Genomic DNA, 65,197 nt, shown 5'->3' on the forward strand with positions numbered 1-65,197 from the left:
TCCTCCAAGCCTTGGCTTCATTTCATGAGAGTAAAATGGTTGCAGTGAGTAGCCAGAAGGTGGAAACAGTCCAAATATCCATTGACAGGTAAATGAAATGAAAAAAAACATGGTGTACCTACAAACAGCAGAATTTTCTTTCGGCCACATAAAAGAAGGAAATCCTGACATGTGCTACAACATGAATGAAGCCTAAAGACATTATAAGTGAAATAAGCCAGTCAGGAAAGGATGACTGCTGCATGATTTCACTTACATGAGGTACCTCGAGTAGGAAAATTCAGAGATGAAGAATAGAATGGCGGTTGCCAAGGGCTGGGGACCAGGGTGTGGGGGAGGGGGAAGTGATTCTTAATGAGGACAGAGTTTCAGTCTGGGAAGTTGGAAACAGCTCTGGAGATGAAAGATGGTGAAGGTTGCACAAGAGTGTGGATATGATTGTATTTCACGTTACTGAGTTGTACATGTAAAAATGGTTAAGATGTTAAATTTTATGTTAGGTGTATTTTACCGCAATTAAAAAATATATACACCAAATATATATACAGTGTATATACAAAAAAATACAGCCTCAGGACCCCCAGCACTCTGAAGAGAGCAGTGTTCTTTTAAAGGAAAGGATGCCTCTTCTTCAGATGCCTTTAACAAATCAGCCCTCTGATTAAGGTCACATTTTCTGAGTCTTAAATCATCAGGGCCAGGAAAAATGCTCCACACTGATTGGCTTCGGCCTATTTCCTGACCTAATCACTGTGACAAAAGGCTTGGGATTATCGTCTTTAGACCAGCCAGGTCAGCCTCCACGATAGGGACGATAGGGACGGAGTCCACTTCCCCTGAACCAAATGAGGGAGGGGTAGTGGGGAACGGAGGAGGAGTGTGGGGTTACCTGGAAGGGTGGAGGCGGGAGGGGAAGGAAAATGGAGGTTGGTGGGTGGAGCAGAGAGTGCCGGCCATCTTCCAACATTCATTGTCCCTTTCTCCCGGACACCTGACCAGACTACATTTCCCAGCCTCCTTTGCTGTCATGTGTGACTTGGGACTAAGGTCACCAGTGGAATGAGTAGAAGGTCTTGTTCTGAATCTAGACCAAAGCCTGAAGGAAACAGACCTGCCTCCTCCACGCTCTTTTTACTGTTTCCCATAGCTTCAAACATGCAGAGGAAGACAAAGTTTCTGGAGGATGGTAAAGGAACTTACCAGAAAGAATCTGGGTCCTTAACTCATTGCCCTTAAAACTGCAACCACACACATCACCATTGTTACATGCATGAGGAAAAATTTTCTGTATTTTTTCTTTTTTCTTTAAATCTAAATTCAATTAATTAACATATAGTGTTTTAGTAGTTTCACGGGTAGAGGTCAGTGATTCATCAGTCTTATATAATACCCTGAACTCATTATACCATGTGCCTTCCTTAATGTCCATACCCCAGTTTCTATCATTTTTAAAAAATATTTTATTTATTTCTTTGACAGAGAGATAGAGAGCACAAGTAGGCAGAGCAGTAGGCAGAGGGAGAAGGAGAAGCAGGCTCTCCGATGAGCAGGGAGCCCAAACGTGGGGCTGGAGGTTCACGACCTCAGCCGAAGGCAGCCGCTTAACCAACTGAGCCACGCAGGCACACCTGGTTTCTATCATTTTTAAGGTGCAGTCCAAGTGAGCAAACTGCGGCTCGTTGTCTGTTTTTATAAATAAAGTTTTATTGGAACATACCCAAGCTCATTCATTTACATATAGTCCAATGGCCGCTCTCGCCCTATGATGGCAGAGTTGCGTGGTTGCAACAGAGACTGTATCTCTGTTGCCTAAAATATTTATTCTCTGACCCCTTAGAGAGAACATTTACTGACCCCTGTCCTACCTCATTATTGGATGTCTTTGGTACAGCAGTGCAGCCTTCCCTCAGCTAATGCAGCGCACGCCCAGCACTGCTCACTACGGGACATACATGAAAGTGCCTTAAATTGAAATGATAAATTACTTATTACCAGTAGAAAGCACCTGTATATGCTACTGCCCTCTCTGGGTGACTGCCAGTCTCAGGAGTGGTGACCTAAGCAATGTTGCACCAGACGGCCATGGGAAAATTTCAGCACAGATCAGCAGGCCAGGAAGACATACATATTTTATTCCTCCTGGGTAGCTTTGATTTCTTTGGCAGAAGCTGGACCAAATTTTATAGCACAGTTATGAGAAAAGACATGCCTAGAAATCTGGGTCGACTGGCCCCACGCTTATTTCAGTGCTGTTTGAGCCCCTTATAGATCAGCGCCCAGAATGCTGTCCATCTGGTCCAGCCCTTGAGATGCCTCTGGACACCGTTCTGGATGCTTCTTTCGGCTAGTTTCTGCTAACCCAGCTCTGGCTCTGGCTGACCAGGGAGTCTGAAGTATCAGCCCCAAGACAGCTGCGATCCTCCTGGTTTCTCACAAGAGAAGGCTCTTCATAGTCTCCTTTGGGGACAATTCTGACCCACCAGTACAAGGAGACTCTGTGAGTCTGAGAGTCATCTCTGAAGGGAAATACCCCATCGCGATGTAAGATTGGGGTTGGGTTGGGGTTGGCTATGGACTCCGAGGTGAGGGAGGGAACTTCCTCAGGTCAACACACTGGCCAGCAGCTGGCTTCACCCCAGCGCTCCAAAGGGGCTCAAATCAGCGCTCTGGAGTCAGCTGTGGGATTTGAATCCCAGCCTTGCCCAACCGTGTGAATTTCTACAAGTTATTTCACTTTCTCTGCTTCAGACTGGGCTGTAACAGAGGTAACCGCTCTCACAGGGTTGTTAGAAACCTTACGTGACATCTTGCTCAACGAATGTGGCTCTGGCTCCAGAGGTTCAGACCTCTGACCACTGGTAGGCTCAAAGACGACATGGAATCACTGAAACATGTGAGTGCCGGGAGTTTTGAGCAAAGCAGGCGTGCCAGAAGGGGATGCCTGTCTGTTCCTGCTGGCAGCCCCCGTGAGCACCAAGCGCAGAGCAGGGCGGAGGGGAGGAGTGAGAAGGGAGGCAGAACATCGCCTGGTAGCTTTTTTCCATTAAAAGTTACTGGCAAGGGAATGGGTGTTTGCCAGACCCAGAAAAGTAATCTCTGGGCCGATCTGCACTTGAACCTTGAACGCTGGAAATGGTTTACCCTCTTAACCAAGGGTGACAATCCAGTGCCACCAAGCTCTTGGAAAATGCTCATTCAAAGTTGCTCAGAAGGACCTGGCCAGATCTTTCTTATCCGTGAGACTCTGTTTCCCCATCATCTCCACAGGCAGGCACGGGCTGGGGGAGCCCCTCGAGCCTTCCCCCACACCACCTTGCGTGCCCCCATTATAAATTTATCTCACGTCTATTTTTGCAACGTGTTCAACAAATATTTGTTGAGCGCCTACCACACATAACTCTTTGTTTATTCTCTGTCCGCCCACTGGACTCCCTGAGTGAGGGCAAGGCGTGGCCACCCCCAGCTCCTGGGGGACTGCGCCTGGCCTGGTCCGTAGATCTTCTGAGCATTCACGACTCTTACTCAGTGAATGACCGAGGCCCCCAAAGCTTCACTTTATTCTTTGATGATTCCGAAGGATCCTCACGGCTACCATGAACTCGGTGCTGTGTTCCAGCCGTGACGTAATGCTGTCTACTTATCTAACAATGCTGTGAAAGAGAAAGTCCCATGCCACTTCTCCAGGTGAGGAAGTGGAAGCCCCAGCTCTCACCCTGCCTGACCTCACACAGCTCCTGGCCGGGACCCGTGCGGCCGGACACCGTTCACTCCCACCCACTGCTAACCAGCTCGACGCTAACCAGGCTGCCGCTTGCTGGGTGGGTACAGACATCTGCCTTATTTCAAATCTGTGACTTGGCTTAGAAAACCAAAGCAAGTGACTCTGATCATCTATGTTTTCATGATATGTTTGTGCAGGTGGTTCTTGGGAGGGCGCCCACCTCCAGGGTCAAATAAGGTCGGGGAATTGTTCACACCAAGGTCAAAATCTATGAAGCAGAGTGACCAAGATGACTTTCTTGTCTTAGGAAGACCAGATACATGGAGCCGATCTCCACGGGAAAGCTCTGTGGCTAGACGATGGGGCCTCATGAAGTCTTTGGATGATAACTTCCTCACTGGGGGAGCCTCCAAGTTGGGCCTGTGGGTTTCACTCACCTCCCTTCTGATAAGGCGGGGCTGAGATTAGGTCTGCAAGCATCAGAGTGCCTGCAGGGTCCCCATGCCTGAGGGTCAGCTGGCCACATCCCCTTCTAGAAGCCCCGGTGTGTGAACAAGCCTCTGGTAAGGCCTTACACCATGACTGCCTGGAACAAAGGAATGGTGCAGCCCCCGTGAGCACCAAGCGCAGAGCAGGGCGGAGGGGAGGAGTGAGAAGGGAGGGACCACCAACATTGACCCGCATTTTCTGTAAGTCAGGAGTTAGTCTTAAAAGAAAATGCCCCAATCTTGACCTCTGTGGGGTGATGGGTGGGAGAGGGAGCGGGAAGATGGAATTGAAAAATCCCAGAGAAGCCAACAGTCCACCTGACGGAGGGAGAGGCTCCTTCTGCCTTCACCATCCCTGGTGACCGGAGAACAGGGTGAAAGTATGGGGATGGGGTGGGGGTGGGGGTGAGGGGGACACAGGGATAGAACTGGGCCAGGATCTTCACAAACACAATGCTCAGCAGTAAAAGCAGGGCTTGGGATCGCCTGGGTTTCTACTCATCTTCTCAGAGGGAGTCCGGGACCACCCACCAGGGCAGGCGGTATGAGAGCTCTGTTTGGTTCTAAAACTTTCAGAACTGCATGCTCGCTATGTTGGTGATGGCTTGTCTCATTTCCTAGAGGAAAAGCAGCCCGGGAAGCAGCGTCTGTGAGCCTGTGTTGGAGGAGGATGGTGGGAAATCAGCGTTGCTCCCACCAGCTCTGTCCAGGGCTAGAGGGGGAGTGACTGCCTTCCCCACAGAGGGGACCCTCAGCAGGGTCCCCGGGACTTGATCCAGGAAGGCAGGCAGGGGTCATCAGGGCGGCCTGTGGGCCTCAGAAGGGGCCTGGAGTGCTACAGGGGCAGGCTCTGGGCTGGGGGCTGGGGTTCCATAATGACTAGAGCCCAGGATAGTAGAAACAGCCTCGTTCAAGAAATGCAGAGATTTCTCTGTAGGAATCCCTCCACTGCCAGCCAGCAATCCACTAGCAGTGGGACCCTCCTCCGTCTCCACTGGTCATGTCTGAACCGACTCCAGATCTGACGGACAGTACAGGCTCCATGAATCCTAGCTGTTCCAGGCCTGCCACCACTGTCCCCCAGGCTGGAAGGCTGCCCTCAGTTTCTCAGTCCAGGCCCCTCTTAAACGAAACCAAGGCAAGGGCGGCGGTGAGAACGGGGACGCGCTTGTGGGAAGTTCATGGCTGCGCATGCGCCTGACCTGGAGCCTGCTCTCCTGGATGGGGCTAAAGTCCACGGACTCAGTGACCCAGAAAGCACGGGTGACGACGCCAAGGCTTGGCTCCTGGGTGTCCACTCCCCAGCACCCTTAGGCAGCCTGGAAGGCTATTCTGGAGAGCTGTCCCCACGGTCATTGGCCAACGCCCAGAATGTGCCAGCTTCCCCAGATTCCTGAGGGCCCCGCTGGTCCCCTGGTCTCAGCTGGTGTCCACCCAGGGTGGGCTGTGTTCCTGAAGGACCTATGGCCCAAGAGCATGCCTTGCTCGGGAAGGAGCTGCCCCAACAGGCCAGTGTGGTGAGAGCCCTTGGTCTCTTCTGGGCTCACGCTACCTCGGGCCTGGCATCCAGCCCCGAGCTGGCTGCCTGCCCACTTCTCGCGTCTCATTTGCTTATCGCTGTTTGTTTTGGAGGCTTCTGGGAAACAAGTCTCCACCTGAGGGAAATCTTTGGCTCTGAGGACTTGTGACACCTGAGACTTTGAACTCTCAAGGAAGCTGGGCACACTGTTGGCCACCTCAGGCCAGGGGCGTGGAGACAAGCTTTACCTCAGCGCCTGGCCTTGCAGTGGGCTCCTCTCTGCCTCCTCAGCAGCCATCTCGGAAAGAAGACAAGTGGGCCTGAGACAGAGGTCATGGACAGGACCAGGGGGCTCTAAGTGGCCACCACCTGGGGCGGGGGATCTGTGTCAATGTAGCCTCCCGCTCTAGCTGAAAACAGAAATTATAAACACTTTGTGTTTCTCCCATAATTTGTTTGGATTTGTTTTACTATGAAAGTCAATGACTAGGAGCATGGGGAGAGCACGCAGCTCTTGGTCTTGGGGGTTGTGAGATCGAGTCTCTTGTTGGGTAGAGAGATTACTTTAAAATAAAATCTTAAAAAAAAAAAAAAGTAATAACCAGAGGAAGATTATTCAAGTTAGCTGTGAACACGTTCTTGTAGTAGCCAATTAACAGAAACCCCAAACACACCCCAGTTTGAGAGGCAAGGACGGAAAAGTATTTTTTTTAAGTTTCTGCTCAGTAAAGAACTTTTAAAAACACAAATTATCTGGCAATGCCTAATTTTTTTAAATTGTGAAATAGATGTTTAAAAAAAGTTATTGAAATTTGGTAGAATCACAAAAGAAACGTTTCATATAATGAATTTGCAACAACAACAACAAAAAGAAATAAAAAAGAAAAAAAGAAAGAAAGAAAAAGAAAAAACCCCTCAGGTTATTTCCACCAGAGATAACCATTCTGATATACATCTTGGTGTTCAAGTTATCAAACTATATATATATATGTGTATATATATATGTGTGTGTGTGTGTGTGTGTGTGTGTGTGTGTGTGTATACTTTGCATCATGGTTAGTATTCTAACTAAGCATTTCCCCTGATCAGTCGATTCATGTTCATTGAGATGATTTTTAATTTTTAATGGCTGCATAGCCGACCATTGTATGCTTCGACAGAAAGTTTTTTTTTTTTTTTAACCATTTCTTTTTTGACATTTAGGTTGTTCCTACTTTTTGTTCTTCTAAAAAATATTTAATAACTGTCTTTGCACATTTATCTGAGCACATACTCATACTCAGATAAATGTGGTTTACTTAGGATAAATGGAGGTTTACTTAGGATAAACCTCCTATAAGTGGAATTTCTGAGTCACGGTGTAAGAACATTCTAAGGCCCGTGGCGTATCCCACCCTTTCTGGCTTCTTCTGCATCCCCAGAAACCATTCCCACCTAGAGATCAGGTGAACGTTTAGTAATGTTATGATTTTGTCATTATACATCTGGATTACAGCCCATCTGGATTAATCATAATACTAATAATAATACTAGCTAACAGTTATCAGGTGGGGACTATGAACGGGACACAAGGCTGAGAACTTTACACGCATTACCTCGCATAACCCCTCATTACCCTACGAGGCAAGAACTGTATCTCCTTGGTATTAGAAAGACACAAACTTCGGATTTAACTTGGCACATGAGATGAAGTAGGGATCTAGTACAACATATTCATCACATATTACTCATTTCCTTTTATATCTAGGATCTCTTCCTGGGTTACTTCTTCTCCATTGAGCTGCCTGTCTTGTTTTGGCCTTCCCAGTTTGTTTTTCTTTTAAGATTTTTATTTATTTATTTGACAGAGATCACGAGTAGGCAGAGAGGCAGGCAGAGAGAGAGGGGGAAGCAGGCTCCCCACTGAGCAGAGAGCCTGATGCAGGGCTCGATCCCAGGACCCAGAGATCATGACCTGAGCCGAAGGCAGAGGCTTTAACCCACTGAGCCATCCAGGTGCTCCATTCCTCCCTCTTTTTATCACTGAAACTTTAGAATGTATTTTATTTATTTTTTGATTACTTTTTAAATTTTAATTTCAGTATGCTGAATATGCTCTATGACGTTTGTTTCAGGCGCACAGGACATACAATGTATCTTAATACCTGGGAATACAGGTCCACCCAGTTCTTTTCTTCCCAGCAATTTTGTGGCTCTTTTCACCCATTTATTCTTCCAGCTGAATTGTTCCACACAAATGCCTTGGGTCAGATTTTACAAACCTTAGATATTTTTATCAGCATTGCATCAAATTCATAAATTTGGACAAATGGCATTTTAGCATATTAAGAGTTCTCGATGTGATGTTTTACCATTTATTTAGTGCCCCTCGGAGCAGTTTGGTAAAATTTTTATGAGCACTGTGCATTTCCCGTATACTTTACATCTTGGTGTTGCTGTTGTAAATGGGGCCTTTTTTTTTTTTTTTTTAAGATTTTATTTATTTACTTGAGAGAGAGAGAGATCATGAGAGGGGAGAAGGTCAGAGGGAGAAGCATACTCGCAGAGCTGGGAGCCCAATGTGGGACTCCATCCCGGGACTCGAGGATCATGACCTGAGCCGAAGGCAGTCGCTTAACCAACTGAGCCACCCAGGCTCCCATAAATGGGACCTTTTGCATATGGAGCTCCTGGCCTGGTGTTTGCTGCATGGACAGCCTCCTATTCAAGGGCAGCAAAACCCTAACCTCAGCTCCCGGACATGACTGTGTCTGGCAAACCCTAGCACCCAGCTAGAGCTGACCCCGTCAGATGGGAACACCTGCAGGCAGGGACATAGAGGAGTTTTGACTCCTTTTTTGAAAGCAGTGATTCTCACTGTTTGGGGTCAGCGTCTGGAGAAAAAGAACTATGGACTTTCAGAAAAATGTCCCCAGTGCTGCCAGTACTCCCAGAGGATTCATGGACAGCCCCAAACACACCTAAGAACTATAATTAACATACTTGCATTAAAAGGATGGCCCAGGGGCACCTGACTGGCTCAGCGGGTTAAGCTGCTGCCTTCGGCTCAGGTCATGATCTCAGGGTCCTGGGTTAGAGCCCCACATCGGGCTCTCTGCTCAGCAGGGAGCCTGCTTCCCCCTCTCTCTCTCTGCCTATCTCCCTACTTGTGATCTCTCTCTCTCTCTCTCTCTCTGTTAAATAAATAAATAAATAAATAAATAAATAAATAAATAAAAATCTTTATAAAATAAAATAAAAGGATGGCCTGGGGGCGCCTGGGTAGCTCAATCCGTGAAGCATCTGCCTTTGGCTGAGGTCATGATCTCAGGTCCTGGGATAGAGCCCCGGTTGAGCTCCCTGCTCAGCAGGGAGTTTGTTTCTCCTTCTCCTTCTGCTACTCCCCCTGCTTGTGCTCTCTCAAATAAATAAATAAAATCTTCGAAAGATAGATTAAAAAAAAAAAATAGTCCAGCTACAGTCTCCTCCAGGTGGGTTATGTTGAGCACTGAAGTCCTGGGGTCTGTGTGACCATAGGTGAGTCATTCCTCTGTCTGAATCTTTATCTTCTTCGGGAGAAAAATATCCACGCAATGCAGTGACAGCACCATCTGGGGATCAATCGAGGCGCTATTTGTGAAAGTGCTTTGGAATCCGCAGCTCAGTAACACAAAGGTAAGAACCATTGGTTCCAGGAAAGGGCCGGTGACAAGGCCTGGCTCAGACACAAGGTGAAGCCTCGAGGATTCTTAGAGAGCATTATCTGCCCCTGTGCCACCACTGCCCCCCATGAACTTGGCCTTCGCCCTCAGGAGAAGACAATAAAGACGTTTGCGGCGTTCTTCTGAGGTTGCAAGACTGTTACGCTGACCCAGCTAAAACCATGATTAAGTGGCTGGATGTTGGAAAAAAGGCGTCGGGGCTCGTGGTTCACAGATATCAGTTTCAGGGTTGTTATAAAAATTAATAATTAATTCTTCCCTGCATGCTGGAGGGGAACAGCCAGGAGCCTTAGCGAAGCCTTGCACAGAGTGATGGAGAACAGGACCAGCCAACGGGGCCTCAGGAGTCCTGGCTCTGCGTGACCACAGGCTGGCCCTCTTCTCTGACCTCCCGGGGTCCCCACTATAGAATGAGGGGCTACACTCCATGAAAGTTAATTCGCCACTGAAGAATTCTGCAAAGTGTAATGATAAATGCAAATGCCTTGCAAGAGACTTGAGAGGTCTTCCAAGTTATTGTCCTGCTCCCGACAGCGGAGGCCACCTGATCTCACGCCCCAGCTTGAACTTTGGGCTCTAGACACATCAGCCCTTGTGTGTGTGTGTGTGTGTGTGTGTGTGTGTGTGTGGTAGGGATGGTGGGAGCACATCATCTGGGGAACATTTTTCTAAATACAAATGAATGGCTACTCCCTTCTTCCCAGGATAAATCTGAATGGGGGAGGGGATAGGCCCCATCCATATCCCGGACTTTCCAGGGAAAAGGGCAGAGGATAGGGCTGCAAGGGAATTAACAGGAGCGTTTTAAACACTCCACTCTCCGTGTGGAAGGTAGGAGGGAAGCCTCATTCTGCTTTCATCCTCTCCTTGGAGAATGAGCTATATGAGGCATGGAAGGCCTTTCTGAATTCCCAGTTTCTGGCTCAGTGACTGGCATACAACAGGAGCTTAATAAAAGACTCTTGGACAAATGAACGAGGCCTTCTCCCAGGCTTTGCTTAAATAGACCGGGTGGTTCAGTTGGTTAAGCATCCGTTGGTTAAGCATCCGCCTTCCACTCAGGTCATGATCCCAGGTCCTGGGATCGAGTCCCGTGTCCGGTTCCCTATTCAGCGGGGAGCCCGCTTCTCCCTCTGCCTGCTGATCCCCTGCTTGTGCACGTGCTGTCTGACAAATAAAATCTTTAAAGCAAACAAACAAAACCCTCCTCATACCCTTCCCTGCTACTAGGGTATCTCCTCTCCTTCTGACTTCCGCTCAAAACTCAACTTCCCAGGGTGCTTCCCACGGAGCCCTCGCCCCTCCCTAATTTTGCATCCTCAGCCCTATGTCCCCCCTGTCTCTGCTAATCCCACTCGGAAGCTGCCTGTGTGTGAGTTCTTGTAAATGGCCTACAGATAATTTAGGGAGCAGCATTACAGATGATCTCTGTCTTGTCTGTTACAGTAACACATGCTCTGCCTAGAGGAGCAAAGTTATGGCTTCTGCTTCCTGTGATGAATCTAACATTGTCACAAATTCCATCAGGTAGGGTAGTGGAATCAATAGGCTAATTAATTGACTGGTTTGTGTAAATATTCAACGAATTTTAAGTTCAAAACGAGCCATTTCAGCCTTCCCAGATCCCTTGGTAATGTGGCTATAAGTCCTCATGCCGTGGCTCAGGGTCGTGGTGGGTCCCTCGCTGACCCTCGAGGGGCTCTCCATGCTAGGTAGCCATCTGCCTGGTCCGTAAGCCAGCCTGGATTCCCCCAGCCCTCAGCTATTCCCACTACCAGAATTCTCAGCAGGGATCAGGGCACAAAGGACCCTCTGCTTTTGCCTTAGCCTTCAGTCTACTCATCCACTTGCCTCCTCACTCAGGAACGGCATCCTGGGGCAGAAAGACAGGCACCCATGAGTCTGGCCACTCATGTCCCAGATGTGGGCCCATCTGCCTCCGGTAATTCCCAGGCCCGGGAAGGCGGAGCTCTCCCGCAGAAGCTTTGCTATCCCTCTCACCTGCACGGCCGGGCGAGTGGTGCAGGACAGCCAGACCAGTATCAGCTGGGAGTTCGCCAAGATTCTCAAGCCCTGCCCCGACCTGAATGGGTGCTTGTGGTTCTACAAGACTCAAGGGCAGACCCCATGCAAGTCTGCAGAGCAGGACACCTCCCAGGGCATCCCGGGCACTTTCTGCCCTCGCCGGGCCTCGGGCTCTGTACTCTGGCCCTCAGGTCCTGGGCCTTGATATTCTTGGGGCTTCAGCAAATTTAGGAAATCCTTTTTGCCGCTTCCAAAGCCCAACTTCCCGATGCCGTGGACCCAGAAATCTTGCCCCAGCACCTGTCACTTCCATGGACATGGGCGCGGGGGACGCCAGTAGTCTGCATGGACAGGACAGGAGAAAGCGCTGGGGCCTCGGCGTCACACGGGCTGCCGAGATGTCACCTAGCAGCATCCTCCCCTCTGTTAGGGCGTGAGAGTCCCAGACAGCTGTACACTCTTTGAGCAAGCAGACACCTGCCTTCGTCTTCCAGGTCTATAGGGGATAACTAAGCACTTCCCCCCCATTTGCTGCCGGGAAGCTTCCAGTCAAATCCACGGCCCACCAGTGGTAAGTGTGTGATTCTGTGTGATCCCCTCACGTGGCTCGTTCCTGCCTCCATCCTTCCTCCTCACGTTCCATATAAGCAGTTTATTAAAATCCATCTTCCCTTTATTAGTCCCTTTAAATCTCTTCTGAAACCAGGTGGAAGAAATTTACAGGCAGGTACCGTTCTAGGTCCCTGACCGCATTTCGTCTCACTTCATCTTCACCGGGATCATGGTCTCTTTTTTCAGGAGGAGGAAAGCGAGCCTCGGAGATGCTCGAGACACGAGCCAAGGGCAGCAGCTGAGTGCCTAAGTCGGGGGTCTTGGCTCTCTGCATTCAGAGCTGGGCCCCCAGAAGGGCTCTCATGGAAGGTGCGCCAACACTGCTGAGAGGGAGCCGCAGAGAGACACATATTGGTTTCTGCTGGGCCCCAGAACTCTCCACCAGGCATTATGGGGATTTGCCCAGTAGCCAAACGCTAGCTGGAAGGCTTGTTTATGCTAGGCCCACTATTTCCCCCAGTTAATTGATGATGAAGGTCCTTTTTTTTTTTTTTTTTTTTAAGATTTTATTTATCTATTTGACAGACAGAGATCACAAGTAGGCAGAGAGGGAGGCAGAGAGAGAGGAGGAAACAGGCTCCCCACTGAGCAGAGAGCCTGGTGCGGGGCTCGATCCCAGGACCCTGGGATCATGCCCTGAGTCAAAGGCAGAGGCCTAACCCACTGAGCCACCCAGGTACCCCGACGATGAAGGTTCTTGAGAACAGAGCTGGGGCTAGTGATTCTGTGAATGGAGCAGGGACACTGCTTTGTGGGAGTGTGTGTTTCAATGGGGTGTGTCTGCCTCGCCCCCAAGGCCCTAAGTTCTTAAGGCAGGGGCTATGTTCCCCACCTTGTTGGGTGCTCCAGGCAAGCTGGTACCCTCAAAACTCAAAGTGAGCCTGCCCTCCGAGAACAAATTTAGGATGAATGCGGAAGATGACACCAGGCACCTATTTAAGAATGAGAGAATTTAGGGCACCTGGGTGGCTCAGTGGGTTGAGCCGCTGCCTTCGGCTCAGGTCATGATCTCGCGTCCCGGGATCGAGTCCCACATCGGGCTCTCTGCTCGGCGGGGAGCCTGCTTCCTCCTCTCTCTCTCTCTGCCTGCCTCTCTGCCTACTTGTGATCTCTCTCTGTCAAATAAGTAAATAAAATCTTTAAAAAAAAAAAAAGAATGAGAGAATTCATATGTACCAACAAGAAAAAGTTATCTTTAGTTGAAAAAGGCAAATTAAAACACAGTATATGGATTAAGATCCAATTTTTGTGTTTTTTTTTTTTTAAGATTTTTTCATTTATTTGACAGAAAGAGAGAGCACAAGTAGGCAGAGTGGCAGGCAGAGGGAGAGGGAGAAGCAGACTTTCCACTGAGCAGGAAGCCCAATTCAGGGCTCGATCCCAGAACCATGGGATCATGACCTGAGCCGAAGGCAGACGCTTAATGGACTGAGCCACCCAGGTGCCCCCAATTTGTATGTTTTAAATACACAGTCATATGCATACACGTACACACACACACACACGTACACACACACACAGGAGGTCTTGAAGGAAACCTCAAACACCAAATTATTAACAGCTACTTCTGGAAAGAGAGAAAAAATGGGGTTACGGGTGACAGAACTTTTTTATTGCTTAATTTTTACTATATATACTTCCATACTGTGAGAGCTTTTTACACTGATGTTATCACTTCATAATTTAAGGGAAGACTGATTTTTTTCAGTGTAGTGAATAAAGTCAGCCACTGTGAACATGTCCTGTGAATGTGTGACTAAGATTACAGAATGCCTCGTTGCATCAAAAGGGCCAGTGTGTTGCTTCAGAGAAAGTCTGGGCACGTGGGTGAAGGGGATATTTGCTCCCTGGCTGGGCAGTTGTAGGGAGTGATGGGGCAGCCTCACAAGCCTGGGGTTTTAGCAGCTCAAGCAGAGTTGCCATGGTTGTGGCCTCAGAAATGTAGCTGAGGAGCCTCGGTGAAGCAAGCAAGGGTGCCCCTACTGGTCCCTCTGAAGGCGGTGTGGAATCCAACCTTTCAGAGGTAAGAGGCTTCGGAGAGGCTGACCTCTGCTCCTCCATGGGGGTGGGGGCGGGGCAGAGTGACCCGGTGGGGGGGTGGGAAAGGCTTGCCTCACACCCCCAGACTCCATCAGCTAGCCAACCGTCTGGAAGGGTCGCTCCCCTCTTCCTCCTTGGTGAAAGCCATCCATCCAACGTGGAGCCTGTCTTGCCAGCCACCTGGTCCCAGTGAACGAGCATTCTCTCTTGATGGGCCACAGAAATTCTCATTCTTTTTTTTTTTTTTTTAAAGATTTTATTTATTTATTTGGCACAGACAGAGATCACAAGTAGGCAGAGATAGAGGGGGGAAGCAGGCTCCCCGCCAAGCAGAGAGCCCGATGTGGGGCTCGATCCCAGGACCCTGGGATCATGACCTGAGCTGAAGACAGAGGCTTTTTAACCCGCTGAGCCACCCATGTGCCCCTCTCATTCTTTTTTAAACAGCTGCCTTGTGTCACCTTTTACAGAATATCCTCAGTTCGTTGCAGGGGGCAGGCTTCCCTCCAGTCTTTGAGGGAACCGGCTGGCCTGGAGAAATGGGCTTTGTCCTGGAAGGCCGAAGGTCAGCTAGAAACATCAAATACCCCAAGGGAGGGCGGGCCGAGGGCTGAGGAGGAAGCTGGGCCTCTAGGCTGGGCTTTGGAGGGCGTGGAGCGCCAGGAGGTGGAATGGAAGATGCTGGGGAAAGGAGGTAAAGCGACTGGTCTGAAGCCATTAGGCCTGGGGTCCTACTGGGATCCCTCGAAAGCCACCTCTCCGCCTCCGTCCTCCAACACCAACCGGTCCATCCCAGCACACAGATGGGAAAGGCCACTGGGCCCTACCATGCCTGCTCCACTCCCCACTCCCTTGGTTATGCAAACGTCCTTGCTAAAGCCCAGGGACTGTGACCACCCCCATCCTTACGGGAAACTAGATGGTTTGGGGACAAAACGGACCCTTTGCGGTCTTGTGCAGGCAGGCAGTGGAGGGTCCTACTCAGGACCATGAGCTCTGGAGTCAAGAACAGTCCAGAAACCAGCTGTGCATCTCCCCAGCTGCGAACCCTGAGCTTCAGCTTCCCCGTGTGAATGTGACGCTAATGATGCGCATTTCTCAGGGGGCGTTGTGAGAAATGGATGAAATAACAGGAATAAGACATTTAACCAAAGCCTGCCAAGGAATCTCTCCATAACGACCGATTGCCAAAGCCGGAGGCCCGCGTCGGAGTCTGGTCTAACGGAGCCATGGCGCCACCTTGTGGCCGCTGCTCACAGAAGTATTTAATCCGATCCAAACACCCTTTTTTCCCCAATGCCCAGGAACCAACCGTGCTTGATAAAGCTCGTTGTTTAAATATGTAAAGTCTGTAACGGTGAGTATGGGATTGGTGTCCAGCAAAGCATCTTACAAGGGTCTTAGAGTTGCCAGAGAAAGATCATTTGGGAGGGCTCTCCCCTTCCCGCCATCAGAGATCACCTTTCATCTCTTATCATTGCCCAAATATTCCCAGGCATTCCCAGCTTTAGAGGTGAGCAGGAAGCAGGGTTTTATTAGCGTTGGCTCAAGCTGGTGAGAACGTCTGTGCTCAATTTCCAAGTGCCTGTGTCTTTTCAAGTTCTGTGCGACGGCGTGATTCCCAGTGGCGCTCAGTTTCCCCCCCCCCCCCTGCCCCCTGCTGGCCGGGCCTCCTTCTCTTCTCCCCCGGCATCACTCCAAACTCGCCCTTCCTTTTCTCCCCCAACCCCACCTAAACCCTAACCTACAGTCAGCTTCCTTCTCATCCTACACACTAACGACTATCTCTTCTAAAATCGCACCCTGATTCCTCTGCTCCCCTTCTCCACGGTCACTCTGCTCCTTAGAACAAACACACCTTGAACGTGCTTGCTTCCTCTCTAGCCCCAGTTCAGTGGAATCTCCAGGAGGGCAAGGATTTCCGTATTTCTCCATCACTGTATCTTCAGCGCCTGCAACCGGTGCCTGGCTTATAGCTGGTGCTCAATAATTGTTTGTTGATTCAATGAAGAAGGAATGAAAGTGAAGGTGGAGTCTGAGGTGGGGAAAAGTCATCACAGACTCAGAAATGAAAAGGAAAATGTTTTCCTAAGGTAGCAAGGGTTTCCTGAGGGTGAGACCAGTGCAGACACCCAGGCCCCACACATAGGAGGACGTGGCTCTCAGAAGGGGCCCGGGACCCAGGGTTTAAAGATCTTTGCTTGCAATCTCGAAAATTTGAATCATTGTATCTTTGGATGTATGTTTTTTTTTAAGTCAAGTTTGATGGGACCACGGCACCTATAGGGGCTGAGAGCCTCAGTTCCTTGGAGGGTCTGCCTCCCGCTACCTGCTCCCCCACTCCCTGGTGCACCAGGCCCCCTCCGGCTTTCCCCTCTTACCTGTGTCCCATGACCACTGACACTTTCTGCTTCCGGAGGGGCCTGTACATGGGCAAGGGAAAGGTCAGGATTGGGGGCCTGAGGCCTCACGGGACAGGACATGAGAGCAGTGCCCCCCCCCCCCCTGCCCCCAGGCCTTCCCCATCCCCACCTCCCAGGCTGGCAACTCCATGGCAAGGCTGGTGGGTGACCACTGGAGACCTTATCTTGACAGGGACGATCCAAGAACCCTTATCCAGGTCCAAGAAAATCCCAGCTTAGAGGTATAAGGATGCTTAGGAGCGACCTATCTGCTGTACGTGGGTCCGAGGGGTTGATGCCTGGCTGGGCTGCTCCAACCTGACAGTAGGCAGGTCTGGAGGCTGGAGGGATGAGGAACTGGGCAAGCACCCAGCCAGGGGTCCCTAGACGCCAGTCACAGGGATCAGTGTGTGTCTCTTATGCCCAGCTTCGAGGCACCCACCCGGATGAGTCACAAAATACAGATTCTACACATGCACAAAATGCGCTGTTTACATTTAAAACTGCTATGGCATGATATAAGAGTGCTAAATTCATGCTAATAATTCACAAACTTTTCTTTACTTCAAACATTAAGTAACAAATAACACTGTAAGCAGAGAGACCTTATAAAAAGGACAAGGTTTTCATGTACTTTTAATGGTATTTATTTCCTTTTTGTTTAAAGAGCCCTACATTTTTATTTTGCACTGGGCCCTGCAAATTACATTCAACATTTATATCAAAGTGGTCCTGTTCGACTTAATCTGTGGGTATTTCCTAAAGGCATAGATATTATCTGTGCTTCGATAGTATCGATAGTATCACTTGTCTTTATTGGAACGGCATTATCAACTGTGTAATAAATCAGCCATAAAATAGCCAATAAAGGAGGAGTTTCTTCCCACGTATCATTAACCCCTCATAATTCAGTCTCATTTCATGAAGCTGGAAAGATTAGTGTTCCTAGGAGCCCATACAAACTGTGCAGGGCATGGCCAGCCCTGCTGATTTGTATTAAGTTAGACGTGTAAAAAAAGAATCTATCCAAGTGAAGTTTTCTGAAAGGGTGGGGTATGTTCCAGTAAATTTTAGCCTCCATCAGATTTCTCAAGAGTAGCACTATTGAAAGGAAGAAAGAGAGAGAGAGAGAGAGAGAGAGGAAGGAAGGAAGGAAGGAAGGAAGGAAGGAGAAAGAAAAAGGAATGGCTCTATTAATTTTGTGGCAGGCGTGGTCCCACACATTGTAGAACATTGAGCAGTGCCCCGGCTTCTGCCCACTAGATCCAAGTAGGGCCCTCCCCACAACCATTACAGTTTCTGTCTCCAAGACTGCCGAATGTCCGCCGGGGGGGGGGCCCTAGTTCAGGATGACTGGCTTAGATGGATGAATGAGATGGGGAATAAAATAGCATCCTGGCTCTCGTGAACATCAGACACATGTTCTCTCCTCCGCCTGCTGGGGCCCAGGAAGCACAGACACAGACACCCTCCACTGAGAGATCAACAAATGCATGAGACATGAATACAGGAAAACGAAAGCATTCTTTTATTTAGTGAGAAACAGGTGGTAAAGGACAGCCAGCTGAAACACTCTTAAATAGAATAAAAAGGAAGAATATAGACATCACAGTGATGAATTTCACAAAAGGGGACACATTTCCACTGCAGACCAGTGGGACACTTACAAGCGAGAGGTTCACAGTATTAGTGGCCGGTTTGTATCCAATTAGGTTTTGTAAGCTCAAGAACATGTAAAACCTTACAACGAGGCACGACAACTGTCAGAACACCACTCAGTCATTTAAAACTTCTCACTAAGTGCTACACCTGGCTATTTTTTTTTTCCCTAACATTATTTCCCCCCAACCTTTAGAATGTCATATTTCATGTTCCAGTAGTAATCACACACAGGATTAAAAGCCCAACCCACCAAGAAAATGTCATTCTTTCTATAAAGAAAGAAAAATTAAAGGTGTGTACATTTTGTACAATTGTTGCAGAAGAACAACCAAAGTAATTCTAAAATATCTTGCTCACTATACAAAAAGGCATGGCTCATGGAACCGAGTATGTAAAGCTACAGCAGTTGAATATCAATCTTTAAAAGGTAGGCAAAGCTACATACTATACACAGCTCTGGGGCTCTCTCTGGGCTAGCGCATGCCCAGAATCTGTCTGCTTTTCAGCTGGTAATTTTTTTCAATATCTGACAAGGCTTGGGCGCGGAGCTGAGCAGCATGAAGCCTTTTCTTCAGGTCTTTGCACTTGGATTTGGAGGTGAGCAGACTCTCAGAATTCTCACTCCTCATGACGTTCTCTTTACTTTCGCCACTGAAATGAACTTTCTTCTTAATTATCGAGGAAGGAAGATCGAAAAGTTCTTTAGAAAGGAAAGAGAAAGGGTTTTAAGTTCAACTCCTCTGTACTTATCAGACTTCTCAAAAACATTTATTCTCTCCATTTACATTGGAAATCTGGGGACCTGTGTTATTTTCTCTGGGATAGGAGGTTGGGGGCGTGATGCTGGCACAAATCAATCCATTTTTTAGCCCACAGCATTGAAAAACTTGATCCTGGAATGTGCCAAGGAACAGAGTCTCTTAACAGCCAACTCTTCTTTCAAGGTTAAGTGCATTGGGGATTACAGGCCACAATGTAAAACCTCTGGAAATCGATGTGATTTATCTCTCTTCTTGAAAACAAGTGCTATTCTACTTAGAATACATAACTTTCACAAAAGTAAGGAAGCACGTTGGTTTTTTTGGTTGTTTGGGTTTTGTTTTGTTTTGTTTTGTTTTTACAGAGAACATGTATAGTTTTGCTTAAATATTCAAGAACACTTATTTCAAGGCAGCTTAATTGAGCAGAAACTTATTTCAAAAAGAACCTAAGCAAATTCAGCTTGGAAAGGTAATTCAAGTTAATGGTGTAGTGAAAACTGTGAATTGTGTTTTCTATATGAAGAAAAATGTACTTGAAGTGGCTACATTATTAGCTACTGACTGAACTATCTGGGGGTTGGGGACTCGCAGTTTTGAATTCCAGAAACTTTCTATTTTTCCTTTGTGTCCTTTTAAAGGAACTATGTTCAAATATTTACTGAGCTCACTGTATGGGCCATTGTGGAGCAAACAAAGGTCCCATTCTCGTAGGAGGAGGCAGACCATAAACAAGTAAACAAGCACACAGGGGGAATAGTTGAGGTGATGTGGGCGGGGCGGGGGCACCGAGAGAGGGAGACAGAAGGGCTGGATGGTGTTTACAGGGATGAAGGGGACTTGTGAGCAGACCTGATGCGAGGAGGAAGTGAGGATCCATGTGGCTTTCTGAGGAGACACTCTAGGCCCAAGAAATGGAAAGGTTTGGGGTCCACCTGGTGTTGGGGGACGTGGGGGGATGGGGAGGGGCGCAAGGGAGGGGGCAGGCTGCGGAGAGAAGCCCTGCCCTCCAGTTGTCCTGCCCATTCCATACATCATGCCTGTTCCAGCTGCAAAGCAAACTTGATGGCTTTCAGACCTTAACTCTACTGCTTCAAAGATGTCCACCTTTATTATAACAAATCTCTGTCTTCATAAACCATCAACTTGTAGATCTAACGAATAGGGTAGTTTTAGAAGAAATAAGTGTTTAGCAAAAGAATTCGTATTTCACTAAGTGAAAATGAGTTACCATTTCACTAAATAGACTAAGAGCATTTACAGAGATGCTGCTGCTCACTGGGATGTTGATATATTATACTTTCCTCTGATCGGAATTTTATAGCTTGAAGGCAGAGAGAGGATCTTTCTAACCGTCCTGAGTGCACAAGGGCACCCACTTGTCCCTGCTTTGTTTATGACTGATGTGCTCAGTGCTCTCGGTGCTCTCTACCATCAAGTAGCTCCTAGACCGGGGTGGGGGTGGTGTTGATTCCTACAGCTCATTTCAAGTGTTTGCCATGACTTGCATTGAGGTAGGTGGGTAAAAAAATATATATATTTATATATTGAGAGAAATATACATATTTCTATATTTATATATACAATTTATATATTCATAATATTTTATTTATTTTTTTAAGATTTTATTTATTTATTTGACAGAGAGAAAGAGCACAAGTAACAGAGAGGTAGGCAGAGAGGAAGGAAGCAGGCTCCCTGCGGAGCAGAGAGCCCGATGTGGGGCTCGATCCCAGGACCCTGGGATCATGACCGGAGCCGAAGGCAGCCGCTTAACCGACTGAGCCACCCAGGCGCCCCTTCATAATATTTTAAATATTATTTATATATTTATAATTTATAATAAATTTATAATACATGTTTTTAATTTATATATTATATATAAATATATATATAGTTATATATATTTATATTTCTATATCCTATATTGAAACACATCATCCTGCTCTAGCTCTTCCCAGACTTTGTCCAAAGACTCTCAGGGCAAGACAGAAATAAGCTCTTTCCCCAGAGGAGCAGACCCGGCAGGACCTTCAAGAATTCTGGACAACAGGTTTGATGCGTGAAACTTACCTGGATAAAAATGTCTCCTACCTCTACCACAGTGATCATAATTTCAGCCTACATTGTCTTTGTGGGTGGCATTAAGGGAAAAACTGGAATAAATATTCTAAAACTACTGAAATGGTAGGTAGTAATATTGAGAAAAAAGAAGGTATTTCAAAAGAGATGAAGCCCAAGTTTTAAATAATTCTTGTTTCATTCACTTCCATCATGTATCTCTATCATGTCATTATGACCATCAGATTAACTTAAGCAGTTTTTTTGGTCTGTTCCATACACAAAATGCTGTCACTCTCACTGAAGTAACCAGATTCTCTCTCAGTTTACTGCAGATGGAAGGGATAGCCTTCTCCAGTGCTGCCCTCCAGGGTAGTAGAAAGCCATAAGAGAAATCTGCCTGTTTCACTGGAAAATTCACTCGATTTTTAAAACCAACAAAAACACTCTATAAAAAATTTATGTCATAAAGAAATTTAGAGAAAAGAGTGCTTTTCCTATCAACTTAAAGACTAGATTAAGGTGGAGGTAGGGTTTCTGTGGAGTGGAGAAGGCCCGTCAGAGCTGGTCCACGGGGGGGTCTCACAGAGCGGAGCGAGGGCACAAGGCCTGACTGTCGCCAACGACGCCGAGGAATGGGAGAAACCCAAGCAGCGCATGGTGAAATCAACCAACCATTCTGACAATCACACGCTTCAACGTGAAGGGGTCTTTGCAAAGATCCAAAAGTGATGGCCTAGTCTACAGTCGGTTTATCACACCTGTTAAGCCATAACTTCTGTAAAGGAGGTGGCACATGTGACCTGCTCACACGGCGGGAGTTAAATGCTGGGATTTCTGCTTGAAAATGGGGGAGAAATGTAGAGTTTTGATAATATAGAGTTTGGGGTAGAAAGGTAGAGTTTTGATGATATACTCATTTTTTAAAATGCCCTAACTTTTAAAACCAAGTCTCAAAAACTGAACACGTAGTTTGACGAAGTAAATAAAACTGAAGACGAAATCATGACGTCTCATCGCCTCAAGTCTGTGAACCCATGAAGTAAATCACTGCCATCACCAAATCATTTTTTTCCATCGAAATGCATATATTCAATTAAGTCCGTGTTAAAACGGGAGACTTGGTCAGTTAAAAGGGCTATCAAAGCCCCAGGGCGGCGACGCGGGTGCCCTTCCTGTGTCTGCGGGGGCCGCTCCTGCTGGCGGAGCCGATTCTCATACCTGGACCGCTCGCCAGACGCAGGAACTTCTGCTCCTTCAGCAGACTGTAGTTCTTCAGCAGACTCTCTGCCCGCGCCAGCTTGTCCTCTGCCAGTCTCTCCCGAACACAGAGCTCCCGTTCCTTCTCTTTAAAAAGGCAAGGGAGCGAGAGCCATGTTAGCCGGAGGCGGCGGGCAGAAGGCCGCTCCCACCCGGTCACCGCCCCGCCTCACGTCTCCTCACAACCAGCGCGCCTCAGGGGCACCGTGGAAGTTTTCTGACCAGAAACCCCGTCAGCCTGCCGTGCTGGGTTCTGATCCAGCACCTCAGCGTGTGCGGTGCTGCCGCAGGCTTTCGCAGAAGGACCGGTTTGGGCACAGATACGAAGTTGGCCTCCGCCTTTGGTCAGGTTGTGCGAGAGGAACTCATTTTGGGAAAATAAGCAACTAAAATCATCTCTGCTCTCCACTGAGAATGGGCAACGGTCTACTTTCCGGGCATTACCTGACCTCATGGGACAAACCCTCCTTCTCCTTCTGGGAGAATTAAAAAACAAAAGCCACAACTAAGGAGGAGGTACTTCTTTAGATCAGTGACATTTTTTAATCCACGGCCCAGAATTCAGGAAGTTTGGATTTCAGTTGCTGTAGAAACTACAGAACGCTGGGGAAATTTTAATAAAGATTTGTTTGTTTGACAAATTCTACTGACAGAAGCCTCAGGCAAAGATTTCTGGGTAAGCACAGGTTATACTTCCACAGAAAGCATATCTCAAGGCACGCTACGGCCGTCGTCAGCAGGTAAAAACTGAGATGACTGTGTTGGATGCTAAGTTCATTTGAACAGAAATGTGTCTAGAGTTGGCATCGGCCACGCAGCTGCAGAAGCCAAGTCAGCTGAGCCACGAGGGTGGCCTGACGGGAAAAAGCTGATGTGAGGCCCCCAGGCTGCTGCTACCCCGCACCGTACTGAGGGGAGTAGACAGACTTTCAACGTCAAATACTCACTAGCACCTGATCAGTTAATCCCCCTCAGGGAGTCTGAGGGCCTCGAACACCGTGTGCTCCGCTCAGTTACCTGAAAACATCGAGGCCCTCTGCGTGCCTGAATTTTACATCCAACTGTGCTGGCTCAGACAGATCAGAAAGTGGAAGTGATGGCTTTTATTACGGAAGTGGCAAATGCACAAACGCTCCTTTATAATGGGAAAAAATGTAGGGTATAAAGATGCGGAGGAAGGGAAAGTGTGATGGCCCCTGCGGGAGGGTGGTCAGGGTCACAGTGACCGCCAGTCGGAGCGACCGAGCTCAGAGAAAGGCTCAGCATGCAGGTGCCGGCACTCCTCGTGTACTGTCTCACGAGACATGGTTCTGGTTCTCAAGTATTTACAGGAATGTTCTAGAACATACGCGTGTCAAATACTCCATTCAAGCAGATCGAACACACCAGGGAACCCCATGGAGCTCTCCCGAGCTTGGCCCCGTGCAGACTTACGCTCCAGCCTCTCCTCTCGGGCTTGGAGGGCCCGCTCGCGCTCCTGCAGCTGAAGCTCCTTCAGTCTGAGCTCTCCCAAGACCGGGCTGGAGTCCTGGCGCTTCTCTGGCTCTAATCGGCGCCCTCTTCTCTCGAGATTTCTTCTTTGCTCTTCTGCAACCAGATCTGCTATCAGAGGATTCTCAAGAATTTCTTCAACAGAAGGTCGGTGGTAATCCTGGGGGGGGAAATGTCCAGTGCTACAGTCGAGATTTTATGACACGATACTCATCCTAAAAGAGCAGGTACATGGAAAACTGCGTACATTTCCGAGACGAAAAGAAAGACTCCTTCATGGATGAGTCTTAAACACCTGGACAGATGGAGTTCACTGGGGGCTTTATTAACCCATGCAGTTCTGGGTCCACAAAGTAATGCAGATGTGAGCTTACCTTTGTTCCCACTTAGCCTTTCTAACCAAAGTTCAGTCCCTGAGCTGGTGCTTGGTGCATGTCCAGATCCGCTCTAGGGCACATCCCGCCTTGCATCCCCAATACTGCTCTCTCCCTGAACTTCGCTCTCCCTGAACTTCAGTCCTGTTAGGTGGTCATCATCCTGCTTTGTAATTCCACAGCATTGAAATCCACTCTTACATCAGCCTGACCCTAGGACACCTCCCTTCGCATCCCATGGCCAGATTTTTTCCACCAAATCTCTTTATTTCCCCTTGAATCTTTCCAGCCAGGCCTCCCCCGCCCCACCTCTGATCTCTGATCTGGAGAGAGAGGCCAGGTAATGAAGTCTTCATTTGCGGCCCCTTCCCTCGCCACCTGCCACAGTGAGGTAGACAAGGGAACTGAGGATTTGGAGCTTTTCTGCAGTCTTGCTTTGCTACCAACCATCTGCTAGTAGGGCAGAGACAGAGGGAGGAGACAAAAGAGAGCACAGAAGGTAGGCCAGCCAGGAGGCACAATTTGCCAAATTTACATGTTTTCACTTGGGTTAACAGAATAGATTTAGCTAAAGAAATACAGCTAATGCCGCTTCAGTCTCAGTGCTCCGAGAGAGAAAATATGCTACTCCACAACGTAATCGAGAGACAGACAATATAATCTTATGGTCTTTACCTTCAAATTTAACATCCTCGTAATAATGTCATTCAATTCATCAGAGTAACGATAGGGAATTCGCCTGAATTTGCCTTCTCTAATCTTGCCAGCTAGTTCTTTCTGGTTGAAAGCTGTAAATGGAGGCCTGGGGGAAAAATGTTTTTAATGTAAAAATGAAAATACGGAATAGGAACCAGTTTTAGCTCGTTTGTGTTTATGTTTCTTCTGGGACTGTCTGCCACAGCTAAATTGCCCAACCTTGGCATTAGACATTTAGGGTGATAGAGTATTTGTTGAGGGGCCTGTCTTGTGCATCCGATGACTATGTTTTGCAACATCGCCGGCCTCTATTCATGAGATGCCAGTAGCTATTCCTAGCTGTGACATCCAAATAGGTCTCCGGACATTGTCATATGTCCCCTGGACGGCAAAATTGTTTCCCGCTCCCTAGCTGAGAACCACTGCTCTACAGAATAGTTTAGAAGGAAAAAAAGGAAAAGAATGGGAGCTCTTTCTTGTTCTCCAGTTCCCCAGACCTCTCCCCTAGATTTGTTTTATTTCTTCCATAGGCCAGACCTATGTGTTTTCCCCTTGAGCTAAGCATCAGTCTGGCAAGGGACACATCAAGTCAGGTTAAAAGTGTGAACGAGCCTCAGGGATCACACTATTAATTTGTATATAATTTTTAACCAGACCATCTATCTTTTTGTGAAAAATTATTCTATTTTTTTATTAACATATAATGTAATATTTGTTTCAGGAGTACAAGGTCTGTGCTGTCCATCTACCTTAATTTTAACCCAAGGTATGAGTCTTTTGGACTGGAATACACATGGATGCGCAAAAAGCTGAATGTAGTGAAAGGTGACAAGCCTCTGTGACTATGAACTTCACACCAGAAATCTGTCTTCATCATACTTACATTAACGCACACAATTCATACAGCAAACAACCTAGCGACCAGATATCCGATTTCTCATTGTAGGACATGCGACTCATTTGTTCCTAAAGGGGAAGGAGAGGGTAAAACTGTAGGAGGTAAAAATTTGTTTTAAAACTTACAAAATGACCTGAGATAAAAATGGAATCTCTAAGTTTGATTATATTGACTTGGAGAAAAAAAAAAAAAAAAAAAAGAAAAAATTTTATATTATATTTTATATCTGTAACAAAAATATTAAATAAAAAGACCCATTCAGTTTATGTCTGAACCTGTATCATAATAAAAAGAGATGGTACTTTGCATTTTATCTTCAAATGTATAATGGAAAAAAAATAACGATTTTATCCCAATAGAATAGGATAATAGGATAAGATATATATAGGATCTTATCCTATATAATTCATTCACTTATTTTTCATTCACAAATGTTATTGTGTTATAATAGACCAAGGGCTGATAATTCAAACCTCTACCCTGAAGGCATTCATAATCTAGAAACTCATTTTAAAAGAACCAGAGAAAATTTCAGAATAACCAATACATATATCTGGTCATTTAAATGACAGAAGTATAAATGGCTAATTGAATTATCCATTTATGTATTTTCCCTTCAGTCCACAGTATAAATCACAGTATCAACTAATATTCTCATTTTCTAGTTTAATCATTTGCCTGTCTCCCACACATACAGTAATAGTCTACCATAGTTCTTCTTCTCAACACAGGGCACAGAATCAAGTACCAAAACCTTCAAGAAGCATCTTGGTGTTTTAAACTCCCAGCAGCTGAATCTGATACCACCGCCTGACAATCAATGCCTTATGGAGGGCTGAACTGATCTAATTATAAGGGCAGGAGGGAAAAGGAACAAAAGAATCACAAGGTTTCAAGTTTTCTAAGAACCCCTCCTAGATGATTTTCTTTTATGTTAAAGCCTTTCTATTTGGAATCTGATCCACTGAGAAAATGACAGGGTTCTGGCAATGTCTAATCGTAGTCAAAAACAAAATTGTTAATTTACAAAGTTTTATACTATAGTCAACTTGGTGAAAATAACTCAAAAAGATCTGGAAAATCATGGAAATGTTTGTGAACTGTTAAAAAAAAGAAAAAGAAGAAGAAGAAATCCCCATCCTGATCTGCTCAGATTTCATATACAACACATTGGTGATAGCATTTGACTGCTTCAAGCTTTTCAAGAGCCATCAGGTAATATCTCCAGAGTCATAAACAGTTCATATCCTTTGACCTTTCAATTTCATTGAGAGCCACATGCCAAGGAAATAACCAAAAAGGAAGAAAGAACAATTCACAAAAAGGTATGCAGGGCAGAGCTCTTTAGAAGGATAAGGAATTTTGGAAACAAAATATCCAGCAACAGAGGGTGGGTGGGACTAGGTGGGTGGGCTGCAGCTCCTGCCCAAGAAGGCATTAAAAAAAGCACAAGTACAAGAAGTGAACACTGTAAAAACATGTATCTGAACTGAGCCCTGAATCTGCATGCCCAAGAACCATCTAGAGAGTGTGTTAAAAGGCAGAGTCCAAAGTGAAAAGTGGAAGGGGTTGGGGGAAACAGAATCAAAGTCCAGTGCAAGAACTGGATTTGGGTTTGGGGGCCAGGACTCTACATTTTAAACAAACCCTCCAAATAAGTCCAAGCTGGTGTACAGGACCCAAGGCACTTTAGGAAATGTTGCTCTTGAGGCCAGAGACAAAACCCATTTCATCTTCGTAATCCCAGCACTTGGCACATAGCAGTCATTCAATAAAAGCGTCTCTTTAGGGGCGCCTGGGTGGCTCTGTCAGGTAAGCATCTGACTCTTGGTTTCAGCTCAGGTCATGATCTCAGGGTCCTGGGACTGAACCCCGAGTTGAGGTCTATACTCAGCTGGGAACATGCTTGAGATTCTCTCCCTCTCTCTCTGCCCTTCCCTCCACTCATGCTCTCAAATAAATAAATAAATCTTAAAAAAAAAAAAAAAAGCTTCACTTTAATTGCTCATCAGAAGAATTTAACAGTCTGATGATCCATTTGCAAAAATGTAAATTTTCTTCCTGTAAAATGAACAACATGATTATTCCTTGGCTATTGTGTATTACTAAGCAAAGAAATAAACAAAACTTCAATTTCCCTGCATTTGAATGCTTAGCATTAGGATGTTTAAAAAGTATCTAAATTCTGAAGTACTTACAGGAGACATATAATAGGGTGTGCCAACAAATGTTTTTGCAAAACTCGTATCATGGTTTAATATTCTAGCTAGCCCAAAGTCGCCAAGCTTAACGTTTTGCTTGCCATCCAAGAAAACGTTGGCTGGTTTCAGATCCCGATGCAGCACGGTATGACCACCATCGCTCCGTCTGTGGCATTCTTTTAGGGCCAGAGTCAACTGAGTCATCACTCGAAGAACAAACTCTTCCTCTAAGTATTGTCTGAAACCAAAGCAGTTATACAGCTTTGTGTTACCATATATATATATATATATATATATATATATATACACACACACACACACACACACACATATACACACATATATATGTATGTATATATACATATTCTACACACATGTATTATATTAATATATTATTAATTATTAATATCTTATTAATATACATTAGTATATTATATATGTATACTATATATATAAAGATTAATTTAGCACATATATATATATAAAACTTTGGAACAAAACCGTTAAAAAGATGGGATTATGTGAAGTATCTAGTTTTCGAAGTGTACAAATAGGGAAATAAACTTTTATTATATGAGATAGGGATGTTCATTCACCAGGGATTTTCTAAAGTACTGTGGACCCACCAAACAAACAAATATAAGAACAGTCTTTTACATTACTAAGTACTCCATCCCCAGTCCTACAACAGGATGCTTAACAAAAATGAAACTTGGCCCATTCTCAGCTTAAGTATAAAAAAGATTAATTTACCTTTCCTTTGTTCCCTTTGTAATTACACTGGCCAGGTCCCCTCCTTCACAATATTCCATTACAATGTACAGTGTTGTGTTGGTTCGGTCAATAATTCGATCATAGTAACGGACGATGTTTGGATGTTTCAGTTCGCGGAGTAAATTCACTTCAGAAACAAGCATCTGTTTCTCAGCTTCTGTCATGGAGCCATAGTCAAGTTCTTTCCAAACTAATATCTGAAGTAAGAATTTCCAAGGTATGAGTGAACTCTTTATTCTCAGAGACAAAGAATGAGCATTCTAAAATTTAAAATTTTTTGAAGTCACTTCTCTATTAAATAGCTCACACGATCATTATCATCTAATTTATTTATTTCAATGAACTTTAGAACCCCTGCGTTTATTTCCGTAACTTTACCCTAAATTTCAATCAATAAATTGTGCAGCGGGAGAGAGCGGGACGTAGCACTTTAGGCCTCCCCCAACCCCTTACCCTAACTAAGTTGCTTTGTGGCAGGTTGGCGGAAGGTACTTTGGTCAAAGCTGGAGCAGGGGCAAAGTCCATCTTTCCAACCAAACTTTTGCAGAGTGAGAGACCTTAGTAAAGATCTCTCCGTCAGCAGTTCCCTCTCCATTGTTTCCTCCTGTATAAGATCTACCTACACACACTGGGAAATTAAGAATCCAAAAAATCCGAAGAATGGTTATTTTAAATGAGTTCTGACTGCAAGACAAAATCTCCAGGTTCTGCTGATCCTGCCTCTTTCCCAGGTCCAAGAGGATACTCTACTCTGAAAGAGCTCAAGACTCAGCTACCTGTCACTAATGGGAGGCCCTTAGCAAGTCAAGGCGGGAAAAAGGAAGAAAGGGGAAGAGAAAAGGAAGAAAACAAAAACAGAGAGATCTTAACAGATGCAGTCTCCCAGCCCTTGCGCGACCCAGGGCAGACACAGACCTGGAAGAGATAAGCTCTTCCCGGCAACCCGCCGAGGAGACCCACAGCCCCAGGCGTCCCGCTCTTCCGCCATCCCAGGGGCCGAGGGCGCTCGCCGCAGGCGGGCGAAACCGCTGCAGGGGCGGAGACACGGAGGTGGCCCGCGCTCACCTTGCCGTCGCTCTTCCTCCGGATCTTCTGGCAGCGGCCATAGGAGCCCGTGCCGATGGTGTACAACACCTCGTAGTCCTCCGCCCGAGTGGGCATGGCCGGGCCCTCCGCAGACCTCCTGCAGGTCGTTCCGCCGGCTCGGAGCAGTCTCCGAGCCACACTACCTACCTGGCCGCACCAGTCTCCAGCCCAGTTTAACCGACGCGGGTCCTGGCCTGGCAGCCTATTGGCCCGCGGTGAGCTGGCTTCGCCTCTCTGATTGGTTAAAAGAACACAACATCCTAGGCATCCTGGGAAAGGCGCATCGCTAGGCAACCGCGTCGGCGTCGCTGTCGGCGTCTGCTCCCCCTCAGCCCCGCGCCCGCTTCGGGAGAAAGGGGCGGAGCTAAACCGAAAAGAGGCTGGGATAGAAAGCGGGTGTAGGCGGATCTCCGCAAGTCTGTCCCTCCCGCTGAGGTCGCCAAGGTAATCGAAGTCCGGGGACCTCTCCTTGGACTTCTTTGCACACTGCCGCCACCGGCCACCTTCTGACCTTTGCACTCTGACCCCTTACACTAAGCACTCTCTTCTGCACACGCCCTCCTCCTGAGTTCCTGAACCCCGAGCCTGGGCGGGGTCACACTGCAGACTGGGAGCTCAGGGCTCAGATGCAGAGTACAGAAGCTCTGCTGAAGATAGGTGAACGATTCAGACTGTGGTCGGGGACTGTGCCAAGCACTTTACACGTGTTGTCTCGTTTATTCCTCAGCACAGACCTATAATGCGGGAATTAGTGTTCTTTCCCATGAGGAAATGGAAGCACAGAAAGGTTAGATTATTTGTTTTCGGTCCAACAGCCAGGAAGAGAAGAAATCGATTTGAAAACAGTAGATGCTCATAGAAATGATTTAAAGCTTACGCACGACTTTAGGGTGTAGTCATCATAGAGAGACTGTATTTTTGAACACTAAATGTAGAGTCCTGTTTCACATGCACAGGATGTATGCAAAACCTCAGTGTAGAATATGGAAGTCCTTGATATTTTGGAATACGCGGGAAAATATGGTGGCTCTAGAACAGAAACAGGTTTACCTTTAAGACTCCTACAAAAAATTTTTATTAGAAAAGACTACTACATAGGTTATTTGGGGTGCCAAACACATAATTAATTGGCAATATGTCATAAGCTATAGCTTCTTCCCGGTGCCTCGCTCACCTAGGCAGATCAAAGAATCCTGTTTTTACCAGGATGGGGGGCCAGGCCTCGAAGGAGAAATAGTCCATTACCAGAAGACTAATAATTTGACAGTGCATAAGTAGGTCAATTTTCTTTAAATATCTGTTCAACATGGAGTTGAAAGGAACTTGATTTTCTATTAATAAGAATTACAAACCAGTTTCTGTTTAAAATAAAGAATTTCTTACATGCACTGAATACAGCATAATTGGAATTACCAGCCAGAAGCATTATTAAAATAACATTCAAGGACACTGTCTTACCTCAAGGGAATAGGACCAATTTAGGTTTCAAAAGTTATGTAAAGAGCCACAAGTGTCTGAGCTAATTGAAACTGTATTTTTTTATTTTAGTACTTCTTAAAGATTGATGTGCATGGGGCTCTTTGACTGGTCTGCCCCAAATCCAGCCCTGCACCTTCTCTCTGGCCACTCTTCTGCTCTCAGGCTTTGCTCCAGTTCTCCAAACCTGGCACACTTTCTCAGCTCCTACTACCACCATCACCTTTGTACCTGTTTTTCCGCTTGCCTGGAATACTGTCCACCCAACTCCCTTAACCACTCATTCACCCCCCAAGTCTGTCTAGAGGATACAACTTGTCTTTTGATACTCAATACCAACTTACTTTCCTATACCCTAGGAAACCCTTATAGCTTGCTAAAACAAGCTATTTTTTCCATTTACAGTGTTCACAGACCCCCTTGTACATAAATCAATATTTCCCTTGTTATTTATTATTATTTGTTTACATGGGTCTGGCAGTAGCTTAGCTCCAAGCTCCTGGCAGCCATTATAAGTCCTGTAAGAGGGGGCATGCAATTAATTTTTGTTAAATGAAAGTATGAGAGAGTAGTTTATTAATAATCATGCAAGGATCTGGAGTGAGCCCTGAAGTACACATGTTTCAAATGTCCCAGCCCCGTGGCAGAAAATATCGGGGGACGGCCATCCCAGGAGTATGGAGAGTGGCATCTAGACACATACGTTCATTCAACAAATATTTATTGAGCACTTACTCTGTGCCAGGTGTGATGATAGGCATTGAAAGGCTAGGTGTTCCTTAGAGAAGAGACAAGAGAGCCTTGATCACAATGATGAAGAAAAAAGTAACATAGACATGGCAGGACAAACCCTGACAACCAGCCAAAGTTAGTCCATACCATTGTGGACAGTAAGGGGCAAGACAGCCCAGCAGAGTCCACTGGATACTCTGCTGGACAGAGCTCCACTGGACACTAGAACAGAGACACTGGAAGCCAAGGAGCATATGCAGGCCAATCAGGAACACTGTACAGGAAACACCCCTTCCCCCATCACTTCCTCTCTCCTTCCTCCATTGTCCACCAATTTTTTAATACTCGGATTGCACCCGGTTTCTTCCCCGAAAATTTCCCTACTCCCTTCAACCCACGGTGTTCTCCTAAAAGAGGAATTAACTGTGCTTTTTACTCATTCAGAATATGCCGTTTACTAGTCTTTATCCCTAGCTTCTTGTGTAGCTCTATCTTCTCTGACCTATTACAACAAAAACTCTCAATCTTCAACAAACATAAACTGAGACCCTGCCAGGTGCCGAAGATACCCCAGTGAGTAGGACTCACATGCAGTCCTGACGGTGGAGAAGAGAGATGCACTGGTGTGCCTCATGCACAGAGAAACTCAACCATTACAAATTGTGGTCAGAATTAAGAAAATAGAGAACCGAGACAGAAACCAAGATAACATTGAACAGAGAACTAAGAGCTGAGCAGTTCCATGAGAACGGGGCCAAGGCGTGAAATTCTCGCTCACACCCAGGGCCAAATTCACTGTCCTCACAGTCTTCTTACTCACGTGATCAGTTTTAACAGAAATGTGGTGAAATCCCAAATAAAGAGATTATCTGCATTATGAGGGTTCTCAGAGACACAAGCTAATTTTGGAGAGAAGCTAGTGGGAAGACTAGTGAGTATCTCTAACTTAACATGTTCAAAATCAAGTTCCTGGTCTTTGCCCCAGATGTGTTCAACTCACTGTTTTCTTTGTCTTGAGTAACTAATGCATGGGATTTTTGTTGCTGTCTATTTTGTTCACTGCAGTATCTCCAGCTCTTAAAACGTGCCTGGAACAGAAATGGGCACTCCACTGGCTTCTGTACATTGAATGAATGAATGAGTGAGTGAGTAAATGAATGAAGGGAGGGAGGGAGGAACAAGTGAAGGGACTAACAAAAGAACAAAGCCATACCTCAGGGCCCTCAGCTTCCCTTATAATGTTACGTGAAAGACCCACTAGAGGGCTGTAAATCACCATGTAGTAAAGGAGGAAGCATCCCTCACGCACACCAGCCCACGGCAGGGCCTGTCCTGCCGGGAAACTGAGATTTGCATACTGAACATTTCAAACCTCAGACCAATGCTTTGTGTGTTTTCTTTCCACAATTCCCAGGAGCAAGCTGAAGTCAGGGATTACGGAAATTCTTTCAAGTGCTTAATAAAGATTTCTAGAAGAAAAAAAAAAGAGAGAGAGATTCTTTGTTTATAAAAATCAGAAGATAAAATATGTTTCCGGAAAAATATGCATGACATCGTATGTGCTGAGGAGATAACTACATTCTAGAAAAAAAGGAGATGTTACCAAGACTGGCCCTAATGCTGACACACTGTTTCATATAAACAGAAGGGCAAGGCTCAGGCTAAGAGTCAGCTTTGGACATGATGCCAGGCAGCAGAGGGAAGAGTATGATGAGAAACAGTTCATCTTTGAAAACCAAATAGTGTCGAGTTCTGAGCTCTACCACATGTTCAAGACAGAGACTGGACCCAAGGCTGACTTGTGTTCAGTATAAAGATAAACTTTCCAACAAAGTGAGCCATTCACAAATTTTACATGATTTTTCATGATACTTGTGAAATAAGGTATCTGTTATCTCTGAGAATATTGAGAATATAAATTGGTAAAGAAGAAGTGTTAAAACTAATCTCAGATGCTGAAGCCATGATGTGTTTCTAAGGGAGCAGCCTCTGGGGAACCTGTAGAAGGGGGTGGTTGCTGTCTAGGAGCCCCTGTCTGTTTTTCTAAGCTGTGTCACCTAGGGAATCGGCTCCGCCTCTCTAAAATGAGAGTGTGAAATCAGATGACCTTAATTGACCCTTTAGGCTTGACACGTTGTGATTCTATCTCACATTCCAGAACATTCACTGGAACGGCTGTTAGAGCCAGAACACTGGGCTGTTGAGCTCTTGGTTTGACCCAGGTGACAGTTTTTATTAAGTAGCTGTGTCTGCATTGGATTTGTCGGCATCCCCTCTCCTCATTCTCTATCTTTCCAGCAACATTGACTGAACGACAGATGTGCCCCTGGACAGGTGAGACAGGTGTAAACTAGCTCTCCCTACTCAGGGTGATCATCACTCTGGAAGAGCTTTCCCTAAATGTTCAGGGAACACAGGAGGAGGAGCCCAGAGCTGATGAGGATGGCAGGGAGTGCCGGTCAGGGCAAATGTTCCCAGAGAGGTGGCATCTGAATGACCTCTAAGGGACGAGTGGGAATTAGGAGGAAAGGGACTGTGGTTAAAAGCAGGGAGGCAAGGGACGGGCTGCAGGTTGGTGAAGCAAAGCGTGTGTGTGGTTACCTTGTGAAACAGGTGGTCAGACAGGTGAGCAGGACGACGACCGAGGGGTGGAGGCAACCTTCTGACAGCGTCCCCGTGGAGGCTTTGAGCAGATGCCCATTACCAGACTGTGCTCTCAAAAGGTCACTTTGGTAACAGTGCGGAGCATGACCGAGGGGACGGGAATGCAGGTGGGAGCTTACAGTAGTCAAACGCAGGGGATAATGACACCGAGGGAGTGGCTGGGGGAATGGAGAAGATGGGGGCAGGCAGCGAGACCGGGGTAGGAGGCAGATGGACTGTATGCATGTAGGGGAGGATCGGGGACAATTCCTGGCTTGAGTGACAGATGGATGGCGTCGTCCTCGCTGCAGGATGAAATGCAGGGGGAGGAGCACGTTAAGGTGGGGGACACTGAGCTCATGTTCAGCCCGAGGGCCTCTGGGGGAGCTGGCCAGTGGGCAGTCAGAAGTGACTTTTCAGCATTGGGGTCTAGGCTGGAGACAGAGCTGGAAGTAGGTGGTGACAGAAGCCAAGTGTGGGGGTGAAAATGCCCCGAGAGGGGCAGAGTGGTAAGGGAGATGGGAAGGGAGCCTGGAGGGTGTACTGGACACGAGCAGGTGGAAGAGCCAGGGAAGGACCCCAAGGAAAGTGACCAAAGAGGTAGGAAGCAATAGGGAAATAACCTGTAACCCAGCTTCCAGCCCAGGAGATGGCTTGAAAAATGTGGGCATAGTCCACGGTGCTAGATATTGCTGAAAGAGCAAATAAAGTTAGGGCAGAAATGAAAACACTGGCTCTGGTCATTTGGAGAGCCTAAGGGAACCACCTAGGAGCATTTTCTTTTTTTCTTTTTATTGGGGGGGGGGGGCGGTTGGTAGAGGGGCAGAAGGAGAGGAAGAGAGAGAATCTTAAGCTCGACTCCCAGCGGACAGCCTGACATGAGGCTCGATCCCATGATCCTGAGATCATGACCAGAGCCAAAAACAAGGGTCAGGCGCTCAACCCATTGAGCCACCCAGGTGCCCCACCCAGGAGCATTTTCAAGCGGAGCGGTGTAGAAGCCGGCAGGACCAGATGGTGAGGGCAGATAGAGTGTGTGTGCGCGCGAGTGTGTGTGCTTGTGTGTGTCCTGCGGAGTCCTGCCTTTCTGCCCTGCCCTGTCCCCAGAACAACTGTCCTACCCTCCTTCCTTGACCCCCTCCCCTGACATAAGCCTGCAGCTGGCTGCAAGTCACACACTCACGACAGGTCCCCTCACGGAGCTCACGGTCCTTCACAGCATAGGCTTCCCCGCCGGCTGTGGGTGAGCTCCCGCTGTAAAGGCTCAGACCACCACAGGCAGCTCGCAGCCCCCCAGAGGCCTCGAGAAGGGTGGCGTGGGCCTGCCTCTGCTCCGTGAGGAGGGTTCACAGGAAGTCAGAGGAGGAGCTCCTATTTTGACTTTCAGGGGAAAGAACTGCAAGTCTAGGCACCAGCCGGGGTCTGCTCCATGGTCAAGGCACAAAATGAGCTCCCAGCGCCTTCCCGCAGCAACCAGCTTGAGTCCGGATTCCATCCAGAAGAAGAGCCCCCACGCCCCTTTTTGCTGTTTTTCATTCTTTGACCAAGGCCTGCGGGCGAGTAGCCTCAGTGCTGCAGCAGCGTTTGGTCAGCAGCACAACCCCAGGCAGGTGCAGAAAGGAGAGGCTGCGGCGACGGGCCTCTCCCGTGACTGGTCGTGACTGGTCACGGAGCTCAGGCCAGGCCCTGGGCCAGCACCGGTCCCATCTCACAACTGCTGCCCACGGGGAATTCACAGACAAGGAGCTGGAGGCACGGAGACATGAACTGGCTGACTCAGGGTGGTGAGAGGCAGATGCAAACCTGAACCCCAGATGCGAACCTGAACCCGTCCAGCAAGCGAGCAGGATCCTGACAGCTGGTTTGTGGGGTTGACCTGGTTTTGTCCAGGATGGAGGGGATTAAAAAAAAAAATCAACAGCAACAATCCAATGTCTAGGGTAGTTTCTGTTTAACAGTTATGCCCTGAGGCGGAGAAAGGGGGATCTATGGCCTCCCTTGAAGGGTCTCACTGAGGGTTCGAAGAAATCACGGCTGTGGTGTTGGACCTGCTGTAGATGCCACTGGTGTGATAGCGACGAAGGTTCCTAGTATAATTCTAGGGGGAAACACAATGCTAAATGTTCTGCTGACTACTGAGGTGCCAAACAGACACTTTTTTTTTTTTTTTTTAAGATTTTATTTATTTATTTCACAGAGAGAGAAGAGAGCACAAGCAGGGGGAGCAGTAGAGGGAGAAGCAGACCCCCCGCACTGAGCAGGGAGACTGACCCTGGGGCTTGATTCCAGGACCCTGGGATCATGACCTGAGCCACCCCCCCCCCGCTCTGACGCCCCCGCGACGGGCATCTTTCTAACCTCCAGCCTCCCGCCCCGTCTAGCATTTCAGACATCAGCACTGCCCCACGGGGCCCGGCTTCTCCGTCTAGCCTCGGCGTTCCTGCTTGCAGGTGGCAATCTGCCCGTCGATGGCATTCAAGACGGGGAAGCAGATGCTAGGCACAGCTGTTTCCATGGTGTTTTTAAATTCACTTCCCCATCAAGGAGCAGATGGAAACAGCTCCCAGGGGCCTGTCACCCTCCTTTCGCTGTGCTTTCTCTTCCTCTTGGTTTCTTTTTTTCCCTCCTCACTACCTGTCCAGTGCAGACAGGCAGCCGAGGGGAGGTGAGGGTAGGAGAGGCCCTGGTCCGTGGCCCTTCTGGGCTAATTCCCTCCCTCACAGGCCTCAAATTCCAGAACTGGCCTCCCTTAGGTCTGAGACACAGTTGCAGAGACCTCACTCTTCCTCTGGGAAGCTTGTTAGAAATGCAAATTCTCGGGCCGCACCCCAGGCCTGCCCTGTACCACAGAGCTCAGGTGACTCCCGTGCACGCTCAAGCCGAGAACAATGACTTCCAGCCTTGCTTTGCTCAGAAACACAATGTGGACAGCATCTGCTTCTGAGGCACTTTTTCCTGGGAGCCCTCCATAAGACCCAGGCCCAAGCTTTGGGAAGGCCAGGAAAGGGCTCGACCAATTTGAAACCATCCCAGCCGTGAGCAGCTGGTCAGTGACAGCCTCTCGGGGAAGGCTCCTGAGGGGCCAGGAGGCCTGCCAGGCAGCACCGCAAACATTTCCTCCCTGAGGATACGGGGGTGGGGGTGGGGAGCAGAGTCAGAGGACGGGCCTCCCATGTGCTCTAACTTAAATATGGAAGACGATGAATGCATCAAAACGTTGGCATCTTAACTCTGTATGACTAGCGGGAAGGTATTTGCGACACTTCGTATCTGATCTCAATATCCTATGGTTCTCAAATTGAGTGTTGACTAGAAGCCCTGTGGGGCTTGTTTTCCTGAAAACAAAAGTGCCAGGCCCACACCTGGGACCTCCTGCATCAGGGTCTCTGGGGAGGGGCCAGGTTTCTGTGATCTGGGGGAGTCCCCAGGTGGTTCTAGAACCCCTAGGAGCAGAGCCTGCAGCCTGCTCAGGCCTGCCCTCTCCCTGCCATCCTACCTGTCACCAGATGAGGGTGCCCTTCCTCCCTCTAGAAAGCACTGAAGGGCCACCTGGCCCCTCACCGACTTGGGCCAGCACTCTTTGGGGGAAGGAGCGGGGGTGGAGGTAGGAGAGAAGGAGTGGATGGTGAGAGACTAGACTCTAAAGAACCCAGACCCTTGGGTGCTTAGATGCACAGTGTCCAAATATAGAAACCTTGACCCCATGACTGAAAGAGTAACAGCAAACTTCTGCTTTCTGGGGACAGACATGTTCCTTCCTGAACATGCCTCAGGACCTGACCGACCCTTGAGCTGGGTTTTGAAGGTCAAGTAGGAGTTAGCCAGGGAGCTAGGCCAGGGTGGGGGGGTAGTGCCACAGAGAACAGAGGAGCCGCCCTGGGTGTGTGTGTGACTATGCTGCTCTAGCAAGAGGCTGAGGCAGGCCTTAAAAGTTCTTGAATCTCGGGAGGTTATACTCTAGCCTGACGGTGACATGGAGCCCCTGAAGGGTTCTCAGCCGGAGGGAGGGGGGCACCAGCAGATGTGCATTGACACAGATCACCTCAGGATCAGAGAAAGATTTGACCCCCCGGGGCAGGGCATCCAAAGAAGAGGTCACTGTGGAATCCAGGGCATTTGAAGACCCCTACACCAAGACAACAGCCATAGAGAAGAGAGGACACACTCTGGTCATGTTTAGAAGATAGAACGACTGGGGCATGGTGGCTTGAATGGGTGCAGTGAGAGGGAGGGAGGCGTGGACACAGACGCCCAGGTTCCTGGATGTGCCCCCTGGGGAATGACCGCACCGTGTAGACATCAGCAGGACGGAGGGGCGGCCTGTGGAGGAGGTCAAGCTCTCCCTCCGGAGATGCCTTTGTGCAGTGGACAGACAATCGAGGGAGGAGAGAAATAGAGATCTGGAGTCAGCAGCAGGTAAATGGCCATGTGGAAGGCTGGGAAGGTGGTGGAGGGGGGTTCCGGGGAGGGGGGACCCCAGCCATACAGGGTGTGTGGGAGGGGGCTCTTTTAATGACTTTGGATTCTGTTGAACCCCAAACTGGCTAAGTTCTGCCTAGAGTCACAAAATTAAGAATGGTGCCTGGGGTTAAAAGCAGTTCTCCACTAGATGGTTTGTTTTATGTAATTATTGGTGGCTACTTTCATTCAGACTTGTTGGTAAAAGCCTTGAGACTGCATTTATTGAGGCTGCTTGAGTGAAAACGGAAATTACAATACAGAAGCAAGTTAGAGGAGGCCCCCACTCCCCATGCCCAGTGCCACGATGGGCCTTCGCAGGAAGTGAAGAGGGTCTGGAATGAGCACACCTAAGGCCTGAGGAAAGGCCCAGAGGGGTGGAGCTGCAGCTGCTCAGCTGGTCCCACCGGGTCCTTTCTTCCGGTGACACACAAAAGAGGAGGCGGGGACGGGGGTGGTGTTGTAATTTGCACCCAGGACAGGAAGCGCTGGAAAGGGAAGTCGGCAATGCCAGCAGGAGCCATTTGTTCCCGCGGCCACTTGGGCTCTGGCTGCTCACGGGGCAGCCTGCTGGAGGAGACAGCCGCTTCCAGCTGCTCCTGGGGGGTGGGGCTTGCCCCCCGGGCCCCCTCAGGCCCTCACCCCACCCTCCTTATCTATCTATCCACCCCAGCAAGCAGGTGCAGCTACGGAAGAATGCCTGGGTGAGATCTTGTGTCCGCTGCTTGGGGCCAAGCACCTTGGGTCTTCCCACGGTCTCACTTTCACTCCTAACCTATTTTCCTCAGGGATTTAAAGAAGGAACCAACTCCACTAACACCGGGATCTTAGATTTCGGGCCTCCAGAACCATGGGACAATTTCTTGATTAAGCCACCCACTGTGTGATATCTGTAACAGCAGCCCCCACAGCCTGATTCTGTCCGGATCTGTCCAGACGACAGCAGGGGCAGGCCACACCAGGCTGCGCTTGTCATACCTGTGAAGAGGTGACCTCTTTCGAGAAGGGAGAGGGGGATGTATCTGTCTAGCAGTTAACCTTCCGGCTTCTCAGCAAGTCATGCTCATTCCTACTCCCCAGCCTGTCCCTGCCTCTGTCTGAGTTTGTTTGCTCACTTATTCATTTGCTGGTCCACTGTCCATTTGTTTATTTGGGCCATTCTGTTCATTTTTCTTGTCTGCATTCTGTGGGCCAGCCACTGTTCTAGATGCTGGGCGTGCAGTGGGGAAGGGGACAGACAGAAGGCCTGTCCTCAGGGTACTTCTGTTGCAGCGGGAGGCCAGGCATGAGCTGTGTCAGTCATGTGCTGGATGCTGCAATGACAGGAGCAAGGTGTCCTGGGGGTCTTGATGTCCAGCGAGCCCTGACATTGAACCCCCTGCTTCTGTGTGAGCATGAAGATGGCTCAGGTGTGTATAAACAACCTTGTTATGCTGTTAAGTGTTCTGCTAGTCGTGAAAAGCTGTGCATCTTGAATACAGATGGGGGCCTTGGTGTGGTCTGCCTGCCCCCTCTGTAAGCCCCGTTTTGGGGAGAGGACTGAGGGACACTCTGACCAGGTAGCATGGATATGTGACACCCACTGGGACTGGATGTTCTAGCTAAAGACCACAAGGTGACAACAACCAGAGAGTCATCAGACACTCAGGGGGTCTCTCCAGGAAGTTGAGGGTCACAGGTGTTGTTCAGGGCAGGGCAACTCAAAGCGTGCCTCCTGGGATCACCAGGGCCACTTGGGACCTTTGGAGAGATGCAAACTCAGGCTCCACCCCAGACCTACTGAATCAGGAACTCTAGGGTGGGGATCCCCGGGAGTTGCTGATGTGTCCGGAAGTTGAGAAACATGGGTGCTGGGGACAAGCATGGCTCTGGGGACAAATGGGGTTCAGTTTGAGAAGTGGCCTTCTGCTTACTGAGCTTTTGTTCTCTTATACTTAATAAAGGCATTTAAAAAAAGCATCTAACTGTCCCCACCGAGTTTCTAAAGTTGTGAATAGTGTATTAGATAATGCGTGTGAGTGTGGGATCCAGTACAAAGACAGGAAACACTAGCTAGTTGTTGTCTTATTATAATTATTATTCTCCGGTCAGCTTCTGGAGAGCAGGTTTTCCTACCCAAAGCTTTGGAGCCTCAGGAGCTGGTTAGAAACCCTCAGTGTGACCCCAGCCCTCTCTCTCAGACTGGATGTCTGGCTGCCTCGGAGCTCTCCACCACCCAGCAGAGCAGGGAAGGCCGCCTCGCTCAGGGTGCTAGAGGCCAGAGGACTTATAAGCCAAGAGTTGTCAGGAATCTGGGCCCCAACTTGCTCCAGGAATTCTGGCCCAAGATAAGGCAACACCATCATTATACCCCACGCGACAGTGCAAACTCAGGGCCTCAGCAGGATCCAAACAAGCAAGCCTGGCGGCATTCTGGGCAGGAGGGGGCTCTGAGGGGAAGAGCAAAGTGATCACTACTTGTGTGTATGAAGTGGGGGGGGGGGGCGTGTAAAGATTGCCCAGGTGCCCAGGCAGTCCAGGGTTCCAGGTACTAGGGAGGGCGGGAATACGGGCTTATTGTTCATGTTGTCTTGCCAACTTCTTGATTAGGTCGTCCCTTTGAGCACCTGGCTTTGTGACCCAGAGAGGAGAAGGCTGTTCAAAGCTGTAACAGAGCTCTGTGCTTGTACTGGCTTTACGGCTGCTGGAGACAGTCGCCCCGAGCAGTTCAGAAAGGCCAAGGGAGATGTGCACACTCAGCGAGCTCACGCCCGGACCGTGCCTTTCCTGCCTTGCCCCACCCCTCCACCAGGAAGATTTACTGGGTGATGCTGGATGTGGGGGTGGGGGGCACGGCCTTGGGACTCCCAGACCTGCTTACGTGCACAACCGGGCCACAGCCAGGCAGCCTCTTCTTGCTCAGGGGCTGAGGTGGGGCCCATACTCCCTCACACCTTCCCCTAGGTCCTTCCCAAGATGCCCTGGGAGGTAATCCAGTGTTGGGCCAGTATGTCAGGGTCATGAAGAGGCCGAGATACAGTGGCTTCCCCTGAGGTCAAAGGGCTTTGGCCCTGTCTGCACGGGTGCCACGTTACTGGGTCTGCTCTTGACTTCGGTGTCCCTCTGCAGTGGGCTCTGATCCCTTTCCCAAGCATGACCCACTCCAACCTCTGCAGGGATAACCAGCCATATTCCCCCATTGACTCTCCTGGCCTCCCCTCAAATGGGGTGAGAACATTAACATGCCAGCAAAAGATACGCCCAGCCGCAGACAAATCAGAGAGAGGACTATATATTCCTGTCCGCCTTACATTCAGATATACATTTTCCTCTGATCATCCGTATTTACATGTCTCTTTTACTATCTGGATTCTTGAAAATGATCTAAAATTATTTCTTCAAGAATCCAAAATTCTTGAAAATGATCTAAAAAATTTATCATGTTTAGTGGCAATCTACTTCTTATCTCAAAGGGAGATGAAGTGTGAGGAAGAAAATTAACCCCCAAGTCAAGGCACAGGCTAAGATATACGGAAAGGGACGGGGGGTTGTCTGTGCTGAGTTGACCGTTACGCCCACTCAGGGTCTTGACCATCTCTACCCGCTTTCCCCTGTTCCCTCCCCAAGAAAGAGAGGAGATGCCACTTGCAGAGAAACATCTCTCTCCCTCTGCTCCTCACTGGTAAGGGGAAGAGCTGGGAGAAGCAGCTTCTCCTCTTCCCATCAGCCGTGCCCCCCCCATCCCCATGCACCGGGCCCCTCACTGGCACACCCGCCCTCATCCAGCCTTCTGACACCCTCTCTCTCCAGCCTGTCCCAGTCTCGGGTCACTCGTTGTGCCCTGTGCCTTCAGCAGTGAGCCTGTAAACCTTCCTCAGACACTGGTACTGCTTAATTATTTTAAGGTATACAGTTCAGTGGCAGGAAATACCTTCATATTGTCACGCGAATCACTACCTCCCAGCTCCAGAACTAATCTTGCACAACAGAAACTCTGGAAACTCTGGAAAATTTTGACAACATGGTATAACATGGATGAAGCTTGAAGACATTATACTAAGCGAAATGAGTCTGTCACAGCAGGACAAATGCTGTAGGATTCCACTGCTAGGAGGTAACCAGAGTTACCAAATTCATAGACATGGAGAGTGGAAGGCTGGGGGCCAGGGCTGGGCATAAGGGGAAGTGAGGGGGTAGCGCTGAATGGGGACAGAGTTTCAGTTTTGCAAGACGAAAAGAGTTTTTTGGGGGTGGGATGCAGAACAATGTGAATATTATTATTATTATTTTTTTTTTTGACAGACAGAGATCACAAGTAAGCAGAGAAGCAGGCAGAGAGAAAGGAAGGGAAGCAGACTCCTGCTGAGCAGACAGCCCGATGCGGGGCTCGATCCCAGGACCCTGGGATCATGACCTGAGCCAAAGGCAGAGGCTTTAAACCCACTGAGCCACCCAGGTGTCCCCACTGTGAATATTTTTAACACACATTTTTACACTTAAAAATGGCTAAGGGCGTACATTTTATGTTATATGTAATTTACCATAACTAAACATTTTTAAAACTAAAAAAAAATTTTTTTTTTTTAAAAACTGGAAACTCTGTACCCTCACCCCACCTCTATTTGCCTCAGTTTATTCATTTGTCAAATAGGAGACTTGGAGGAACCGATCTCGGAGCAACGTCGTGAAGATCTGCTGGGTGATCTACAGGAAGGGCCCACATTGGTGCCTGGCCACCTCAGTGCCCTATGTCAGCTGGTGCTATTACTAGTGTCCCACGTGCAGCAGGGTGGGAAGGGGGAGGTTAGTGGGTCTACCTTTCAGAGAAAAGGGATAGGGATGGTAAGACAGGGTGGGGAAGGGTGCGGGAGAGGAGTCTGCTGGGGCCTTGGGAATCTATCCCCCGGATGGAGGGATTCCTTAAGGCTTGACCTGCACACCTAGGTCCCAGCAGAACTGCTGAGTCTGCCCATTATGTGGCCTCTGATCATTTTGAATCTGTGGTCCTGTATCTACAGCAGGCTGGAATTTCTGAGTCTTTTACCCAGCAGAAGAGTGAGCTGAACTCAGTTTTGGCACAAACCAGATAGGTCAAGTGCAGGGGAGATTTTTAAATTTCTTAACAGAATAAACTACCTCCACGCTCTGCAACAGGGCTGTTGGGAATAAGATTGCAAACTGCCTTACCTTCCAGTTCAGTAGACCCTCAGAGCAATTTTTAAAAATGTATTCATAAAAAAAAAAGCCTTATGAAACTATAAATACGATTGCATGTAATAAGTAACCTTATTTAACAGGGAAAAAAATCACATCCTTGAAAATCTGAGCATGGTCCCCCATTATGTGTCACCCTAGTGATGCCCGGGGTCCTGGACTTTCTCCCCCTCATGGCAGCCCCCACCCCGTGACCGCAGGACAGCGACTGAGCAGAGCCCCCCAGGCCTGCGGGAAGATTCAGCTGCAAAGGGCAGCAAAGACTAATGAAACAAAAAGAAGAGATTACTCCGAGGGGTTTTACAGCATCTGTTGGACCAAATGTTTTCTGACGTTTGTACTAATTCTCGGGGGATCTTGCTCCAAGGACTCTAATGACCTCATTCCTCTGACTTTGCTCTCCATCCAGATTGCAGGCAAGCACGAGCAGTCAGTCTCCTGCTGCAGGGGCAGAGGAGCGGGGACGGGCTGCCTCCTCTCCTTGGGGTGGGTGTATGGATGGAGGTCAGCTAGCGTGGCCTGGGAGGGAGAGCTGCGGGATGCCTCAGCCTCGCCCCTTGCCTCCGTCCTCCATCCTTCGGCAGAGGCTGCAGCACTAATGCTAGGAACTCTGGAGATACCGGTTCTTCTTTCCCGTTCTATAGCTTTCTCGGGTTTAAGTGACATACGATACACGGCACACACTGAAGTGTGCACTCTGAGGAGTTTTGACACACGCATACACCCATGAAACCACTGCCAGGAGGTACATAGCTACCCTCCCTCCCCTCCACACCTCTGCATCCCTCCCAGGCAACCATAGATCTGCTTTTTCTTTTTTAAATTTTATTTATTCAGTGTTCCAAGATTCATTGTTAATGCACCAGACCCAGTGCCCCATACAATACGTGCCTTCCTTAATGCCCACCTAACCCCCCACTCCCTCCCCTCCAAAACCCTGTTTGTTTCTCAGTTTCCACAATCTCTCATGGTTTGTCTCCCCCTCTGATTTCCCCCAATTCTCTTTCCCTTTCCATCTCTCAATGTCTTCCATGTTACTCCTTATGTTCCACAAGTAAGTGAAACCAAATGATAATTGACTCTCTCTGCTTGACTTATTTCACTCAGCATAACCTCCTCCAGTCCCATCCATGTTGATACAAAAGTTGGGTATTCATCCTTTCTGATGGAGGCATAATACTCCATTGTATATACGGACCGTATCTTCTTTACCACAGTTTGGAGACTGTGCCCATTGCTGCTATTAACATTGGGTACAGAAGGCCCTTCTTTTCACTACATCTGTATCTTTGGGGTAAATACCCAGTAGTGCAATTGCAGGGTCATAAGGTAGCTCTATTTTTAATTTCTTGAGGAATCTTCACGCTATTTTCCAAAGTGGCTGCACCAACTTGCATTCCCACCAACAGTGTGAGAGGGTTCCCCTTTCTCCACATCCTCTCCAACACTGGTTGTTTACTGTCTTAATTTTGGCCATTCTAACTGGTATAAGGTGGTATCTCAATGTGGTTTTGATTTGAATCTCCCTGATGGCTAGTGATGATGAACATTTTTTCATGTGTCTGTTAGCCATTTGTATGTCGTCTTTGGAGAAGTGTCTGTTCATGTCTTCTGCCACTATACATTCTTTTCATGTTATAGAATTTTATACAAATGGAAGGGGACGTTATGTCCTTCTTTGGTCCACACTCACTATGCATCATTATTTTTTGAGATTCATCCATTATCATGTATATCACCTATTAATCTCTTTTCAGTTCTGTCATTTGTTTATCCGCTCAAGTATGGATGGGCATCTGTGTACAAGACTTTGTGGGGACAGACGCTTTCATTTCTTCGGGGTGAATAGCTAGGCGTGGAATAGCAGGATCACGTGTTAAGTGCATGTTTATTTAAAAGATTACCTCACTGTTTTCCAAAGTGGTTGTGCCATTTTATGTTCCCACCAGCAGCATGTGAGAATTCCAGTTGCTCTGCATTCTTGCCAGCATTTGCTACTGAAGGCCTTTAATTTTAGACATTCTAATAGCCGTTCAGTAGTATCTTGTGGTTTTGATTTGCATTTCCCTAACTGATGATTTTGAGCCTCTTTTCATGGGCTTATTTGCCATCTGTATACCTTCTTGGGTGGCTTATCTGTTTGAATCTTTGTCTATTTTTAAAATTGTGTTGTTTTTTATTATTGAGTTTTGGGAGTTTAAAAAATATATAACACAAGTCCTTTATCAGACAGATGCACCAGTCTGTGACTCGCCTTTCCATTCTCTTAACAGGATCTTAAGAAGAGCATGAGGTTTCTTTCTAAGAAGTCTGATTTATCAATATTTAATTTTATGGATCATACGTGGGTGTCATGTCTAAGGAATCTTTCTTCAGGGGAGGTCCCAAAGGTTTTCTTTTATGAGTTTTTCCAGATAATTATAGATTTGGTTTTACATTTATGTTTGAGATCTGTTTTGAGTTAATTTTTATATATGCTGAAAGGCATGATTCCAAGTTTATTTATTTGCATATGTATATCCAACTGTTGCAGCCCCATTTGTTGGAAAGACTATTTTTTTCATCACTGAATTACCTTTCACCTTTGTAGAAAATCTCCTATACATTTGTTTCCTAGGACTGCCTAAGAACACACCACAAACCTGCAGGTTTAAAACCACAGATGTGTAGTCTCCCACAGTTCTGGACGCCTAGAGTCTGAAATCATGGGCTTGGCAGGAAGCCGTCTCTCCAGAGGCTGAGTCGCGAATTCTCTCTGAACTCTTCCAGCTTCTGACAGCTCCACATACTTCTTGGTTTGTGGCAAAAGAACCTCAGTGTCTGCCTCCATCTTTGCCTGGCCTCCTCCCTACCTATCTTTCAGGATCTTCCCCGCTTCTTATAAGGATACCTGTCACTGGATTTAGGGCTGATCCTAAATCCAGGATGTTCTCATCTTATGATCTCCAACTTAATTACATCGGCGGAGACCCCTTTTCCAAACAAGATCACATTCACAGGTTCTGGGTGGACATTTGCTTTGGGGAAGGAAGGAGCACAAGTCAGCCCGCTATACCCATGCAGATGTGGGGCTACTTGGCTGCTTTGTAGTAAGTTGTGAAATCAAGTAGTGTTAGTCTTCCAACTTCGTTCTTTTTCAAAGTTGTTTTGGCTATTCTAGTTCCTTTGTATTTCCACATTAATTAATTAATTAATTAATTAAAAAGGGAGGGAGAGCAGGGGGAGAGGGACAGAGAGAATCTTAAGCAGGCTCCATGTCTAGCACGGAGCCTGATGTGGGGCTCGATCTCACGACCCTGAGATCACGACCTGAGCAGAAATCAAGAGTCAGATGCTTCACAGACTGAGCCACCCAGGAGCCCCTCCACAAGAATTTTAGAATCAGCATGTCAATTTCTACCCAAATGACTACTGGGATTTTTCTGAGCTTGTATTGTATCTATTTGGGGAGAATTAACACCTTAGCAATATGGTATCTTCCAAATTATGAACAAGGAATGTTTCTCCATTTATTTAGATCTTTAATTTCTCTCATCAGTGTTTTGTAGTTTGCAACATGCATGTCCTTCACATTGATGGTCATGTTTATGCTCTTTTCAGGTATTTTGATCCCATTAAAAAGGGTATTTTAATTTTAGTAATAGTTCTGAGTGTTCGCAGCTAGTATACAGAAATGCAGTTGATTTGCAGATCTTTACTGTATCCTGCAGTCTTAACTAAACTCACTTATTAGTTTAATGGCTTTTTGTTAGAGTTAATCAGATTTCCCTCTTATCATCTGAGAGTAAAGACAGTTTTACTTTCTTCTTTCCAATAGGGATTTCTTTTCCTTGCCTTATGCATTGGCTGAAGTCTCCAACACAATAAAATTGTTGAGAGTGGATGTTCTGATGGGCACCTGACCTCAGGGAGAAGACATTCAGTCTTTCACCAGCAAGTATGGTGTTAGTTGTAGGTAAAGTGACCGGTCGGCCCAGTTTTCCTGGGACAGAGGGCTTTCGTGGGCCGCACCACTCTCAGTGCTAAAATTGGCCTATTCCCAGGCAGACTAGGACAGTGGTCACCCTAATTGAGGGTTCTGGGCCAGTTTCAGTGATGATATTTTCTTCTCATTATAGGTTGTATTTTTCTATTTCTTTGCATGCCTGGTAGTTTTTTATTGGAAGCCAGACATTGTGAATTTTACTTTGTTTGTTGCTAGGTATTTTTGTATTTCGATAAATATTCTTGAATGTGTTGTGGGATGCAGCCATTTTATCCTTTCATGCCTTTAAGATTTGTTACGTGAGATGAAAGCAGTGTTTAGTCTAGGGCTAATTATTTTCACTACTGAAGTAAGATCCTTCTGAGTACTCTACCCATAAATTATGAATGTTTCTAGTCTGACTGGTGGGAATAGGGACTATTCCCAGCCCTGGTGAGCTCTAGGTACTCTTCCCTTCATCGGTTTGGGTGGCTCTTTCCCCAGCTCTGAGTAGTTTCCTTACACACATACGCGGGTCATCACTTTGCTTAAAACTTGGGAGATTCCCAGGGTTCTCTCTCCATGCAGCTCCCCACTCCTCAGTACCCTCTTGTGTACTGTAGCTGCCTGGGTCTCCCCAGACTCGTAGCTCCTTCTCCTCACTCATAAAATTTGCCGGGCTCTGCCTCAGTTTCCCTTCCCTGCATTGTGGCTTAGAAATTCTCTCAAGGCACTCAACTGTGGCAACTGTAGGCTTGCCTGTTTCCCACCTCTCAGGTGTCCTTGAACTATGTTGCCCAAAGTCCATTGTCTTGGAAGCCATCATTTCCTGCGTCCCTCCCTCAGGCTAGGAGCCCTCAGAAGGCAGGGGCTGTGCTTGCTTCATCAGGCTGGTGCTCCTGGAGAGCAGACAAGACCTGGGCCTCTGCCTTCCTCCTTATCCCCCCTTCAAAGCCTGTTTTAACAGATGCTTAAGACCATAGCATTTTACTCATGGTTATACCTCCAAGTACATGTTTTGCTTTCATATGACACAGATTAAGCTGCAGTCCCTTGAGACTATCCTTTCTTCTCTCAGTGATTCCCAAGATCACACATCATCTAGAAAGTCTTCCTGGATGGAGTGAGCTAGATGACATCTCCTTGGCACACCATCTGCCCCTGAGTTTATGAATCCTTTCCCCTGGTTTGCCACTGTCCCCGTGACTCCTGGAACTAGTGTCCCCAATCCTGGGTTGTCCCAGGAAGGTCTTAATCAACCTTACCAGTTCTGTGGGAATATGTGGGGGTTATAGTTGAAATAATGTTAGGAAATATTGCTGGTCATATCTTGCTCATGGGGATTCGCAGAGCATGTTAAGATTTTAAAGGCACTGATAAATATTGTAGTAGAGGAAAATGTGTGCTTTGTTGACACATATTTGCTAAATGTATTTGATTCCAGTAACTTTTCTTTGATCTCAGAATCTCTCTGGACTATTTATTGTTCTCATGAACATACTTAAAGAAACACTAACCCAAATCATCATGAACAAACCAGAGGTTCCCCTCCTCTGTAAATCTGTCTCTTCCAAGAGAACAGACGAATGTTTGTTAAGCAAATGATTCAAAGAAAGAATTTGAAATCACTCTCAACAACCCGTTCTGATTTTATCCTCACAGAGCAGGCTGGTTTTCCATGCGATTCTCTGGAGTCTCACCTCCGTATGTTCCGTCACCTCCTCCTACCCTGGGTTTTTTGAATCCCACGTTAGTCATTTGCTTCTGTGTGGAACTGGTTTGGTGTCACACAAGTAAGGCTGGGGGCACAGACTAATAAGGCCAAAGAAGAGGGGGGCAGGACCACACCATCACACAACTTCAGGGGGCACCCCTCATGCTCGACTCCATGTGACAGTCACTCCCCCAGAATCATGCAACACAGTAGCCCTGCAGAAGGGTTTGAAAGTAGACACTCCGTGGGCTTTTGCATTTCCAGAGCTCCAAACGTACCACGGCTCTGCGTGGAATGCTATTCCGCACATTCTCTTGTTAAAAGTCTACTCCAGTCATAGCTAAACGCCACTTCAGTGAAACCATCCTGGGTACCTCAGGGGACATTCATGTTTTCTTTCTCTGGACTCCCATGGTCTTATCAGAGTCTGCCTTTGAACGTGATTAGTTGTGTCCAGGTCTTACTCCCTGGCTAGAGTGTGCATTTCATGAAAACAGGGACTGTGTCTTACTCACTTCTGTATCTCTGGCTCTTAGCACAGGACCTGGCCTGGCAGAAGCTCACAGATGGTTTAATGGGTGAGTAAAATAAATGAGCTGAAATTCAGTGGAAGCTCCAAGGATCAGCCCTTCTGGGAAAGTCTTTAGTGTAGCATACAAGAGTTCTTCAGGGGCTCAGGGGTGTCTAAGGTGTCAGGGGTGTCTGAGACATTAGGGTATGTGTTTGGTTCTGGACAAAGCCAGGGAAGTGGTGAGACTCAGCTCAATGTCCAGCCAGCTGTGTTGATGTTGTCATGTTGCTAGACATTAAGTCCTGATAAGTTTCATTCTTAACATCCTCAGTGAGGATCCTCCAGCACACATGACTGGACACATTCATGTGTGCATAGGCACAACTTGGGCAAACATGGGAATTATCACATGTGGTCATATCCACAGGGAGATATGCAGATGTGCACTTGGATGCCTGGGCATAGAGGTGCATGAGACAGAGGCAGGAACATGCAGACGTGCACAGGCTCAGCAACCTTCAAGAGCCTGGAAACATAGTGAGCGTGAGAACAGGTAGTCAAGGGTGGGGAAGTGAGAGACCTGAGCAAACAGATGGGCTGTTCTTGATAACCAAAGCCAAAGGAAGCTTGGAAAGACTGAACACCGAACTCCTCCCCACCTTGCCTTCCTCTCTTCCAGAGAGTTCTGGGACTGAAGGCAACAAGCCAGCAAGATCCTTCCAGCTTTGCCCCCCATAAGGAACCACAGTGTCTGATAGCAGCCGCCAGAACCAGCATGCATCCAACTCGCTTGGACCCTTGTTGGCACAGCTCTGCACAGAATGGCAGGGAGGCCTCTGGGAAAGGGTCAACTTCAGCAAATCCCCTCCTTTGGGCCACACTCCTGCAGTGGTCCAGCTAGTTCCAGCCTCCAGAATAATTACTTACACCTTGCCTGTGTCTTGCAGTTGCTGTCCTTAGAGACACAGTGTGTGTGCTGGGGCGGGGTGCATGTGTGTAGATGTCCCCTTGTGTCCTCCCTCTGGCCAGGAGCTCCCAACAGCTCCTCTCTCTTAAGCAAAACCATGCCTTCCCGGGCTCCTCTAGAAGGCGCTGTGTTCTCCTCACCTGCAAACACACCAAGGGCCCCAATGACTGTGGGTTCTGAGTTGGGCTGTTGCCATCTCAACCCTCCAGAACATTTGGGCAATTCTGGCTGCAGAGGACTTTGAACATGGGGCCCTGGTGAGCCTCCAGACTTCAAGTTTCAATCTCTGGCAGGCTCAGAAGCCACAGGCCGGGGAAGTGATCCCCGGCACAATCCCAGCTGTGGCACCCCAAGGGCAGAGCCCTCTCGGGTTTCTTGGCATATCTGACTCTCTAGGGAGTTGTTGAGAACCTGAGGTTTCCTCAATAATTTACATCCATGCTCCTCCCGTGACAGGATCACATGGCCCTGGACAAAGTCAGCAAACACTATCCTGGGGAACCTGATCTCCTGGGTCCAGTAACAACAACAGAGGGAACAATGCCGAGGTTTGCTCTGAGTTCCAGCCGGCACCTGGGAGGTCTGGACCCAGCTGGAGGCCTGTGACCTGATAGGGCCACTCCAGCTCAGCAATGGCCTTACTTGCTGGGAGGTGGAGGGTAATGGAGAAAAAGGCAGCCGGCTGCTCTGGGAGTCTCGGGAAAAAGATGGAGGCTCAGTTTTGCCCAACCCCACTAGCCTGTGGAGCTATAGAGTGAGGTGACTGTGCCATGGCTGCTCCATCCCCCACCCTGTCTCTGTCCTTGCCTAAACTGAGCATCCGCTGGGTCTTCCTGTTGCTTGTCCGCCCACCTGTGCTCTGGGCCCATCCCCCTCTCCTGGTTCCACGCCCAGGTTCTCCTGCATCCTCAGCCCTCTCTCTGCACTGGCTCCATTCCCTCAAATAGAAACACACTCGGAACTTTGGAATCTTCTAATAAATCCTCCCTCGCCCCCCAGTCACCACCCAACTACTCTCCTTCCCTCCTTGGATAAGCCACTGGAGACAGACTGAGGGCCTTCCTCACAGTCCACTGCCCACTGCCTACAGCCCACTGGCCTCTACCTGTTCCACCAGCATCCCTCACAATGATTAATTATACCCACAAACACTCCTGCGCATCCGAATGTTCCACAGACAAGCTCTGAACTTGCTATTGTTCACCAAACGTTTTTAAAATACCTGCTCTGTGCCAGAAATGGAGGTATAATGTGAATGCAATTAGGGCTAAGGAGCTTATGATTTGACAGTAAGCAGAAATATGAACCAGGTGCGACAGATCTGATGGCCGAGGGCTACAAGTGAAACATGCCCAGGATCTTGTGGGAACCCAAGGGAAGTGCCTGCAACAAGGAGGGGAGGAACAACTGGTCCGAGGAAACTTTCTGGGAGAATTAGGTTGGAACTGAGTTTTGAAGGATGTGTAAGAAGTGAATAGAAGAAATTAGGATTTGGGTTTTAGGAGTCTTTCATTTTCTTTCTTTCTTTTTTTTTTTTTTTAAGAGGAGATAGGGGCAGAGGGAGAGAGAGAATCTTAAGCAGGTGCCATCCTCACTCCAGAGCCTTATGCAGGGCTCAATCTCATGACTCTGAGATCATGACCTGAGCTGAAATCAAGAGTTGGATGCTTAGGGGCGCCTGGGTGGCTCAGTGGGTTAAAGCCTCTGCCTTCGGCTCGGGTCATGATCTCAGGGTCCTGGGATCGAGCCCCACGTTGGGCTCTCTGCTCAGCAGGGAGCCTGCTTCCTCCTCTCTCTCTGCCTGCCTCTCTGCCTATTGTGATCTCTGTCTGTCAAATAAATAAAATGTTTAAAAAAAAAAAAAAGAGTTGGATGCTTAAACCACTGAGCCACCCAGGCGTCCCCGAGTCTTTTGGTTTTAAAAGTGACAGGATGAATTTAAGCAAACCAGGGATAACTGGATGAAGCGGGCCTCTGAACTCACAAAGCATTCAGACCCGCTGCTCTCCTTACATCATCGCTGTTGTGTCTTTCTCTGTGCTGAACTCATTCTCTCCTTATCAGTTAAGCTTCCTTTACATTTCAGGGGACAGGAGGGTCATGGTCACAGGAAATCTTAGGCTTATATCACCTCAGTTGTTTGTCCCCAGAAGAAGAAAGAACCCTCCCAGCATTAACATTTATTTATTTTTAATGATTTTATATTTATTATATATGTAATATATTATATGTTATATATTATATAATATATATTTATAACATATAAAACAATAAAGTATATATAATATATAGTTATATTTAGAAATTATATTTATATGTAAAATAATATATAATATATAATTATATTTATAAATAATATTCAATTATTTTAGTTAATAAATTAAGAATTAAATAATTAATAGTTATAGATTTAAAAAAATCCCAGAGGAGGGCTCTGATTGGCCCCGCTTGGGTCACGTGCCCATCCTGGGCCAGTCATGGCAGGATGGGATACCCTGCTTGACCAGGCCTGGCTCTCCTCACCCCGGGGGCCAGCGGGAAGGACGTGATTGGCAGCCCTGTCAGGACCCCACGGAATGAGAAAGGAGAAGTAATCCAAAGGAGAGTACTGAGAACACAAACAACAGATGTTCACTGCAGAGCACTTTCTAGCCAGAGGGAATCACACGTACAAAACTACACAGCAGCCATGGAATGTGTCTTGGAATAACCAGGAGTTTTATATAGCTGTATCTAAGGATGAACTTAGAGGAATGCAAGAAATAAGCCTAGAGGAGAAGGAAGAATTTGGAGGGCCATATGTGCTAAACAACAGAGCCTGAATATTATCCTAAAAGCTGTGGAGAATCTTTGGTAAATGTTATGTCAGATAATTACATGATCAAGATTCTTATATTTGAGAAGAAAACCCCTTTTGCCCATAGACCTGTTTTTTTCCTTTTCTTCCCTGTTTCAGTTAATGGCATCCAAATTCTGCTGGTCCCATGAGCTAGACATCCAAGGACAACTCGGGGTCATCTCCCTCAGTCAAGTACTTCCTGGAGCCTCTCCCCATTAGCCAACCGTTTCCTTTCTGTGCTCTGCCTTCGTTCAGGCGTGGGTCTGTTCTTGCCAGGGCTGCTGTGGTGGGCCCTGCTGATGAAGACCAAGCAGGGAGGTTTCTGCGGCACAGCCCAGGCTGGGTTAGACCTGGTTTTCTCTGCTTCCATGGTGCTCACGGCTCTCCTAGCACGCATCCCATGGCCTCGTAACCGTGGGCGGCCTGGCTCGGACCATGCTGTCTACATACGCTCTGTGGGGCCTCGGGAGCATGAGCCCTGTTTTTCATTTCTTACCCCAGCTGCACAGATAGTGTCTGATACACTAAGACACTGGGTCAATGTTTGTTGATTAATGAAAAGACGAATGAATGAATGAGCCCCACCTCCTGCCACTAAGAGAGGCGAACACGAAGGCACCCATAGCTGAAAAAAGACAATGTTCTAAGCCTTGGTGAAGCACTCTGAAACAAGGGTGTTTGCCTCATCGACTTGCAATGGGCATGTGCATTTTCTCTATCCTCAGAGGCCTCTTTCCAGTTTCCCTCTCTCTATCCAGCTCTCTAGCTTGCCTAGCCCTGCATGCTGTGGAACTGAAATCCATACCCTGTGTGTGTGTGTGTGTGTGCGCATGCGCACGCACTAAGTGCCTTTTGTTACCTATTTTAATTTTTAAAAAAATTTTCTGAAGAAGGCTCAACGCTGGGCATGGAGCTTACTTAAAATTTTAAAAAATAAGACTCACTACCCTGAGATCAAGACCTGAGCAGAGACAGGAGTTGCATGTTCAGCCAATGGAGCCATCCAGGTGCACCACTGATTTTCATTTTTTTTTTTAAGTAAATAATCTCCAATCTTTGGGACGTCATGATTAGTACCACTTATTGCAAACATTTCACATCTGATTGTGTGTAGAGTCTGAGTTTACCCCCCAGGAGCTCTTTACTGAGGGCTGAATCATAAGGAAGGACTCCTCCGTGTGCACCCTCGCTAGGGACCCATGGCCAGCCAGCATCCGGGTCAGGGAAGCACGCAGAGCAGCCCTTCCCAGTCCCCGCCCCAAGGCTCCTGGGCTCCTTGGTCCAGAACTCACCTTCCCTGGAAAAGCTCCTCTGGCAGAGCCCGCCCTCCTCCTGGCGCTCTTCTCTCTGGTCCCAACCTCATGGCCTTGCATCTTCCCCACTGGATCCGCAGGTGCCTGCCCGCCCACTCAGGAAGTCAGGTGGCCTCATGCTTTGGAAACTCTGCCAATCCTTGCTTTACACGTTCTCATCTTTCCCTCCTTCCACCTAGGAGATTCCCAGGGGCGATGGCAGAACATGCCACCTTCCTCATCTGTCCATCTCCCCACCCCTGTACTGCCTGGTTCCAGCCTGGGCTCACCCAAGCTCATGGTTCACCAGTGCGTGATGATCAGATTCTCTTTCATTTTTCCCTGAGACTCTTCGGACAGGTGAGAGGAGGCTGCTGTCTGACCTTCCATTTTAGCTGTCTGGGGCAGCTGCGTGTCCCTCTGTTCAGCTTCAGTTTGGGTCTCTCCCAGGTGGAGTGGAAAGTGTGCGGCAGCGAGAGGCAGCAACTCTGACCTTCGCTATCAGACCCACCACCAGTTAGCTCTGTGACCTCGGGGGTCATCTGTGCCCCCTGGTCAGTTTGCTCATCCATTAGGGAACAGGGCGAGATCCCTCCTCCTCTTGTCTTCTGGGACAGCTGAGTGACACAAGCGCCTGCAAAGTGCTGAGAAAACTGTACGTTCCCTTCGGGGGGTCGAGGTTCCAGTGTCATTTTACCCCTGGTTCTCTTGTCCACAGAACGCTGAATTACAAGTGGCTTCAGCCGCGAAGACATGCCTTGTCTCACATGGCAAGGGGCCTGGAGGGAATTTCAAGATGCAGCAGCCTGACAACGTCCTGGCTTAGCTTCTGGACGAGGCTCTTGGCTTTCTTCTCACTCGATGCCGCAGCAGCTCCCGGGCTCAACCTCTCACGCCAACCGGGCTGAAGCAAGAAGGTGTGGGCAATGGTGGCGGGCGGGGTAGGGGAGCTGGTTAGAACTGTGAACCACTGGGACGGGACGGGGTCCGAACTGGCCTCCTTGGTGAGGAGGAGGGAAGAGGCTCCCTTGTCGCGCTCTCGGTTCAACCAGGAGTGAAGCGCTTTCCCAGAAGTCCCCAGGGAACTAGGCCTCAGATTCTATTGGCCAGGCCTGGGTCTCAGGACTAAACTGACCCCGGATATAGTAAATTCTAAGCCAATCACGGTTCGTCCATAGGGTCGGGAGGCGGGCCCTTCTGACAGAGAGAAACGGGGGTTTAGCCCGCCCAGGGGATCCCGTCCCGCAGCCCCTGCCCTCTCCTCCTTGCGTTGATGCAAGTCCTGCGTCGTGGGTCCTGCCTTGCTCTTCCTTTCTGGTTCCTGCCTCCCCTCCGAAGACATCTTGCCATTTTTGTCTTCCTTTCCCAGGACTCAGAAGTCCGCTCGCTCCCCTGCTGACCCGCCGTACCCGGTACCTTCGTGCACCGAGCCCACCGCCCAAGGGTGACGATGACCTGCTCCTCCCGCGAGCTAGAAGCTGAGTCTTTCTCTTCTTGCGCCGACTTTCTCAGATGTTCCGGAAAACATTTCAGGACCGTCTAGCCCTCATGGCCAGATGTGTACTGTGGAATCCTGTCGGAAGGCCTTATTTTTCCAGGAACAACCCCCAGCGTTCACCCGGCACCGAGCGTGTCGCTCTCCCGTGCTCAGACCCACGTCCTCTATCTTGAACCCCCGGGGGGCCCCAGGAGGCAGACGGGCCGGGCCGGCCTGGTAACCACCTGTGTGGGATGAATCACGAGGCTCCAGGAAATCAAGGAGCTTGCCCAAGGCCATGGGGCTCCCAGCCGCTGGGTCTGGAGCAGGGATACCTGGCTCGGGCCCTGACTGAGGGCCTCTTCCATGGCACTGCGACTCCAAGGCAACTCACAACTGGCCTGTGTAGATTCCAGACAAGCAGGAGTTCGCCAAGCTCACGAGCTGCATACAACGAGGTCCCTGTGTGTGCCAGGAAGAGAGCGTAGGAATCGGGTCTGATGGGAAGCCAGGCACAGGGCGGCCAGCAAGGGTTCTTATGTGTTCCATCCACACGGAGCTCCGTTGGTTTGAAAACATCGCTCACAGACGTTTCATCTGATGTCTCAGCAGCCCTGTGAGGTGGGACATGGCAGGGCAGATGCCTGCTGCACGTGGGGAAACTGAGGAAGAAGCTGAGCTGGGATCTTAGTCAAGATTTCTATTTCCCAGGCTGGAATTCTCCCTGCTCATGGAAGAACAGGTATTATAAACCCGCCCCTCTGCTTGCAGGTTCAGGGGTTCTGGGCTGGTCATCTTGTCAACTAGTTTCGCAGAACAATGCAGAAAGCAACCAGGGCCTAGCGAGTGGTTTCAGGGAAATGTGGCCAAGAGAAGAAGGCCTCGGGGAGGGAAGGAAGAGGTTGACATGAGGCTCAGAGCAGGCCGGTTAAGCCAACAACCTTGGCTGAGCCCAGGCCAGCCTCAGATAGGCAGCCAGCTGTGTGCAGGAGGTGAGAGAGGGGCAGACTAGCGGGGTCTCCAGGGTCCTCCGGCCAGCAGGGAAGCATTACTCGGAATTTTTTCCTGGCTTGGTGGCTCCTTCTCTAGATGGCCTCTCGGGATCAGCCTCTCCCCTGAAGCCCTTCATCATGGCCACAACCAATCTCTGTGATGCCATCCGGGGTGTGTCAACTTGCTGCCCTAAGGGGAACAGAGCCTCTGTCTTCCCCCTCCCTTGCCCCTTTGCCAGCCCATTCAGGAAGCACACTCCGTAAACAACAGCTGACTGGCCCTAGCCTGCCGTGCCATCTCCCATGCTCTGGGCCTGGGGAAGACGGTAGCTCCAAGAATGAGAAAATGCAGGCATTGATGAGGAACCCAGAGACCCAGGGGAGAACAATGCAAATGACGTTTTGTCCACAGATCTCCTAGCCACTTCTGCTCCCTGATTCCGTTGAGAGATGGTCCCTAGTGAAAACTGGTGGGCCCTGTACAGACATGTTGGGGGTCCCGCCCTCTATTCCCTGCGTCCACTTTCTTCAGCTGCCCTGGTGGTAGCTGGCTCTGGTGCACCAGGGACTTAAACTCACCTTGAGCACATCCTACCTGAAGCCCACTCCCTGGGTCTTTTTGCTCTTGGCCCCGGGGTTTCTCCAGGGCCAGGGTAGTCTTTCCCACCCAAGACAGGAACAACCCAGAAGTTTGGGGAAGTTAATGGCCACAGAGATAGCCCCTAATCAATGGGGGACAGGAGGTGATGGGTGAATGCTCAGCTTTCTGCAGAACTGAGCTCCCCCTGCCCACAATGGCAGCATCAGTAATGTCCCCAATATTCCCTGTCCCTTTTCCCTGTCCCTTTTTCTTTCTTCTAGACACTCTCTGATCCTGGACTCATTCTAGGAATCATGTCCTAAATAACCGATCTGCACCCAAAGCTGAATCGCAGGCTTTGCTTTAGACGGAACCCTAACTGGGGCACCTAGGTGGCTCAGTCAGTTAAGCATCTGACTCTTGATTTCGGCTTAGGTCATGATCTCAGGGTCGTGAGCTCGAGCCCCACTTCGGGCTGTGCTGCTGGGTGTGGAGTCTGCTCAGGATTCTCTCTTCCCTCTCTCTCTGCCCCCACCTCACCCCTGCTTGTGCATGCTCCTGCTATGTCTCAACAACAAACAAACAGAAGAGGAGGGAACCCAAACTAAGATACCTCTCACTTGGACGAGGTATGTTATCATCTCTGCCTACCTAGCCCCAGCAACCTTGCCCCCTCCTAGATGGGTTTGGTGTGGTTTTATAGGGGCAGCAAAGGAGAAGAGGCTGCAACCTGGTGATCCAGTGACTTTCCTGGACCAGTTTCCCTGGCAGTGTTCCCTTCTCTGAGGAACTATACAGAAGACCCCCAGGAAAAGCATAAATCACAGAGGTTAAGAAGTCAGACTCTGAGGCAAGACACTCTGCATCTGAATCCTGGCAAACCACCTAAACTCTAGGTGTCATTTCATACATCTGTAAAATAGTGATAAAATCACCTACCTCGGGGTCGTCGTGAAGGTGGTAAAGTTCTCAGAGTATGTTCTAGAACACCAGAGCTGGTATATGTGTTCGCTTCGCATCTCCTCTTCCTAAGAGTCCCTTGTGCAGTGTCTTGGGAGAGGGACAGACTGGGGGCACTGAGGCCCCCCAGCGGCCTGGCTCATTTGCATTCCTCCCTTCTGCCTTGGTGGTCCTGGTGGCAGAGCTGACTTCCTAATTGTGTGACTGGCACCTGTTTTAGTGCTCTGCAGTTGCCATCTTGAAATTCTTAAAATTTGGGGGCCATTTTCGTTTTGCCCTGGGTCCTACAAACTATGTAGCTGGTCCTGCCCGTCGCTAAAGTCTTGGGGAGAGGCCTCTGTGAATGATGAGAGCAAAATGAACCCTGTCCTATGGCCAAGCTGAGCTCATGCTTTCTTTCCCCCTCCGAGCACACTAGAAGATGCAGGCACAGTGGAGCTTTTATCAGAGTACTTGCGACGGACAATGGCTCATGGTGGGGAAGGCTGTAGAGGCCAGCTGGCCCAACCCACAGCCAGAGTTGGGTTCTCCCACCCACCCCTGGCACAGGTTCACCCAGCTTCTTTGTGAATTCTTTTAGGGCCAAGAAAGGATCCGTTTCAGTGTTGAATGTAATTGTTACTGCCGCTCATTCTTGTGGAGTGTTTAAAGATCTCTGAACTCTTTCGTAAGGATTATCTCATTGGGTTGTCACCAACCCTCTGTGCGACAGGCATTTTCTAAGGAGTAGAAATTGAGGAAATTAAAACTTCCAGATTAGTAGCCCTTGCTGCCCACACTCAGCCTTCCCCTTCCATCTCTCAGCAGTCGAAATCTCACTTCATCTAGGAAGCCCTGCAGTCTATTGAAACAGAAAGAAGAACACCTTAATTCTTTGTACTAAATTATTTTTCACCCAGGCTATAGGTAATATAATACCTTCTTTTCATATGTGCTTCATTTTGAGTAACAGTTATGAGAAAGGCATGAACTAAGCAGCCTTTTGATAAAGTGAATCTTTTTTTCTTAAATACATTCAACTTGTTTAAAGATGGATAAAGCAGAATCACAGAAACTCCCTCCCATTGCCCAAAGAAATAATGCAGAAATTTAGAAACTAGACAAAAACACAACAACTTCAAACAGCCACCGAGTCAATCACACAAGAACACACTTTAAAAATGTGCTCATCAAAGAAAGAAACGGAAGCTTCTAGAACCATGTGGTTTTGTCCGTCTCCTGATTGTGCAACTACATCCATGGAGGAAATTCTGAGCACTTCACCAGGGCCCACCCATCCAGAGGGGAGCCATGTGAGGGAATGGTAGAGCAAGGAACTGAGAGTGGAGATCCCCGGGGCCTGGGACCTGAGTGGGCAGGAAGGACTGTCCTTGGCTCGCCGTTTTCCTGGTGAGGTACAGGGTTGACCAGAAGAGCTGGAACCCATGGGAGAAGCAGCCCCCGTGGAGAAAGCCTCACCACGAGGACCTGCCAGTTGATAACTGCACAGACCTGTGCTACCAGATGTCTGTGACGGAGTGTGTTGCAGGTGCTCCCTGAGACACACTATTGCCTCTCACTTGCTCAGGAGACTCAGTGCTTTCCTATTTCTCCAGCTTCTAAAAACAAAGGTTTTTCCTTCATTTCTTTCTTGTCTGCAGTGTTCAGATTCTTGTACCCACCACGACCACACCTCCCGACCTCCACTCAATAGTAAACGCCTTTCCAATGGGAAACTCACGGGGCAACCTGCTGGGGCTGGTCTCTTTGTGTTAGAATCTATCCTTGTGGTTAGACAGGTCACTACCCATGGGGCTGGTAAGGTAGCCCTCTTGTTAATCCTTTCCTTCCTCTTTCAATAGCCGGTCGTGTGAATCAGCACTCCTCCTGACACACCAGTCGTCCCATCATTCGGACACAACTCTGATTTATTCCAGTTACTCTTCTTGATCTTAAAACATGGAATGGACTCAGAAGGCTGAGTAATCAACCATTCCATTTCTCTGCCTCCGAGGAGAAAATGCTTTATAAATTCCACTTTCGTTAACTCATTCAATCCCTTGCCTTTTGTAGTAGCCCTTTTAGGAAACCAAAGCCAGGTTATCTTCATCATGGGCCAGCCTAGGACTGCTGTGAGTTCTGTCATGCCTTAGCAGGCACAGATGCATCTCCATGAGTCATCCTTCACACCAGGCTTCTCCCCAGACGATGGCTTCTAAGTATCTCCAGATCTCCTCGAGGAGACCTGTTCCATAATCTCACCTTTGCCCTTCATCCCCTCCCTCATGGAATTGCTACTTCCTGGTGTCGATAACCTGAGGAAGTTCTGTGAATTCTGGCCAGACAACCTGTTGGGTATCAGGCCGGGGCTCTTGTAGAAAAATCAGGCTTGCTGTGCGAGCTGCCCCTGGAGGTTCCACTGTAGTCGACCACCATCCTACAGTAATCATAAGCAGCATTTGATTCTACTTTGTCCACTTCCTTCTCGTATCTGATTCTTAAGAACTGAGTATGCGGCCCTTAAAACTGGAAGAGAAAATGTCATCTCTCAAGATAGAAGCTTCAGTCTTCTTCAATGAGAGAGGAAAACATCTGCGAAATTACTGTGGCTTCCTGAATCTTCGGGGTGCCTTCAGCACAGGCTTTTATATTTGAGGATCATATGAATTATACATAGACAACTATGAGCTGGTGGACAGCTTCCAACTACTAGAAATTATATTTCCCTCCCTTTTGATAATGAGTTCAAGGTCTTCACCACAAGTGACATCATGTCTCAGAGGCAAAAATAGGTCTCTATGAAGACTAGGTAATGTCTTCTGTCTAGCAGATCCTATTTCCTCTTTATGCCCTACTCTCCTTACCTTCCTAATTGGCTCTCGGACCTCAAAGCTCTTTGTTGCTGCTGTCAGGAGCCTTAAATAATTAGATGTAGTCTGACTAGGGGGAGGTTAGGCGCTTGGCTGGGCTGACTATATTTCAGTTCATCTTAGAAACCCAAATGACCTAGGGTTCTGCAAAAATGGGATGATGGGCATTACAGCCTGGGGGATAGTGATACAATTCTTAGGAACCAAACAGGTCATTTGGACCTTAGACACAGGTACATGTGGGAATAATTTACATACTCTGTATAAACCCAACTGGGCTGAGATAAAACAGCCTCCTTTACTGGTCATTCAATACAATGGGCTTCACAGAGAAGATCTCATGTAATACTGAAAAGAACTCTTTGAAAGTTTCCCATTTAACTCACGAGGAGAGAGAGGTTTAAAGGATAAGTAAGATGCTTAACAAAAGGGTTCGGATTCACACTCACAGGCTGGGTCCCGGGGGTTGCTGCCCTTCTGCGGACTCTTCTTGGCTACACTCTGGAAGCTAGTGGCTGCCATGATGAAGGGACATTTGTGCACTAGAGGCAGTGGTGTCTCTGAGCTTACTACCTGCTTCCTGTCATACCCAGAATTCAGAAATGAAAGGAGCTGTTATGAGACTGAGATCTCTCCCCGCTTCGGTCTGAAGTGAGGCATTCTCTTTCTCTTTCCCTCTATGGGGCAAAGATAAACACAAACTACATTTTACTTCCACCTTCCAAGAGATTAACAGCATGGATTTCAGACTTTTTTTTTTAGCGGCTAATTGTATCTCTGCAACAGCTGAGGGAAGAGTTTAAAAAAAATAATAATAATCTAGGGCTTGAGAATTATTACATAGACTTTAAAATCGAGGAAAAGCAAATTCTAGAAGCTCTTAAGTCCATCACCCCTTTAAGAAGTATACTTAATCCTTTAGCTTTAACTCTTAATTTACTCAAAACAGAAACCCAAACAGGCAATCTGTTGTTTTGGGGAAAACATTTCAATGGAAATCAAGAGCCCAGTCTCTAGCCCCCACAATTCTGTTAAGTAGCCATTTGATGCTACCAGCAAGAGACCAAAATTGCACCAGAATGAAATCCACCGTCTCAAAACAAGGTGATTTCTGAAGTTCGTGCTGGCTAAGGATTAATGAGGTATGCATCAGTTGGAGCTGAAAATAATATAAAGATTACTCCCAAACAAAACTGCCGTTCTTTAAGATATGCGTCCTTTTGATGAATATGATATATATGAATGAGTGATGGACCAACAGATCTAATCCTCTTAAAGTATTCAGAAATTCAAAATATTTCCAACTATTGAAATTATGGGCAAATTTGTAAAAGTCTAAGAGTTCTAGACCCATCTAGTGTTGTTTATTCCAGTAAATTGTTTACTGTGATAGCCCCTCTTCAAACATGGCTTCTGATAAAGCCATGCCTCCCAGTATTTACACCCTCTTGTAGACCCATCCACATTGATTGAATCTGTGACTTTCTCCAAAATGACATCATGCCAAAAGAAGTTTTGGTGGGCTTCTATTTCTTGTGCTTTTTGGAGCCCCAAGTTGCCACGGCTCTCACTGCCCCACACTGAATATGTGAGAGTTCGATACATCCAATAGAGACTGTCCCAGATGCCTCGTTTCCAATGTCATCCTTTGTCCTAATTGAAATGTGTACATTGCAGGGAAAGCTAAAAGCCCTATTGTGGGCTCCAGATGCCTTGATGAAAAGAAGCTCCTTGTCACCAATATTTTGAATTGTCCTTTTGTTTAGCATCCTGGAGATGCCTAATGGCTCAGAGGCACGCTTTGCTTCTGCCAAGAGGGCAGAGTAACTGAAATGGCATGTGGGGTCCTCCACAGGTGAGCCCTCAAGATGGTGGTCCTAAGACAGAGTTCTCACAGAGGTGGATTTCCTTAAGACTCACCGTGGTGCTGGAGACCCTCTGAGGTCTGCCTGTGTCAGGGGCTGTGTGTACCTGCTTAGAAAGCCACCTTTGTGCTCCCTTTGCCTTCTGTCACTCCTGGGTTCCTCTTCCTAGTAGTCTAAGGTCTTCTGATTTCTCCACTTCTAGGGCTCTACTTTCTTGTCCCTCAAATGTCCACCAGCTGGTCCTGACACAGTTTTAGTTAACTGGTGAAAAACTGAAAATAAGACCTTTGTCAGGAAGTTCTGCATCAAAAATGAAACACAGGCATGAAGATGTAACAACTGACAACTTGGGGAGGGATCCCAGCCCTGTGATTTCTCAATGACACCAGGAAGACAGTTGCTGTCATCGCAAGGATGGCCCAGTGTTCTCCTTTGCTCACAGTAAGTGAGCGCTAAGAACTTTACCACCATCTCTAGAGCAAATCTCACACCTAAAAAGGCAGAAGAGACTCCAAGGACAAGCAACAGAAACACTCTAGGGGAAAATTCAGAGATGAGCTTCATGATACAGTCATGTTTTCTAGCAAAAAGCAAAACAAAACAAAAACAAAAAAACATTGTTCCATTTCTTCCTTTGTAAAATGGGTCTGAGCATAACTAATTTTTCTGATGATGAAAAGAGCCTGGCTCTTTTCTGGTGGTTAGCTAACCTTTCTTGCTTCCAATCAATTGTGTGTCATTTATATGTGACCTGGATGATTAAAATATATATATATATATATATATATATATATATATATATATATATATATATTTTAAGATTTTTATTTATTTATTTGACAGATCACAAGTAGACAGGCAGGCAAAGAGAGAGACAGAGAGAGAAGAGTAAGCAAGCTCGCTGCTGAGTGGGGAG

The 65,197-nt window shown here is 47.8% G+C and overlaps 1 protein-coding gene and 1 long non-coding RNA gene across 3 annotated transcripts; one reads left to right on the forward strand and one right to left on the reverse strand.

Annotated features, from left to right (window-relative positions):
- The first annotated feature begins 3,540 nt into the window (after positions 1-3,540).
- Positions 3,541-6,169, forward strand: LOC132026070 (uncharacterized). Its single transcript, XR_009406756.1, has 3 exons — positions 3,541-3,818; positions 4,029-4,284; positions 5,842-6,169. It is a non-coding gene; the product is annotated as an uncharacterized LOC132026070 (long non-coding RNA).
- An 11,844-nt stretch (positions 6,170-18,013) lies between these two features.
- On the reverse strand, positions 18,014-59,898 carry NEK2 (NIMA related kinase 2). 2 transcript variants are annotated; one of them, XM_059412610.1, is made up of 11 exons: positions 59,547-59,898; positions 33,191-33,446; positions 31,981-32,023; positions 29,749-30,798; positions 28,663-28,880; positions 27,907-28,147; positions 25,694-25,776; positions 24,790-24,916; positions 23,684-23,900; positions 22,211-22,336; positions 18,014-18,870 (listed from the first exon to the last, which is right to left on the reverse strand). In XM_059412610.1, exons 4-11 carry the CDS (start codon positions 29,842-29,844, stop codon positions 18,644-18,646), a joined length of 1,335 nt encoding a protein of 444 aa, XP_059268593.1. In that variant the 5' UTR covers positions 29,845-30,798; positions 31,981-32,023; positions 33,191-33,446; positions 59,547-59,898; the 3' UTR covers positions 18,014-18,643. The 2 variants fall into 2 exon arrangements, with proteins under 2 accessions (XP_059268593.1, XP_059268592.1); XM_059412609.1 differs by lacking the exon at positions 59,547-59,898 and having other exon boundaries at positions 33,350-33,446.
- Between the last annotated feature and the right edge of the window lie 5,299 nt (positions 59,899-65,197).

The sequence above is a fragment of the Mustela nigripes genome, chromosome 10 (genome assembly GCF_022355385.1).
Source record: "Mustela nigripes isolate SB6536 chromosome 10, MUSNIG.SB6536, whole genome shotgun sequence".
Taxonomy (NCBI): domain Eukaryota; kingdom Metazoa; phylum Chordata; class Mammalia; order Carnivora; family Mustelidae; genus Mustela; species Mustela nigripes.

Bases quoted from the DNA above. Each gene is read 5' to 3' on its own strand.
- NEK2 (XM_059412610.1), bottom strand. From the start codon at position 29,844: ATGCCCACTCGGGCGGAGGACTACGAGGTGTTGTACACCATCGGCACG. The intron at 28,881-29,748 runs GTGAGCGCGGGC...TTCTTACTTCAG, and splicing joins GGAGGAAGAGCGACGGCAAG to ATATTAGTTTGGAAAGAACT. The intron at 25,777-27,906 runs GTAAGTACTTCA...CTTCCCCTTTAG, and splicing joins CACCCTATTATATGTCTCCT to GAACAAATGAGTCGCATGTC.